Source organism: Micromesistius poutassou (genome assembly GCF_964030765.1).
Source record: "Micromesistius poutassou genome assembly, chromosome: 2".
NCBI classification, from domain to species: Eukaryota; Metazoa; Chordata; class Actinopteri; order Gadiformes; family Gadidae; genus Micromesistius; species Micromesistius poutassou.
The window spans coordinates 4,346,519-4,418,607 of record NC_140272.1 but is presented as its reverse complement, the minus strand read 5'-3'; the positions used below and the strand labels follow the sequence as shown (position 1 = coordinate 4,418,607).

Genomic DNA, 72,089 nt, shown 5'->3' with positions numbered 1-72,089 from the left:
ATCCCTCCTGGTCCCTCCTGGTCTATAGGATCCCTCCTGGTCTATGGGATCCCTCCTGGTCCATGGGATCCCTCCTGGTCTATGGGATCCCTCCTGGTCTATGGGATCCCTCCTGGTCTATGGGATCCCTCCTGGTCCCTCCTGGTCTATAGGATCCCTCCTGGTCTATAGGATCCCTCCTGGTCTATAGGATCCCTCCTGGTCTATGGGATCCCTCCTGGTCCCTCCTGGTCTATAGGATCCCTCCTGGTCTATGGGATCCCTCCTGGTCCCTCCTGGTCTATGGGATCCCTCCTGGTCTATGGGATCCCTCCTGGTCCCTCCTGGTCTATAGGATCCCTCCTGGTCTATGGGATCCCTCCTGGTCTATGGGATCCCTCCTGGTCCCTCCTGGTCTATGGGATCCCTCCTGGTCTATGGGATCCCTCCTGGTCCCTCCTGGTCTATGGGATCCCTCCTGGTCTATGGGATCCCTCCTGGTCTATGGGATCCCTCCTGGTCCCTCCTGGTCTATAGGATCCCTCCTGGTCTATGGGATCCCTCCTGGTCTATGGGATCCCTCCTGGTCCCTCCTGGTCTATGGGATCCCTCCTGGTCTATGGGATCCCTCCTGGTCCCTCCTGGTCTATGGGATCCCTCCTGGTCTATGGGATCCCTCCTGGTCTATGGGATCCCTCCTGGTCCCTCCTGGTCTATAGGATCCCTCCTGGTCTATGGGATCCCTCCTGGTCCCCCCTGGTCTATAGGATCTCTTTGGTTCTAAAGGGATCCCTTTGGTTCTAAAGGGATCCTTTGGTTCTAAAGGGATCCTTTGGTTCTAAAGGGATCCCTTTGGTTCTAAAGGGATCCCTTTGGTTCTAAAGGCGTTCTTCTCGTTGGTCTCTCACCGATTCTGGACAGCCTCAGGGCCGCTCCACTCTCCTGGCACACGGGCTGGAAGACCTGGGGCATGTTTCGGTTCTGACAGACCACAGCCAGGCTGGTCCTGCTGAGGTGAGGGGAGACCGGACCCTCGAGGTCCATCAGGCCCCTCAGGGTCTCCACGGCCTGGAGAGGGAAGCTCAAGTCCCCGTCCTGCAGACACAGAGGAACCAGCGTCACACTCTCTCTGATAGTGGGTTGTGTTCAGAGGCCGTCTGGATCACTGGGGTGGGGAAAGAATCTTCTGGAACCTTTGTTTTTATTCGAGAGCATTGAGTACAATAGTGGTTATAGAAGGTGACGTTATTGTTGCATTAATAGAGCATGTGATGCATAAAAGTAACTCCCGCAAGTTTGTTTATTGCAAATTATGTAATCGGTTTGTTGAATGACTCTCATTGTCACGTCAGATACACACACACACACACACACACACACACGTGATTACACACACACACACACACACACACACACACACACACACACACACACACAGTCACATGCCCCTCCCCACGCCACACGCCACATCCACATCCCATTCCCATAAACATCCCCCCCCTTACATGAGCACACACACACACACACACGCACACACACACACACACACACACACACACACACACACACACACACACCCAAAGTCCCCCTCCAGCCAGGCTAATATCAACAACTCACCTTCACCTGGACACCAACGGCTCCGCTCACGCTGCAAACAGCCAACACCAGCATCAGACTCTGCACAGCTCTCATGTTCAGGCAAGGTGAAGATCTGGTGAAATGTGAAGAGTAAAAGCAGGCTTGAGATCAGGTTGCTGTGTGACTACTCTGTCCCCTCCGGCTCCCCTTCTTATAGAGTGAGGCGGCTCTGGGGATTAGCTGTCGTTCATTAACCAGCCCGACCCAACTACGCACAACCCAGGATAAGATCCTCTTTTCCTTGTTTACAATCCCCCCCCCACATCGCCCATAAAGCCCAGTCTCCGTCGCCCCTTCCTCATCATCAGGCCCGTAGATCAATCTCTGGCATGTCCAATAAGGGAACCTCCCTGATAGCAGTAGGTCAGCGATGTTTGCAGAGGATAATGGCATGTCTGGGATCACACCACTGCAGAGAGGAGTGGAGCATTGAAATGGGACTTTATGGGGTGTATTTATGTTTTTTTGTGAGCGTAGTGGCATTTTCAGACTCCCATACATCTGTTATCGGTTATCGGATGTTTGTTGTTTGATGGTGTTCCTAGAAAGATGCGGTAGGTACCTTTCTAAGAATGAACATTATGTTGGAGCTAATTCTATTTTAAACTAACCAACATCTTAGTGGGACCCTGCAATGTATGAGTCTGACATTATGACACTTTGCTATGGTTTGAAACACAATGAACCACAAACTATAACAAATTCAGATATACAACTTTGATAATCTTTAATGTATTTTTGATCTCTTAACATCTCCACTTCAAACACTCGCAAATGACGACTGTTTAAGAGACAGAATTTTGTACGAATGTGACATTCATTGGTCTGTCCATCCGTACATCTGTCTATATATGATCCATTAATTTATCTACTCACATTCATTCATACATTCATTGATCCATCCATCATTGTCTGGCAGTGGATAAGGACATTTAGCAGGGTTAACCCTAACCCTTGGGTGGAATGGGGCAGCCACCTCGGCGGCTTTAAGTGGGCGCCTCGAGTTTACACAAGGACGCAGGGGGATGATGATGGAAGACCGGTTTATCGTATATGTTTGTAGACAATGACACATGACCTGGTGAAGGAGATCTCAAGTGTGAGGGATGATGGCTGGTTTAACCTGTGCACATTGATAACTCAATGCACCATCAGGTGTGCAGAGTCCCCAGGGACAAATCAGTCTGACTTGAACGATTTCAAACTTCTTATTTTGTGCTTCAGACCATTGAAATGTACTAGAAGGCAGGAAATGTAGTGATCATTCATTTTGTTTATGAAACTCTCCCTATGTCTGAGAGCTCAAGGTTGGCAATGTGCGTATGGATGGGTGATTGTGAGGCAACCCACTCCCCTACCCACTCCTTCCTGTCTGCCTGTGTTGTCACTCACCCACGAGTCATCATGGCAATCTCCAACAGAGGGGACATCCGCCTTGGAAAGGCAAGGCTGAACCCCATGCCCCGGTACACAACCCTCAACTAGACAGGGGCTGAGAAACACGCCTCTCATTCATGACTCATAGCAACACTCTTTATTTTCATGTTTAATCTTATCTAAGCAGTCTAAATAATCAGCTAGCGGAGTGTGAACTGGCTACGTTGGAGGGACATGGAGGTGTGGCCTCATTCTGAGCTGGAATTATGCAATACAACGGTAAGCCATGAAAGGACTCGGCAGCTGGGCAGCATATTCTCTACTCTCTACTCTACCCATAATATTCAAGACAACCACCGCAGTGATAGTAGTGACCTGTTGATCAGTCAAGCTGGCACAGTTGATCTGCCCTTCTTTTGAGGTTTAAGGTTTTTGTGTGAACCAGGGAAAGACTTGACTCAATGTTTTGAGTTCATGGTTGTTGCCAATGGTTGTAACAATGCCCATGCTACCAGCTTTAGGTGGCCACCACACTCCAGCTAGGTGACTTTGGTCTGGGCACCTCTAGACAAGCACACAGGATGCAGATGTTGGAAAACCGGTTTGTGTGATGATGGCTGGTTTAGACCCGGTTTACACATACATGGTTATTTTGAAAAAACTGAGGCATTTCCCTTCATTTGTGCCCTTCTATTACACACAAACTGAGAATTTGCATCTGTAAACGATTCTTTCCAAAAACTCCGGCCAGAGTGGAGATTTTGGAAAACTTTGTGAACCAATCAAATGTAGGAAGAGACACGCATCTCCCCACTGGCTGTGGCCCCTCCCACCTGTGGCTGTGGCCCCTCCCACTTTCAGGTACCAGCCAACTTGGGGCTAAGTCTGATCTGCAAAGTATGCTACTTGCACATTCTGCAAGGCCTGGAAATCAACAGGCGGTATAGTCTTCAGTTATTATCCCCTTTAATTCCATTATTATCCCCTTTAATTCCGTCTTGGGGACGTTTCTGCTCTCCTTCATACCGAGCCTGAGCCTGCTGCATTCTGCTCATTGCACTCAATCTATTTTTGTTAACGTACAAGGTTATTACTAACGGACTTCAGGGTGAAGTGCGACTCACATGGCTCGTTGCTAGGCATTAAGGAAATGCTAATGTATAATTTATATTATATATGTCATTCTTGGATAAATTGGCAGCTTGATTTAATCTTTAAATTATAGGAAACCATTTTATATAATGCAGTGCATAATTTTATTCAAATATTCATACAAAAAGCATTTTACATTAAATACGTCTTAATAGTTTGGCAAGAGAGAAATTAAGCTAACAAAAACACAATGTAGTCCAAAATTTGACAACATAGGAACTTATCAGGAAGGAAAAGTGCTATTCATGCTGCTAAGTAACAGTTCCTTGGAAGCTACCGAAATATTTAAACCCCTTTCTGAAGACAAAAATCCCAAGTCCAACCCTTACATAACAAGAATGCTGAACATCCCCTCAAAAAGGCAAAAAAAACAACCACCAGCATGGAAAGATGCGGACGCAGTTCAAAACAATCAATTGTGTAAAGATGGCTGCCGCTGTCCACTTCACTAGAGTTTGGGTGCGTTGAATTTAACATCCAGTGCAGGCAGCGTAGGCGCAGATCTCACAGACATCCATAGGCATCATACCTAGCGATCGGAGAGAGAGCAGAAGGACAAGTCAGAAAATAAACAACTGAACCCGAGGGTAGTGGATAGGGGGCTCCCTGCCAAAAGGTTTTGGCAGGGAGCCTACCCTTACAGATACCAAAAAACTTACAGATACCCAAAAAACCTTTTGAGTATCTGTAAGAGTTGTTGGCAGCTTTGGATAGAGGTGGGTCCTAACACCTGTATACGATACGATGGGCTGAAGATAACACTACGACCACATGCCCGTTCTTTATTTGACCGGTAGGACAGCAGCGTGGGGACTCACTCAAGCCAAGCAGCGAGGGGGAAGCGTTGTTGTGCTGGTCGCAGAGGGCCTGGAAGGGCCTGGGGAGGGCTGGGTGTGAGCACACCTGCCACGAGCTGGCCCTCAGTCTGGGGCTCACACTTCCCGCCTCCCTCGGGGTCTTGGTCAGCCTCTGGAGCATCCGCACGTCCTCCAGGGAGAAGGTCAGCCCTTCCACCTACGACACAAGAGAGCCGTTTAGAGGCGTCGTTATATTAGATGCTCTCGTTGTCTGTAGGAGTCACAACGTGGTGCAGCCATGTTCATTCACTCTCATCCAGTTCATTCACTGGGGCCACGGTCAGATTCCATCACTCCCTTCAGTGATAATATATCGTAAACACTAGATGTTTTAAAAGCATGAATAATACCAGACATATACTCATATATATATATATATATATATATATATATACATATATATATATATATCCTCATATTACTCATCATACTCACAACTCAATACTCATTTTAGTGTTACAGACCCAGGCATGGTGACCGTGTCCCCGGTCGGTGCCTTGTTAAATAAGAGTGAGGATGAGGCCTGAAAGTGGAACCAGCGTCAGGTAGAGCAGACGTACCTGGACCTGCACCGCCTCGGAGGTCCCAGAGTTCAGAGCCAGGATCAGGAGAAGCATAGCAACAGCTGGAGCCGTGGTCTTCATGGTGATGGCTGGAGTGGTGGAGCTTCCTTGTCACTTGTACTGCTTCTCTTGCGGGGTGGTGCGTTCAGAAGATGCTCCTCTGGATCTCTGCTCTGCCTCCCTTTCCATCCCCTGCTTTTAAACAGGACGGAGGGTCATCTGACGAGTGACGTCACATATCCAAAGCGATCTGCGTGGCTTTCCCATGGGTTAATTAGTCGTGTTTTATTACGCAATAAAATGGAAATCATAGATAGTACTCTGACCCGCCAAAAGTTGTGTTGTTATTATTATTATTATTATTATTATTATATAATTGTTGTTAGTATAACAGGGCCCTGCCTACTTACCCCCGCCTCTGCAAGTCCACAACAGGAAGAAAGGTTAACCCCTCTGGTTAAACGTTAACTTGGCCGGCTTTGTGACTGAAAGGGCACCTGTGATAAGGCCACACAAGAGCCCGGGCATTGTTTGAAAGAGTTGCATTTCACAGCTATAGAAAATCTGCGAAGCCTTGGTTCACGTTGCAATCTCTAACACCAGCATCCAATAATATTTTCAAATTAGTCTGCTGCACAATCTGTCATCACAGATGGTGTTGTCTTTATCCAGGCAGGGCAGGGCCTTACATAACACACTGTGTATGGATGTCGCTGTGGGTGGTGATTGCAATATTCGGGTGAATCAAGGGCGAAAATAGTGATGAGCACATCGTGTGAGTGTGTGTGTGATAACTCTGAGCCAGCTCAAACTGCTCGCCTACAGAGTGCGGTGAAGGACATTAAGGTTATTCAATTCCACCGATAAGAGAAGCAAAGTGAAGATGTTCTTGTAAATAAGAAATTCTGTTGTTTATACAAAAGGTGGTGGTGCATAGTTTTTTTTTAGAGATTAACTGAATGTCCTCCAAGATTACTTTGTCATAACTTTAAGGATGGTTTTCAATGCATTTAATATATCTGAAGGTAAGTATACTCATTGTTTAAAGGGATTTGAGGGTAAAGCATTGTTGCTAGGTTGAATGAAACAACCAACCTGTCTTTGACAACGACGGCATTTTATGTGACAGCGACGCTTTTATCCAAAGCGATACGCAACCTTTCACACACACACGCGCATACCAACGGCGTAGTGGACCATGCAAGGTGAAAGCCGGCTGGTCGGGGGGAGCAGTTATGTGCCTTGCTCAGGAACACCCCAACACTAGCTAGGAGAATCCGGGGATCGAACTTGCCGACCCGCTCTGCCTGCTGAGCTACCACCTCCCCCTCACCCTCAGAAGCAGCTATTGGCTGAAGGTAGGGATGTGGGTGTGGTTTAGTAGGTCAGCATCAACAATGTCACTAGAAGCACTTACTCCAGGGCAGTCTTTCCCAACACTTTGGTTCATATCAATGTCTTCATTCGTAGAGAGAACAGGCTTGAGGCTGATTGGGTGATTAAGGCCTCCAGCCTGTTGTAAAAGGGGCTGACCTTTGCAGCGAGCAAGGTGTCGTAAATCTGTCTGGATTGTTTATTGGCTGGCAGATATGACAGGCACACCTCCCTTGGATCAATTGAGTCTATTGTGTGCATGTTGAGCTGAATCCAAATAAGGGCTTTCCTTCATTTCGCTAGCCTAATGGGAATTCAAACGCTTTTCACTTATTTTTGTGTTTTTTGTGTTGTTGTCTTTTTCAATCTGCAGTAATAAAAAATCTATCAAATCTTATCAAAAAGTTATTCAGTATTTAGAAATTAAGGAATATATTGGATTAAAGCATGCTCTCATTTTAAAACTTGAAAAGGACTCAGGAAGAACTCAAAAAGAAGCAGACATCGAATACATTTTGTATATCAATTAAATGTATATACATTTAAAACATGGCCTTCTATTTCATAAGCAGGGTTATTATATTCCCTCTTTAGTGTTATATTCTACAAGACCAGTGCTCTGTCTAGAGGGAACCTCTATCACCTCACCACTACCAGTTTGTCCCCTACCTGAGTCTGAGCTCTGCATGACCTCCCTGGGACAAAGGGAGATGAGCAGAGCAGCCATGGATGTGTACAAAGCTGTGACATTTCAGAGGGAAAGAAAAAACTATACAAATCTCTGTTGTGGCTCTCCACAACCGGAAGATATATATATATATATATATAAAGTGGTTTTCGCGGTCAGCTTATATATATATATATATATAGATAGATTATTTCCATTAATCCATGCCTCTGTGATCATAGCCTTAATACGTCATCAAATGTACATTTTTTAGTCATGCATCTTTCAGTCCCAATGTTTGTTTGCACTGAATCTGCCAACATTAAAACCCAAGCTGCTGCTGGTTTTAAATGTTATTGAGTCTTTCTCGGCACTTTTGCAATTGTTTTACTTTCCCATATTCATTGTAAATAATAAAACAAGAACTCATGATTCAGACAAATCCATTGAAGGTGTATTCCAGGTCATTCTGGTCGTTCCTAGAAGCCTGTTTGAGTCATGGGAGTTGACGGGTGTGGACAGTAAACTGGTCCCCGTACGCACAACCTAAGCACAATATTCATAAACAGAAACCCGGTTCCCTTGTGCTACGTGTGCACTGTCTTGTGAGCTTTAATAACACACACACACACACACACACACACAGTGTTTACATCAAATCAAAATCCCACAAAATATCATTACTCACATAAAAAAGTCATGCAAGCCTTTTTTATGTGTGTGTGTGTGTGTGTGTGTGTGTGTGTGTGTGTGTGTGTGTGTGTGTGTGTGTGTGTGAGTCACAGGAGAAATACATTTTTGACCGTTCATCTGAAGCTGAAGCTGTTGTCACTTTGCACTTTAAATTAGCTTTAAGCGGGATAGTGTGGTTATACAACCGAAAGGGTAATTTAAAGACAGGCTTATAAACAGGGCATGTGCCTTAGTTTAGTTTGCTACTGCTCCTGATGAAACGTTTCCTTATCTGCTCCTCTGAGGCTTAAGAGCCCTTAACTGTCTCCTCAGAGGCTGTTAAGAACCCTTAAGTGTCTCGAGTCCTGATGTCATCCACCACCCAGCCTCCGTAATGACACTGCCTCGACGCTTGTGTCATGCTATGATGTCATGCTAAAATATAACGCAATAATGCAAGAAATGCTTTGTGCTAAAATGTAATACTAATGCAGGGTTGCCAACTCTCACGCATCTGGCGTGACACTCACACTTTCAGCATCAATCTCACGCTGTCACGCACACGCAACAAATGTCACGCCAAAAAAAAAAAACACTCCCGTGAATTTTCTGTTGATGACTAGACTAGACCACAGCGTATTGTTTTTAATGAAAGGGGAGGAGTTTAAGACATCCCCTTACAACGTTCTCACAGCAGTATTCTCTGATCGATGATCCCAGTTGATCCCAATTCGGTCAGAGTCTCACTCCAGCCAAAAACCCAAAGTTGGCAACCCTCCTAATGTAATGCTGAAATGTAATGCTATCAAATGTAATGCTACAATGAAATGCTATAAAACTAAATGCTATGAAATGTATTGCTAAAATGTAACCTTATAATGTCATGCTATGCATTAACATGCTATAATGAAATACCATACAATGTATTGTTAAATGTAACGCTATAATTGAATGCTTAATGACTTGTGAATGGGGTTTTCGAGGTCAGCTTAATATCATTCTCCAAGATGAGGAAAAAGGCTTGAACTAATTGGCCCCAATTAGAGACGCATCCTGCTCTTCCCATCACTTCAGAGGAAGGCTTTCACTTGGTTTCTAGGCAACGTGGCCAGGTTCCCAGGGTTGTAAACCTGGACGTCAGTCTGCTGGTCTTTATTGTCCTGGTCCCAGAGAAGAGGAAATATTGTACCTCCTGACATACAGTGTGGATCATAAAGTCATAAAGAGAGCTTTATGTTCAGCTCCCACCCAGGGTCTGCACGTCTACATTCTAGGAGTCTACCCAGCGTTTAATTTACCAGTGTCCAAATAAATCAATAAAGAGTAAAGTAATAAAATAACAAATCAGCCTCTGCTTGTTTGTTAGTTTTTCTCCTGGGCGACCGATGTCATACTACGTTATTGGTTTTGATGCCCTTTGTGGTTCCCATCCCCTCCATCATATGTTTGCATCCCCCTTTATTACATGTTACTATCCCCCTATATTCTGTGTTCCTGTCCCCCTATATTCTGTGTTACTGTCCTCTATTCTGTGTTCCTGTCCCCCTATATTATGTGTTCCTGTCCCCCTATATTCTGTGTTCCTGTCCCCCTATATTATGTGTTCCTGTCCCCCTATATTCTGTGTTCCTGTCCCCCTATATTCTGTGTTCCTGTCCCCATTTATTATATGTTCCCATCCCTCGATTAGTTCCCATCCCTCACATTGTTAGTTCCCATCCCCTCTATGGTTAGTTCCCATCCCTCACATCGTTAGTTCCCATCCCTCTTCATTCTATGTTCTTGACCCCTCTATGGTTCCTGTCGGCCATCTCCAGTAAAGAGATGAAAAAGGAATGTCCTATGAGAAACCAGCAGTGTGGCACACAGAAAGATTTGTGTTCCTTCTTTGAAGATGGGTGATTAATAGTAAAATATATAGTGGAAAAAGTTTAAAAAAGTGTGAAAATGTATTTATTTGAGGGTTTCCCGTTCATTGTAGAATATGTTTTAGTGGGGGTTTGTTTAAAAATGATGGATGTTCAGTCCCTGAAAAACAATTTACATGACACGGTTGGTTAGAGGATAGATAATAGAATGGAAATGCTGGTTTTGAATTAAAAACTAACAGCAACACTATATTGTTTACATGGTAAAATCAAGAATAATTAAATGCATGAAGGAATTAAGGAGGACTATGATTGTTATCTTCATTCATGCTATATAAGTTGATTTTTAGATCCCTCCCAGGTGACATACTGTAACCTGCTCCTATTATTATTCTATTATTAGTCTATTATTTAGTCTATTATTTAGCTGGAAATTCTGTTGTTTACCGCTATTATTATTTTTCGTGCCAAAGCATGGATTATAAATCACAACCAACACTGAACTGGACAAATATGAGCTTATCTCCTATCTCTGAATTACAGTTATTACTAATGTTTCTAAATGGGTCAGCTTTGTACCTCGTAATCAACTGCGCTTTTATCTCAACTAAGTGACTTATTTCTTTACATGAAGAGAAAAACACAGACCAAGCCAAGATAACAAGTCATTTTTAGTTTGTTTTGGATATATATTTTTTAATGTAATACTATAATAATAGTAATAATAATAATGTATAATAATGTTTTTCCCACTTCAATTAATGTTTTTATTAACGGTTTAATTCAAGCCAAATAAGAGGGGGGGACAAACCGGGGAGTTGCTGACTTGGATTGATTTTTACCCCAGGAGAAGGAAGAGGAAGAGGAGGTACATGTTGCTGTTTGGTAGCAAGACTCCACTCCCCCCCCCCCCCACTTATTATACAAGTGGGAATTGAGCTGTATATACAAACACACACACACACACACACACACACACACACACACACACACACACACACACACACACACACACACACACACACACACACACACACACACACACACACACACTATCTAAGTCTCTATTTTGCATGTAATCATGCTGTTTGATGAAATATTGAGTGGGAGTACAGGCACAGATCAGTGGGCACAGATATGAATTAGCTTCTAAATGACTTTCATTCAGTCCCAATGAAGAGCTGTGGGTGTATTAGGTACTTTTAACAGAAGACAAACATGATCTTTTACTCATTGTGATTGTAGAGAGAAAGGTTCCTGGAGCGATCTCTTTGAGTGTGTATGGGGAATATGTCTATTATTTTATGAGGGTTGTAAGAGCAAAAGGAAACCACTGTTTACATGGGAAACATTGTCTCCATAAAACCACAGTGCATCCATCATCTGGTACTTCAAATGCAAACAGCCCATTTGAACACATATTTGTTATTGTTTTATTGACTCACAAAGTAAACCAGGGAAAGGGGATATTTTTTGATGTCAAACGTTTCCTTTTATTTTCTTTGTCCAAAATGCAGAACTGATAAAACGATGGCTTTGAAAAAAAAAAAAATGAGGAAGCTTGAGAAGAAGCTCTTTTATTGCCCTTGAACCACGATCTGCGTCAAACCACAGGGGAGGCGGCCTCTCTCCGATGGCTCCTCCACATTTGACAACTTGTGACCGGTACAGGGACCCTCCCCCTGAAAGGTAGATCACCCGTGAGGTGTCATTTGGTGACGCACATGACACATGACAGCACATTACCTTCAATTCAAAAAAGCTTTATTTGCATGGGAAATATACATTTTCATTTACAAGGCATTGCCATCGTATAAATAGATCAATAAAAAGATACACTCTAAAAACAAAGTATTTACAATATGGAGGATGTGTGAAAAGTCATTATGCATGACTCAACATTGAAGAAAAATGCAGCCTAAAAGGATGCTGATTAACCTGTGTACTATACCGTCCAAATCAGCTTAAAATGGTCTCTCTCTCTCGCTCTCTCTCTCTCTTTCTCTCTCCCTCTCTCTCTCTCCCTAAGTGGTTTGAACAGAGAGAGAGAGAGAGAGAGCGAGAGAGAGAGACCATTTTAAGCTGATTTGGACGGTATAGTACACAGGTTAATCAGCATCCTTTTAGGCTGCATTTTTCTTCAATGTTGAGTCATGCATAATGACTTTTCTATATCTATATATATATCTATATCTCCAGGCAGAGAGAGAGAGAGAGAATACCAGGCAGTCATGAACCTAAAACTCCCCAGAAGGAAATCGCTGACAGTGGCAGAGAGCCATCTATTCAATATTTGTTAGGTGTTGATAGGTGTTAGGCTGCTAACGTTACCACTCCGGTAGCAGATGACGAGCATCTCGACTACAGTGGCGAACTTGGTGAACTCCGTGGTGGTGACGAAGATAACGTTAAACACCCGTGGCCGTATTTGCAAGAAATATTTTAACCCATATATAACCCTCTAACTCACTTTTTTTTAAAATACCTTTACTTTTACTCTTACTTTTAATACTTAAGTACATTTTATATCAGACAATTACTTTTGATACTTAAGTACACTAAATGTCAGGTACTTTAAGACTTTTACTCAAGTAATATTTTAAAAGGTGACTTTAACTTAACTTTAACTTTAAGAAAAAAATTGAAAGAAGTAGATGCAATTTCCCGCATTCTGTTGCATTTTACCATGTTTTTAGATTTAAAATGATCTCCCTCTTTCATTGATTTTCCTTGGAGCTGGCATGGTCTGCAATTACTGACTACTATTATGTTATATATATATATATATATATATATAATTAGGGACCGAGCCAAACATGGCAAGGTCCCTATTGAAACCCTCGTGATTATTCTTCTTCTTATTTTCCACCCTCTTCGACTGCATTTTTCCCCCCCTGCACATATTCGAAAACTCATTTTTATTTGGCACATTTTGTGGGACTGGTGAAAAATTTAATTTTTTTAATTATTATTATTATATATATATTAACAGCCATTGAAAACGTTTACATGTCTTGATGATATATAGGCTAGGTTTTTTATACAACAAAGTAGGCTGTTCGGCACGAATATTTGATCTTTGTGACTTTGAATATTGCTAATGCCAGAGAATGTCTCATAAGAGTGCTAACATTCTTATCAGAAAAGCTGGCTGTGTTTGGCCATGGAAGAAAGCGATTTAGCTGTTTGGCCACGCAATGGAAAACTTGGGCAACTTTACTTTACTTTCCTCTTCTTCGGAAAAAAAAAGTCCTTATGTCCATCTCGTGTCGCTGTCGTTGATCCGACTCTCAACTACAGCTTGCTTCAGTCGGCTTCGGTGCGTGTTTTGAATGTGTGCGTGATGCTGCGTTGTGTGTTAAAAAAACAGAAAAACGCAGAGTGGATTTCTATTTATATGGGTATTCCCCCTACTGATAAAGTGGAACGGATTTGATTGTGAAGCGATGGAAAGAACGCTGGACTAGTAGACCAGTCATGCACTAATATCTTTGATGGCAAATGTGGGGAATGTCGAAATGACTTTTTTTCAAGGGTGGGGGGGACGTGTCCCCCCCCAATTATATTATGGTGACGCCCATGGTTGTTTCTCTTTCTTTTGACAAATGTACTTATTGTAATTATTGCTTTGGATAAAAGCCCTATATCAATGAGATAAATAAATGCATAAACCAAACAGAGAAAATAAAACCAACAACGTCAGTTTAAACTATTTCAGGCAGTAATAACACACTTATTAAGAACATTCCTAACATACCAAGTGTATCTTGAAGTTGTGTTGCCAGATATTCCCTGAGTCTATGGCACTAACACTTGTCCGTCGCTCTGTCTGGCACGGGGAGCCGGAAACATCCGCTGTCATTGCAGCCATTTGAATGGGGACCAAAGTTCCAATTCTACATTTAAGCAATAGATCACGACAGGCTGTGGTTATTATTATATATTATAAAACGGGGGGCCTAAATCAAGCGATCTGATTGGTTCCCAACCGTTGTATATTGAGCGTATACACACAGCTATGACGCCCGTTCAGTTTACAGAGTTCAGTATCACTCCGCGCCTAACTCTAACTGTTGTTTATGTATATATAAAAGCGATAGCGTAGTTCACTGAAGCCTAAAAAACATGTTGATTGCTGGAGAGGGTGGAAATGTTGTAAAGCAATAGGCACACGGTCGGCAATTTAGCCTACTATCGAGTTCGAGTGAACTCGATAGAAGGCTAAATTGCCGGCGAACCAAGCTACCGTCTTTAGCCTAGCCTTCTCTCGGAAGGACGCTACAGTGTGTTGCATAGCAACCGCCGTACACTTTGCCGGCAGCCAGGAGGGACTACTTTTTTGTATTCGTTAAAAAAAATGCTTTTCCGACTTTCTAGCTTTTTCAAAATTGAGGGTGTCTATGACTTTCATTTCGCCATATTTACGTAACCGTTTTATAAAAGCAATAGATCACTTCAGTCAGTGATATACGGTCATTATACCACAGTGAAGGGGGTCGCCGCCCCTCCGCTGCGCGTCGGGACGGACAACGCCCCTTAACTGTGGTATAATGAGCGTATACCACAGCCTGTCGTGATCTATTGCTTAATTATAAAACGGGGGGCCTAAATCAAGCGATCTGATTGGTTCCCAACCGTTGTATATTGAGCGAATACACACAGCTATGACGCCCGTTTAGTTTACAGAGTTCAGTATCACTCCGCGCCTAACTCTAACTGTTGTTTATGTATATATAAAAGCGATAGCGTAGTTCACTGAAGCCTAAAAAACATGTTGATTGCTGGAGAGGGTGGAAATGTTGTAAAGCAATAGGCACACGGTCGGCAATTTAGCCTACTATCGAGTTTGAGTGAACTCGATAGAAGGCTAAATTGCCGGCGAACCAAGCTACCGTCTTTAGCCTAGCCTTCTCTCTGAAGGACGCTACAGTGTGTTGCATAGCAACCGCCGTACACTTTGCCGGCAGCCAGGAGGGACTACTTTTTTGTATTCGTTAAAAAAAATGCTTTTCCGACTTTCTAGCTTTTTCAAAATTGAGGGTGTCTATGACTTTCATTTCGCCATATTTACGTAACCGTTTTCCACAGTGAAGGGGGTCGCCGCCCCTCCGCTGCGCGTCGGGACGGACAACGCCCCTTAACTGTGGTATAATGAGCGTATACCACAGCCTGGCGTGATCTATTGCTTAATTATACCACAGTTAATTATACCACAGTTAAGGGGCGCGGAGGGACGCCCCTTAACTAAATAAACAACAGTTCAAGTTAGGCGCGGAGTGATACTGAACTCTGTAAACTGAACGGGCGTCATAGCTGTGTGTATACGCTCAATATACAACAGTTGGGAACCAATCAGATTGCTTGATTTAAGCCACCTGTTTTATAAGGATGTTTTCTAAATGAACCAATAATAATGGTTAACCTGTCTCCCAGCCAGAGAAGACCAGCAGAGAGAAAGCTAATGGAGTAGAATCCGAAACACGGAGCAAAATACTATGTTCCTCATAAAGATGAATTAGACTATAATGCAGGGAAGATACAATATATGTGTGTGTGTGAGAGAGAGAGGAAGAGAGAGAGAGAGCGAGAGAGAGAGAGAGAGAGAGAGAGAGAGAGAGAGAGAGAGAGAGAAATGGAAATCCATGGAAATTCCTGCTCTAAACTCTAATTGAGCACTGCAGGTACACCCACACACACAGACATACACACATACACACACACACACACACACACACACACACACACACACACACACACACACACACACACACACACACACACACACACACACACACACACACAAATGGGATCAAGTGAGACTCTGGTTTGGTCGTATGTACCTGCATGTGTACGGTGGTGGGACAGCAGCTCATTGACTGTGTGTTCTCCAGCCGAGGCTGGAGAACATGTCCTCCCCCCCACAGACACACAAGTGAGCTGATGAGGAGGAGAACAACAACAGCACGTGTGTGGTTCACCTCTTCCCCCCATTCTTCTTCTCATGCTCTGTGCAGAGTGTGTGCTCTGTGCACACACGCACACGCGCACACACACACACGCACGCACACACACACACACACACACACACACACACACACACACAAATACACATGCACACACGAACACGTATCATGCACACACACACACATACACACACACACACATACAGTACATTTCAACAATATCCAGTTTCAGTTTCACTTTCATCTGAGCATGCAAATGTTCATTTCTTTCTTCCGTCTCTCTCTCTCTCTCTCTCTCTCTCTCTCTCTCTCTCTCTCTCTCTCTCTCTCTCTCTCTCTCTCTCTCTCTTTGTAGGCTGCTAGTGAATGGCGTCTATACAGCAGCCTCGAGATGCGCCACCAGCATTGTAATTCACATCGGTCTGCTCCACGTACAGTAAAATAACTTTTGTTCTGAGCACGTGTTGCATCTTCTTCCCCGAGCGACGCGAGTTTTATTTTTAATTTCTGGAACCATTTGAAGTATGGTCCAAAAGGAGCGCGTCTCACGAGGAGGTTGGCATACGAAAAACAAGGTACGGTTATTAGTAACTAATAATTTAATAATCTTAACAGTCTATCAATAACAGTCTATCAATAATTTAATGTTGTTTTGATTACATTTTTCAGTATGATGTGTTTTTTAACTGGCTTATATCTTTGTTTTAGCGAATCAAATATTTTATTTTGTGTTATTGCTTTTGATTGTGTAGAATTGTAGTAGGCTATGTGCGTTTTTATTAATAGCGTTAGCAGCCAGCGTTTTAACCAAACACCCACATTAATTTACAGGAACGATGAGTTAACTGTTAACTGATTAACTGTTAAAACTGCAATTGATGCTCTTCTCAGTCCACTTTAGGGTAATTGCTTCATTCAATGTCCCCCTTTTATATTCATGTTTCATCTCAAGGTGGCTTGGTGATTGTGACACAGCTACTTATGTGTCATATAAATGAACTTACTGTTCATGTCTTCCCTATGAGGCCCATATCAATGTCATTGACCTCCAATGTAGTTCACGTCAGAAGTCTTCAGAGTAAGATGGACTTCTGGAGAGAGAGAGAGAGAGAGAGAAAATGGAAACGGAACCGCAGCCCATTCTCAACTCTCGCCTTCCCTCCAGGTTTCCTCTGAACATGGAGCAGCTCACGGCGATCACCCTTCCCCCCCGCAACTGTTCCACGCCGCCCTGCCCGCCCCCCCATGCCATCGCCCACCCCACCCCCACCTCCACCTCCGCCACCTCAGCGGGCCTCAACGGCAGCAGCGAGCCCCCCCCCTCCTCCTCCTCCTCCTCCTCCTCCTCCTCCTCCTCCTCCTCCTCCGACCTCCTCTTTGAGATCCTGGGCCCCAAGCAGTCGCCATTCGTCCTGCCCATCACCTCTGTCTACCTGCTCATCTTCCTCATGGGGCTGTCGGGCAACCTGCTGACCTGCACCGTCATCGCCAAGCACAAGAAGATGCGCACGCCCACCAACCTGTACCTGGTGAGCCTGGCGGCGTCCGACCTGCTGCTGCTGCTGTTCGCCATGCCCCTGGAGCTGTACGACCTGTGGCGGAACTACCCCTTCCCCTTCGGCGAGGGCGGCTGCTACCTCAAGACCTTCCTGTTCGAGATGGTGTGCTTCGCCTCCATCCTCAACGTCACGGCGCTGAGCGCCGAGCGCTACATGGCCGTGGTGCACCCGCTGAAGACGCGCTACCTGTCCACCAACGGCCACGCCCGCCGCGTCATCAGCGGCGTGTGGCTGGTGTCCATGGCGTGCGCCGTGCCCAACACCCTGCTCCACGGCATCTTCCGGCTGCCCGGGAGGGCGGAGGAGTCGGCCATCTGCACGGTGCTGCGGCCGCTGTGGGTCTACAACCTGCTGATCCAGGTCACCACCGTGTGCTTCTACCTGCTGCCCATGGCGGTGATCAGCGCGCTGTACCTGGTGATGGCCGTGCACCTGGGCCGCGAGCAGAGACGGCCGCCCGCCCACCTGGGGAAGAACTGCAGCTCCAGAACCAAGGCCAAGATCAAGGGGGAGAGCGGGCGCCGCAGGCAGGTCACCAAGATGCTGGGTGAGTCATCGCCACGGCGACAGGAAACAAATCGCCCGATATGTGCGTTTTTTTGTGTAAATTCGCAGATTTTGTTTTCCCCCTGGCATGATTTACAGACAATTTCAAAAAATGTTCCTTTTTTAAATTGAGACTTGTAACATTTGTAATCATCATTGTGTCATTTTTACGATGAAAATTGAGGGAGCAAAAGCAGTATCGGCTCCAAATATCGGCTCAAGAAAATCGGCAGCTCGTATCGGTCATCGGCTAAGACTGATGAAAAAAATCGGTATCGGCCCTAAAAAAAACATATCCGTCGATCCCTAGTTTGAACCCACTTGTTTTATACCTGTTGTCATTCCTGAGCAAGCTGTCCTAACACCATTAATAATAATAACCATTAATAACCATAAATAATAACAATAATTTAAGCTCCTTAATAATATGTATTTGGAACAATTTGATATAAGTCACTTTCGGATAATAGTGTATGCTAAATGACAAAGATTTTAAATGATTGTTGTTCCTGCCCTTTTTATTATTTCCATTCCCATTTTATGGCCCTTCATATGAAAGGGCTTTGAGTCTTTGTGTCCTTGTTATTGTGTTTCCCTGGGTGCTGACGACCATCAAGTTATATTTCTGGAGAAAACAAATAAGATTGTGTGGTGAGGCTGTGGACCTACAAATCCCTCATGCGGATGACCGGCTACGAAGCAGAGATCTAACACAAATCAAATCACAGTCTGACAATCATATTGTCTGTCTGGTGGCACTTCATGGAAGAGACAATATTTGTGTTATCCGTTGATGCTACTGGAGGTGACTAGGCCTTCACCCCACAGCTATGATGAGTGGTGTATGTTTGAATTATACACTACACCAGTGGTTCTCAACCTTTTTGAGTCACGACCCCCAATTTAACATGCACTGCTGTCCGCGCCCCCCCCCCCCCTCCCCCCCCCACACACACACACACACTGGCTATAAGTAAATGAACTAATGGCCAAGACCGCAGACCTCGATCTCGCTCGCTCATTCGCTCTCACTCGCTCTCTTTTTCTCTCTCTCTCTCTCTCGCTTCCCCTCACTCTCTCTGCACATACTGGTTTAAATAATGAACAACAATAAACAAATGCTGAGTGCTGATCAAGAGTTTTGTGCAAGCAATTTAAGGTCCCGACTCTTGTCGCGTGACTTGTCGCTTGACTCTTGTCTGGTGTCTTGTAGTGTTCTGGTCGCCCACTCGCAAAGCAGACAGCCGCACCGCGGCTGCGTGTTTTTTCCACATTCAAATATAAATTTTCACCTTTGAATGTCTGTTTTTCAAAACTATTCAAATAGGCATATATATTCAAATTTAGAATATTGGTTGACAATGTCTGTATGTGTGAATGCAGGCTGGGGACCAGAACCAGGAACAGGTCCTCCACCCAGTCACCCTGTTAGTGAGGGCTGGTATCAGGAGGGGGACACCTCCATCTGTATCCAAACCGTTTCCCCGCCTAACCCCTCCCTCTCCGGCCTCCCTCCCCAGCCATGGTGGTGGCGGCGTTCGGCGTGTGCTGGGCCCCCTTCCACGTGGAGCGGCTCCTGTGGAGCTCCGTCAGCCAGTGGACGGACACCATGCACGCCGTGTACCAGTGGGTGCACATCCTGTCTGGCGTCCTCTTCTACCTCAGCTCCGCCGTCAACCCCATCATCTACAACCTGCTGTCCACGCGCTTCCGCGAGGGCTTCCGCGAGCTCGTGTGCTCGCGGGCGGTGGACGCCGGCGCCGAGTGGGCCGTCCGCGACTCCCCCCCGCTGGGTCTGAGGGGGCCGACCGGGCCCCGGGGGGGGCAACGGCCAGGCCCGGCCCCCGGACCCAGCCTCCATCTCCTCCCCGGGTCCGGCGGGACGGCCGGTCTCGACCCGGGCCCCGACGCCGGCCTGCTGAGGAGGTGCAGAGAGGACGACTGCGTGACCTCTGCCTGCTGATTGGATGGCAGGGCGGAGGCACACGAGCCAATCAGCAGCTCACGTTCAGCAGAGAGATTGTCTTTCATCGTCATTCAACGCAGTGTTTATTTTGTTTGACTTTGGCTTGGTTTGTACCTTTGTCGTGTATGAACACGTGCTTGCCTATGTTTATAATTATGTCTTCAAAGGATTAATTATTCATTTGTTAATTTATTTATTTATGCATTTACTGTAAAATACATGTTTTTAATGATCCAGTGGTGCAGAGTACACGAGATAGGGAATGAGAAGGTGGAACGTGGTGGAAGTGTCTCAGATGTTTTATTCAGCTGCAGTGAACGCTTCTCCGAGCGGGGAGTCGTCCATGCTTGCCTTCCTGGGAGTTCTAACCAGCCCCAGTTCCATAACTCAAGAAGCTTTCCAGAAGTGAATTTGGAGTTTGTAATGTTTTATGTTATCAGGTACTTTATTTTCCTATTTGCTGAATGTGTATTATGTGTTTACTGTGTGGAGATACTGAACCATGAATGTACAGGTGATCATCCTCTGCTGATGTGAAGTGTCACTACTACAGATAATTGAGGTGTTATTACCATTTGTTAACAATGATCATCACAGCAAAGTCATTAGGGCCATGAGGAAATGATATGCATCACAGCTTCGATTGCAAAGTGCGTTTCGATATTTTCAATTCATTCTCCTTTTCATGTCTTTAAAAATAAACTGGTTTAGTGTATTGGTTTCTGTATTGTGTTGGTAAAAAGTGTGCTGTTGCTTTTATGAATTGTCTTTACAGTCGTGCCTCGTATACTCAACACTGTGTCAGCATAAGAAAAAAGAACAAGAACATTAAGGTTTCAATTGTTCATCCATTCATTACATTTGTTTTGCTATGTCCGCAATGACATCATACTATATTAAAACAACATTACATACAATATTTAAGGTCCAATGTTTATCACACAATTGGTGTGTGTGGGTAAAATGTTTGTTTTATCCTAGCCTGGATTTCTCTGTTTATCTTGGTGAATCTTTTCAATCTCAACCACAATTTCACAGTTCAGACGACTGCATTTGAATCTGATTCTTTGGTCCGTCAAACATAATCGTACATTTTGCGGTGTAAATTGTTTTACAGTCCTGATTTATGTACCGTTGTATTTTATTTTAAAGCCATTCTTGCTTGAGAAGTTTTCCTTTTTGATTCATTCTCCCACATTGTATTGGCGTCTCGTGGGGATTCTTCTTTCAGGGATTACAAAGTGTGGACTCATACCTGCTGAGTCAAGCTATTCTTCTTTTGACTGATTGTCAATGTATTTCACACATAAAGGCAAGGCACACCATCTCTGTTGTTTATTGCAACGTCCTGTTGCCACAGCAACATGACCCAAACATGAGCATTTGCAACAAAGACTACAAAGCCTTCCATTAATGAAAGGCAAATTGATTCTCCTTATTCCTTATTTTGCCATCGGTGCAAAAGTAACATCCAATGACAAGCTTGTTGTATCAACCTGGCAGACCTGATGCCCTGAGGCTTCACAAGAGACCAAACAAATAGAACAAAACATGACGAGGACATTTGATAAATGAGCTTTCTGTCACACAAACAAGGTCAGAGTCCACAGACGGCAGAGACAGCAAAAGAAAGGCAGTAAAGACAAGACAAACTCACCACAGGTATATGCTACATCTGGGGTGTTATGATATTGGTGGACTGATACCGGTATTGATTGATTAGCGTTTGACGCTGTCTGTGTTTCGGTTCTTATGAACACAGACATATTTGTGTATGCCGATTGATATCAGCAATTTACCCACCATCTACTGATACAATATTGTACATCAAACATATGTATCAGTGCATCCCTAAAATACCGGTAAATATAAATGATATGTCGAACAGACTGATGATGTTTGACATGGGTCATTTCTTTACACAAAATAAATAAATTTCTTCTGAACAGATTCCACGAATAAAGGTAAGCATAATGAATTTCCCGGTCCTCACCGCACATTGTCCTCCTGCTCCGTAGAGTCTTCCGTGAGTGTCCTTGGAGGCTCCCATTCTCAGCTCCTCAGATCATCTGCCTCTTTGTTCCAGAAATGCTGGTTTCAATACCAGCGGCGGTACTCAGCTGGAGAAGGAGGGTTTCCGTGCTATTCGAACCACGTTGTACGTGTTCAGCCCCGGGGCGTCGAACCCGGGGGACAGCCCCCGTCGGTCCAGCGTGTAGAAGTTGAAGAGCTGGCCGTCCTGGGCCTCCAGCGACACGGAGGCGGTGCTGACCCGCAGCACGCAGGGGTACTCCTTCTCGAACACCACCCTGAACACCCGCTCCACCAGGTAGTTGAGCTTGATGGTGCGGTAGCGCTCCGGGATCAGCTCCTCGATCTGGGGCCCGAACTGCTGCATGCTGAGCACCCCGTCCGGCCCCGCCCGGATCTGGTAGAAGGTGATGTTCCCGTAGGTGAAGAAGCCCACGTAGGCCTCGGGGTTGGGGGGAGGCGAGAGCCCCTTCCGGGCCTCGCGGAAGGCCTTCTCCAGGGCCGGCACGATGAGGCCGTAGGTCTGGGCCACCAGGTCCTGGCCGGGGGGCCGGGCCCCCGCCATCAGCAGCACCAGGCCCAGCTTGAGCCGGGGCACCAGAGAGAAGGTGGCAGAGTAGCCGTCCAGATCCCCGTCCTTGCGCACCACCTCGTAGCCCAGCTGCTCGTTCACCTCCCAGGGCGTGCCGGTGCGGTTGGCGAAGTAGTCCTTCTCGCAGCGGAACAGCGGCGTGAGCATGATCTTCAGGGTGTCGGGCTCCAGGAGCTTGCGGTGGTACGTGCCCAGTAGCATCATGGCCAGCTTGGCCAGGTCGGCGGCCGTGGAGAACATCTGACCGGAGGGCCGGTACCAGCCCAGGTCGTAGAGGGGCGCCGGCTGCCCGCTGGAGTACACGCCCACAGCCAGCTGGGCCTGCAGCCCCGGGCTGAGGTCGAAGCCCGTGTCCTCCATGCCCAGCCGCTCCAGGATGTTGTCCATGACCCAGCGCTGGTAGTCCACGCCCAGAACCCTCTCTGCCATGGTGTGGGCCAGCAGGGAGAAGGCCAGGTTGCTATAGTGACATCTGGAGGAAAGGTACGAGTGACAAAGGAAAACAACACCTGCTGAGCAGCATGAAAAAGCTACAGCCTTACTATACAGTATAAAATATATATAAAATTCAGTGTATGCACTCCTTTGTGAAGTAAGTAAAGTCCCCAGGGGGGAAACAGTGTAGTTCAAAAAAACCCTGCAACATAAAACATTGGACAGGAATGACCAACAAATACAACAGCGTTATGATAAACCACTTCCTGGTGATCAGGGTCGGACAGGGAGTGGAGGGCAGCATCCTGTCCCCCTGACCCACATAGATCAGCAGGATTCTTCAGCAGATCAGACCTACTTGGTGCCCGGGTCGGCCACCAGCACATCGTCCTGGAGCAGGTTGAGGGCCGAATGGGTTTTCCCCTTCCAGAGCAGGTTGGTGGCTCGCAGCCTCCTCGGGAGTCCTGCCGGAGGAAGACGTGGGAGCAAGGAAGGAAGACCATCTTGTGTTTCTATTATGCAGAGTGGGTTGGTTTATTGGCCCTTTTTATGGTGCCAGCGGTAAATTGGTTTGTATCACCGCCATTATACACGCACAAATTGGAAAACCACATGATCATTTGTGTTCTCGCTGTTATTCAAATGAGACGAGGGAGGTGATTCAAACTGATGAGTAATCCCGTGTATATGTCTGGAAATGAGAATGAAACCCAGGAGAGGGAACAGATAAGAGAAACAACCAACTCTAGAAAGTAAGAAAACAAACACCAATAAGAATACAAATATACAGTACTTAGTTCAACTCTGAGCAGACGTGTTAGGGTCACCCTAACCCTAACCCTCACCCTAACCCTCACGCCGTGCTCACACTGTACACTGTAAACGCGGCGTAACCCTAACCCTCACCCTAACCTTAACCCTCACCCTCACCCTCACCTGAGAGCTGGCTGGCCATGCGTCTCAGCGTGACGGAGGAGGAGCGGATGGAGACCTCGCCGCTGTCCAGGAAGATCAGCCCGTCCGTCACGTACTTCAGCTCAGAGTCCCGCATCCTGCCCAGCGGGTTCTTGATGGTGAAGTTCTCGATGTACTTCTCCAGGGGGTCGTCCAGGGAGCCGATGCGCCCGTCCTCCCACAGCTTGTACAGCATCAGCGTGGGGAAGATCTTGGAGAGGCTGGCGATCCTGTGGGAGAGATCGTTCAAAGCCATGTTTGTGTCATGATCTCTGGGGTGTGCTACATGCGTGTTGCCGATGCAGACTGCAGGAAAACGTATTCTGACACACTCAAACAATAGGATTGTTACATTGTTACATTGTACACTAAACCTAGCTTATGTGTAGCATATGTTTTTGATAATAATGTGGCGAGCAGCACGGGAATGCCCAAGTTATAAGAGTCTGCAACTCTCGTGGCCCATACTCCACACAACCCTGAGAGTAGTCTTTTTTTAAACACACCACACACCACACACAAACACATGAAACACACATCATATCGCTAACCCTAACCCGCCACAACCACGAGGCCTCCGTGTTGCTGACCCACCTAGGATCCATATCTTTTAAATATGTTGACAAGCCAAGGGCGAATGGAGGATGAGTGAGGGAGCTCATAAGAGCTGGCTGGAGCTAAAACATCTGAGGAGATAAATGTGTACTCCAGTGATACTCAGTACTTTAATATGTACTATCACACTACAGCGGTGATACTCAGTACTTTAATGTGTACTCACTACAGCGGTGGAGCTCACTGGGGCTTTTGTTTGAATTTTCAATGTTGTTCCAGTCACAGATTTATTCCACACGTATCCACCCTCCTCTCTTCCCATACACCCGGAAAACCATCCGGATAAAAGGATTGGACAACAAAAACCTTGTCACCAGGCAGAAAAGGACAAAACCTGTAGATGGTGTACTCGTTAGGGGGAGCCTCACCTGTAGATGGTGTACTCGTTAGGGGGGACCTCACCTCACCTGTAGATGGTGTACTCGTTAGGGGGGCCCTCACCTCACCTGTAGATGGTGTATTCGTTAGGGGGAGCCTCACCTGTAGATGGTGTACTCGTTAGGGGGACCCTCACCTGTAGATGGTGTACTCGTTAGGGGAGACCTCACCTCACCTGTAGATGGTGTACTCGTTAGGGGGGATCTCACCTCACCTGTAGATGGTGTACTCGTTAGGGGGAGCCTCACCTGTAGATGGTGTACTCGTTAGGGGGAGCCTCACCTGTAGATGGTGTACTCGTTAGGGGGAGCCTCACCTGTAGATGGTGTACTCGTTAGGGGGGACCTCACCTCACCTGTAGATGGTGTACTCGTTAGGGGGAGCCTCACCTCACCTGTAGATGGTGTACTCGTTAGGGGGAGCCTCACCTGTAGATGGTGTACTCGTTAGGGGGAGCCTCACCTGTAGATGGTGTACTCGTTAGGGGGAGCCTCACCTCACCTGTAGATGGTGTACTCGTTAGGGGGGCCCTCACCTCACCTGTAGATGGTGTATTCGTTAGGGGGAGCCTCACCTGTAGATGGTGTACTCGTTAGGGGGACCCTCACCTGTAGATGGTGTACTCGTTAGGGGAGACCTCACCTCACCTGTAGATGGTGTACTCGTTAGGGGGGATCTCACCTCACCTGTAGATGGTGTACTCGTTAGGGGGAGCCTCACCTGTAGATGGTGTACTCGTTAGGGGGAGCCTCACCTGTAGATGGTGTACTCGTTAGGGGGAGCCTCACCTGTAGATGGTGTACTCATTAGGGGGGACCTCACCTCACCTGTAGAGGGTGTACTCGTTAGGGGGAGCCTCACCTGTAGATGGTGTACTCGTTAGGGGGAGCCTCACCTCACCTGTAGATGGTGTACTCGTTAGGGGGAGCCTCACCTGTAGATGGTGTACTCGTTAGGGGGACCCTCACCTGTAGATGGTGTACTCGTTAGGGGGAGCCTCACCTCACCTGTAGATGGTGTATTCGTTAGGGGGAGCCTCACCTGTAGATGGTGTACTCGTTAGGGGGAGCCTCACCTGTAGATGGTGTACTCGTTAGGGGGACCCTCACCTGTAGATGGTGTACTCGTTAGGGGGGACCTCACCTCACCTGTAGATGGTGTACTCGTTAGGGGGGCCCTCACCTCACCTGTAGATGGTGTATTCGTTAGGGGGAGCCTCACCTGTAGATGGTGTACTCGTTAGGGGGACCCTCACCTGTAGATGGTGTACTCGTTAGGGGGAGCCTCACCTCACCTGTAGATGGTGTACTCGTTAGGGGGAGCCTCACCTGTAGATGGTGTACTCGTTAGGGGGAGCCTCACCTGTAGATGGTGTACTCGTTAGGGGGGCCAGAGAGGGGGTCCGTCCGGTTCCTCTTCCCAAAGTTCCCGGTCCACAGCACCGTGTCGTTGAAGATGACGATGGCGGACAGCGCGGGCAGGCTGACGGCGTTGACGCTCTGGCGGAGCAGTGCGTCCACCTACACCCGGGACAGAGCAGCCATTAGCACCTCAGCCATTAGCACGCCCGTCATTAGCACGTCAGCTAACGCCAACGCAAGCCACCGCTGCTCGTTAGTAAGTACACATTAGCTAACAAACATTAAGACACCCCCCCCCCCCCCCGTTGTTATTAATAAGTGCTCAGACTTGCAGAAAAGAGTCACAAACTCAAACTTTTTGATTGGCAGGCTTGACTAAGAAATCCAGGGAAGACGTGCCTGATTCCTCCATAGTGAGAGCGGCGTGGCTGCGGCATATTAAATATAGCCTTGATTTTTCCGCGTGAGAAATACAATGTGTGGCGGGAGTGCGTGACAAAAGACCGAAAGGAGTGACTGTGACACTTTATTTAAAAGCTAACCCACAAAAGCTAACCCATTAACCCTAGCTCCTATGCTAATGCTATATAAGAATACAAATGTGTATTTCTACCCTCTGAAAAGTGTTAGTTTTCACGGTTCAATGAATCCTTCATCTCACTCCCTGATGCTGATCAGTAATTATGGTGATAATGAGTCTTTGATGCTGTGGGCTGAAAGTCGTGAGGTAACTTTAAACACGTCCACTGATGAGTAGAACGTGCCGCTTGTATGAAACAAATGTTTTAAAGAGATGAAAGCTGTTGAAGCAAGGGTAACACTTTATAAAAATGTTCATGTTCATTCATTAGTAATTAACAAGCCATTATTGTTTTACTTATATTCATTATATTACTGACGTTATATAATGATTTACTGAAGCAAGCATTGAGAATATAACCTAATATAAATAAATATAAATACACGTAATATATATATTTCATTTAAATGAATAAATCAAATCGATGTTCTTTCCCCTGGTGGTGGGGAGGAGGTACTGCTGTAATAATGCTGTGACCTTCTCCAGCGAGTCCTTCAGGACGGGGATGGGGTGCTCCAGGGGGCGGGGCTCAGGGTACCGGGGACACATCTCCTCCGCTCTGGAGTTACGACCCAGTCCCTCGCCTGAGAGAGAGAGTGAGAGAGAGAGAGAGAGAGAGAGAGACAAAGAGAGAGACAAAGAGAGAGAGAGAGAGAGAGAGAGGAGCGGAACGAAAGAGACAGAGACCGAGAGAGAAGGAGAGAGAGAGACAAAGAGAGAGACAAAGAGAGAGAGAGAGACAGCGAGAGAGAGGGAGGGAGGGAGAGAACACTAGGCCCACATGAAGTCTTAACAGATATACGGTCGTCCTGTTTGATACAAAGAGCTGAGAGAGATATTGGTGGCCTGTCAGCGCTCTATTTATTCTCCTTTCCTGGTACCGTCCACTGACGTGACCTTAAGCAGAACAGTAGCCCACGCTGCGATCACACACCGCTCAGCGAACAACATAAAAGACTGGCGGGGGGGGGGCACCGTGGCTCCCTTGTTCCTCAACCGGTTGCCTGATTGGTGAGGCTGCACACCTGTTGTGCATTGAATAAGTGTGTGTGTGTGTGTGTGTGTGTGTGTGTGTGTGTGTCACCTGCATGGAGCTTGGGCAGCTGGTACTGCCACAGGAAGCAGCCGGTCATGACCAGAGAGAGGAGCAGGAAGAAGACGAGCCCCAGCTGGGTGAGCTTCACCTTCATCTGCTTGGCTTTGGTCACATCCGCAAACTTAACAGCAGCTACAGGAGCGGCTGGGGCAGGGGGGGGCTGGGGATCACACACACACACACACACACACACGCACACAAACGCACACACACACACACACACACACATATAAACAAACACACGTGCATGAACATACACGCACACACACACACACACACGTGCATACACATACATACACACACAAACATTCACACATGCATACATACACATACACATACACACATGCACAGCAGGTTAGAATGGACATATATATATATTATGACCAGTGCTATTAAATAAAACAGCAGTGTGTGATCTCTGAGAGAGAGAGAGAGAGAGGAGACACAAACAACGACGTTGCCTCTCTCCCTGACTGACTGTAATCCCAGAGCACACCATCCTATCGCAATTCAATTTCCTGTCCATGCAGGCAGAGTTCACTGACATCATAATCCACAGATTTACCCACCAAAGCACATCTGGGCGCCAGTGGAAATCTTAATCTCTAATCCCCAACCAAGAGTGAATTCACTGCTGTTCAGTCTTGTTCCAACCGAGGACTTCCCCAAAGCTGACAACCGGCACGTTTGGACGACGAAGAGGTCCGGTGCATGGCTGGAGTCCGGGGCCTGTAAGTGTTTTTTCTAATTTTTTTTTTTTCTTTTTTCTTTCAGAATGAACACACTCTTCATTGTACGAAGAAACCATTGTTCAACAAAATTGCAAATATTTCATTAAAACAAATGTATGTGTAAAATTAAGAACATGTATGTATGTATGCAGAAGGAAATACGTAAATTGAAAGTGGAATTGAAATTGTGGTGAAAAACCAAGGTGAATAGCTTTGGTTCTCTTCAACTTCATGGTCAGTTCCAGAAATGCTAAGATGGTGCTTTCTCCTCCTTCTTTTCAACAGCTCATTCTCCGTGACCACCCCCACGCTAACCACTCCAAGTCTTTTTGGATATAGTATAAAAAACCTTGATTCTCTCACTGTTCCTCTTTAATTCATCAGCTCTCAGCTTCTACTTTCAACACGTACACGGGGCCCACAGCGTGAGTCTGTATCCAACTGTGGAAGAGTCTCCTCCGTTAACACAGATGAGTGGCACCCTGTGGAGCCTGGCCTCCGCCACACAGGCACGTGCACACATAGGGCCCTAGGGGTGCTTGAGCCCCTGCCCTTTTTGCCTCGTATTAAAAAGTGCCCTGGAGTGTTCGATCGAAGGCCCCCCCCCCATCAACAATCGCGCCCACAACAGCGCTCGTCCGCGATCCAACCCCCCCGTTAACAACAGCGCTCGTCCGCGATCCACCCCCCCCCCCCCCCCCGTCGTCAACAATCACGCCCGCAACAGCGCTCGCCCCCCGTCAACAATTGGGCACCTGCCCCTCAAAACTCCTGTGCACGTGCCTGCCGCCACACACTGGCTCTTCTCTCAGGGGACGTTTGCACCAAGGATTGGAAGATGAGATGAGACGAGATGGAAGCCATCGGATTCTGAACATACACCGGAGCCTGGCTCAAGGTGATGAGGCACAATGAGAGGCTGTCTGAGCCGTCCAATAGGAGGTCAGGACCGGCGGTGCTGAGGCTGGTTGTGTAACAGTAATGGCAGCTGGCTCTGACACTATGATTAACACTCACACATTCTAACCACACATGTGTGCGTGAGCACACACACACACACACACACACACACACATCTACATGAAGCACACACACACACACACACACACATCTACATGAAGCATACACACACACACACACACACACACACACACACACACACACACACACACACACACACACACACACACTTGCATAGCAATCACACACTAAAGTAACATTCAAGCTTTAAGACACACCTCCTGGTTGTCACAGCAACGGCAAGTTCTTATTAGTGACAGCACTGAAGCATACTTTACACTGTCTCATCTCATGATTGAAATCACAGCACCATATAACTGGAAGTACCTTCGCTGAGTCCATTCTCTTTCAGGGAAATGGGTTTTGATTTTAGGGTGGAGCCAAGCCCCTTTGTACGCTGGCACTTAGTGGCCCTGCTGCTTGTTATGCTTTGTTCAAAGGGTTCAAAAAGGTTCATTGAAGTGTTGTGTTCTTTGTGAACTGTGCACTGTGCACATCAAGCAATCTTGGGCTGGAACGTAAAGGAAAAGGTTTTTATGAGGTCACAGTCTGTTACAGTCCGGGTAGAACAGTCAGTACACAGTCAGTTCAGAGCAGTCAGTACAAAACGGTTACAGTGAGATCCAAACAGCCAGTTCAGTTCAGAGCAGTCAGTACAAAACAGTCAATTCAGAACAGTCTGTTTGATACAGTGAGATCCAAACAGCCGGTTCAGTTCAGAGCAGTCCGTGCAGTGAGTTGACAGCAGTCAGTTCGCTGTGCTGATGGACTCTCACCTGGGGCAGCACGCCGTCCACAGAGGCCTCTGTCAGCACCTTACTCCCCATCTTCCCCATGACGGCACGCACGCTGTGAGACCAACACAAACAAACACACAAACATATCATTGGCATTTTCTGCTTCAACGTATTCAGCCATTAAGCGACCAGCGGATTGGATCAGAAGCCAGAAGCCATTAAAGGACAATCAGCGTACACTGGGCGCGGGTTGCGTGAGGTCTCCATCGTTCTATATGGTAAACGTGTTTCAGTCCAATGTAAAGAGCAGTTAACGCTGATGTTGGATTCAATGCTCGCAATATTTACACCATGAACTTGTGAGGACATTACCGGACGAGGAGTGACAATGTCATCAACATGAAGTCGTCATGTGGTCATTAGCATCTGCTAGCAATGTTATCCTATGCTATAACCATCAGGCTCTCATACAGCAGACAGTGTTTAAGACCTTGATATCCTATGCTATAACCATCAGGCTCTCATACAGCAGACAGTGTTTAAGACCTTGATACCCTATGCTATAACCATCATGCTCTCATACAGCAGACAGTGTTTAAGCTTGAATGCTCCTATTTTTTGGGCCAGCTGCATCGATCATTGAATCCCTCTGACCATTGAGTCCTCACCAAAGGAACAGACAGTGATAGGAACATTTGAGTTGACGGATTGTGAATTTTGTAATTGACTCAAATTGTATATTTATTATTAAATAAATATGGTCACTTTATTTGAAGAGTAAAAACTGTTGTCTTGGCTTTGTTTTGTTCATAGTAGTAATGCTCATGTCATGATAAATCTGGTTAGGTCAAAACTACAGGAATATACATTTTAAATCAATATACTGTACAGTAGTAGGCTCTAGCTCTATTGATTTCAATATGAATACCTAAAGTTACAGTATTTCTATTATAAAATATATTGCACCATGAGCCATAACTGTGACCATTATATTGTACTTTTGTTGGCCTTAAGCCTAGCTCAGTCATTATGCCATACCACATCACCTCCTGCTGTGTAATGACCTGCATTAAACACAAGAAGATCTATTGAACACCAAATCCATATTTCCTTTTATTTTGGCGAGAGTAATGCAAAAGTAATGTAAAAGTAGTGTAATACCTTACAATTCAAAGACAGTAATATTGTAATGTAACTAGTTATTTTGAAATGACAGTAACAAGTAATAAATAATGCATTACACTTTTGAAGTAACTTGCCCAACACTGCTTGCTTCACAATGATGTGAAGATAAGACTGACAGCCAAATTCATAATGAAACATCTTGGGAAGCTTAAGCATGTTCTACATCAGAGTGAGGGAGAAGCAAGGAAACCAGGAGCATGTTGATATATCACCGTCAAGCGTTGGTATGTCTCATTGTAAATCAAGGTTGTCTCCATATGAACAGAATTGAACATTGATGGTGACAATGAACTGACTGCTACTAGTGATCCATGGAGCTTCTGTGATACATTCCTGCTGTGCTGTGAAATATGGAGTTGCTTTGTTTGCTACCACACAGGAATACATCTGCCTTGTTCTGTTACTGAATGGGATTGATTTCTGTTCCAGTCAAAGCATTTTTGGACAACCCAGGGCCAATTGCTTAATCCAAAATCCAATTAAATTTCGTTCAACTGGCACTCAACTATGGCAACATCGTCACCAACATTATAATGTGTGTGTGTGTGTGTGTGTGTGTGTGTGTGTGTGTGTGTGTGTGTGTGTGTGTGTGTGTGTGTGTGTGTGTGTGTGTGTGTATACACAGGAGGGGTGAACTAAGGGTAAGAGAGTGGTTGAGGTTCCTGATGAGGGGGAATGACCTCAGGGAGGATATTCAGAACCAACCAATACACAGGGATAGGAATAGAACAGGATAGAGTAGAATATAATGAAATGGTGAACAGTAGAGTAGAACAACAATATGGAATGAAATGATATTCCAATGGAATGGAATGTAGTACATTGGAATAGAACAGAAGAGAGTATAATAAAGTAGAGCAAAATATAATACATTAGAACCTAATGGAAAAGAACAGAGTACAACAGACAGGCGTTTTAGTGTCTCCAGTCAGAAGACGTAACTAAACCTCTCCCTCTGGTGTCTGATTTACTGCCCAATAAAAATGACAGGGTAGGGCATTAATGCTGTAAAACACTATGTTAGTGGAGGGGCTGTATCTGCTGAGGGGAGCACAGCACTGAGGCTGAGGTTAGAGGATCATAGAAACCACCTGTTGGAGGGCGGGCAGAGAGACGCTGTGTAGGTGGACGGATACTGTACATAGATACTGGAGTCTGAAACAGGAGTTCATACGTCTCCATCCTCCGTCATTGTGACATGATGCATTCATGTCGCGATGCGTCATGGGATGTTTTGTAGGCTATACACTACCCTTTTGAGAAGAGTATTCACGAGAGTTGTAGTACAGTAAAACCCTGAAAGATTGCGTGTATACAGTAACCTAGGCTGATGAAAATGTTGGTTTGCGACATCTTGCATGAAAAACGATGTGGCCGTTTTAAACACAGTAATGTCTTCCCATCATGGAAACTCATTTCACGGTTAATAACTACACAATGACCAGAAAAACATAACAACACTAAAAGGAACATTTCAACGCTCCCATGCATCCAAAGTCCTTCCATCCCTGTGTCCACAGAGAAACCCTCCCTAGAGCAACCGTGTCGATATGCAATATGAATAACTATTAAAGTATTCACGCCCCAATGAAACCTATGCTTCCTCCTTAGCCTGGCATCAGGACTTAGTCGTTGTCTGTGTCAGTGGACAACAGAGCAGGTGTAGGACCTGTGGAGACGCAGACATAGGCTCCATCCCCATCAGTCTAATGAAACAACTGGATGTATCGTTCTAAAAATATGTACTGGTGGCCTACAAAACAAGGGGTTTTATGAATGAAATACTGAGCCAAGTCGTTAATGTAATCAAACATGCAAATGATTGGAATGTATTAAGGTGGGATTAAAAATGTGACCTTCCTATGTCTATCTTTTATGTGATATATATCCCATCTTACTTCTAGATTATGATCGCTTTCGTGATACTGTCTCGATCACTCTCTTAATCTCATTTCATTTAATAATTGAGTATGTTGTCCCAGAGATCCAGGAGCCACCAGCTGCTACTGCTGTAATAAATACAGGAGCACTGCTGTACTAAATACAGGAGCACTCCAGACCTCCAGAAGGACATCACACCGCTCAACCCTTTTCCCTCGAACTTTGAGCTCTCATATAGTTTAACACATCTAAAAATAACATCATGTGCTTTTGTTATTTATTTCAGCTGTCTGATTTTCAGCCAGCATGCATGCGCCAAAGTACCATTATTGTACAGAAACGGGTCTTGATTCCATGGAGGTACAATACCCGTAGTGTCGTTTCATAGGGTTAGAGTTAGGGTTAGGGTTAACACTAACCCTACGGCCACACAACAGGACACGTGTTAACGGGCGTCTAGACGCCCCCAGGAGAGGACAGATCGCCATCGTTAGACTAATATTTATTCTTTAGGAGACGAAGAGGAAGTTAACTCTGTCTTTACGACGCCGCGTGGAGATAATGCAACCTTAACGACTTAACGCTGATTACCGTGTACTGTTTCTTCAGTTAGCAGACGCTTTGATCCAAAGCGACTTACGGTGGTTTAGATGTGATTCACGATGTGTCATGTTGCTCATGGACTCCTACAGGCAGAGTGCAGACAGGCAGCTGGGAAGCCGGATTCCTTCGACTGGGAGTCAGACAGCCTAACGCTATGCTATCCAGTTCCATTTTAAGAAGGGCCCGGGGTAATCATGTGTACAGACCACATTGTTTACACAAGCACTTGTGTGAAATTAAATGTAATTAAACATGTCTGTTGGTATATTGCCTTTCTAGATGCATGTGTGGTGTATGGGTGTGCAGCAGTTAAATGCCGATAAATGATGATGGTAGAAAAAAATCTATTAATCAGTAAGTCCTTGATTTTGATATGTGCAGGCATGCTGTGCCTCCAACTCTTTGTGGAATTAGAAAGAGCTTTAGATGTTTGGATGATGAAGTACAAGAACCCGGTCTTTGCCCTCACAAACATCCTATGACGAATTGATCAAAGAAATCAATCAAAGTCTGGCAAGGCCAAGACGTTATTCTACGGACCACTGCAAATAAAGTTTTACAATAAAAAGTTGCATTATTTCATAGTTCATATTGGTTGTTAGTTAAATGACAATATCGATCATATTGCTGAAGGTTGAATCTGTTAAGAATATATCCAACATAACTATAATATGTCATGTATTATTATATAATAATAAGAATAGATATTGGACTGATGAAAATGTTGTTTTGCCACTTCTTTGATGAGAAACACAAAAATATCTGCCAATAAGGACATGTAATTCCCCGATTATTTTCTCAACAATGTCAAAATAAACATCACTCACACATTAATTAACAATCTAATGCTCCGATGCTTCCAAAATGGAGGCGGTCATCATATTCACACAGATTGAGGGAACTTACATTAAGCGATCTTCACCTTGCAAAGACATTTTAAAAAACGTGTTAACGTAAAAGGTCACAGTAAAAAAGTCAAGGTAACAGAAAGTAAAGGTAACAGTAGAAACAAAAAAACTTCTAAGGAAAGGCTGCAATCAAACATGCGCTAGACAGGAAAGGCGACGAGATCCGACCTGCAGAAACGGTTCGCCACACAGGCCACCGTGATGCCTGGGGGGGCGCCCCCCGAGCTACCGGGGTCTCCCTGCGTTTGACTCACCCTGTTCTGGATGTGAGAGCCAGCCGTTCCCCGGGTCCGGTCGTCAGGAGGCGGCCGGAGGACCTGGCTGCTCCTGCTGTAGCCGTCTGCGTTTGGACGCACAGTGCAGCCGACAGATGGTGGCTTCATGGCCGCAGATAAATCCTGCTCGCCGCTGCCACCGTGTTTTGGATTAAGCGCAGCAGCCATGGTCAACATCTGGCAACGCACACACGCCAGCGCACGACCTCAGGATGAGTGTGCGTGTAATTGATGTGTGTTTGCAATGTGCAGGTTTTGATGCCGTTGGTGTGTGGGGGTGTTTGTTGGTGTGTGTGTGTGTGTGTGTGTGTGTGTGTGTGTGTGTGTTTGTGTGTGTGTGTGTGTGTGTGTGTGTGTGTGTGTGTGTGTGCGCGCGCACATGCGTGAGTGTGTTTATGGGCTCATCGGAAGCCAGGCTTGCAAAATGAAAAGCTTAAAACTGTTGCTCTAAAAAATGTTGTTTCATAAGTAGACAGTTTTTAAAAGGTGGATACACTAGAATAGAAACAACAAAGGTGGGGGTCAGATGTCTGAAAACACATTCACTGATATTTTGAATCTCACTATTTTGTAATTGAGCAGATACTGTAATCCAAAGCGTCTCCCGGTTGTCCCAGATACATGTCCCTAGGGTGAGGGAGGGGACAGGAGTCTCACTCAAGGTCCTCCTACACTCACATTATTGGGTCTGAACCCAGAACCTTCTGTCTGGGAGCCAATCACTAGACTATCCAGCTGTCCCACTAGTGATAATAACGTTAATCATAATCAGAAGATCCTCCTCCTCCTCCTGGTCTGTTGGTTGAACATCATACATGCTGTTGCGCTCCAACATTTAACGGAACACAACTTGTTTTCTGTGTGGATTTCCTCACCACTGAGGTGGGATCTCCCACTGGGTGTTGGCAGACATTGCGTTGTTAATTCACTCATAACATTACATTGGAAATACATCTCTCCTCCTCCTCCTCTTTCCCACCATCAACCTCTTCACTTTCCCTCTCCCTATCCTCCACCTCCTCCTCTCCCCCCCTCCTCCATCTCCCTTTCCTCCTCCTCCTCCTCCTCTGTGTGTTGTATGTGTGTCTTATGTGATTACACACTGGAACAGTCTCATGTATTCCATGATCTCCTGACGGCCGCGGGCCTTAATCCCTCTGCACTAATACCCTATCTCTGCAGACATCAGACAGCCAGCGTTTGATTCCCCCACCGGGGAGGGAAGGCTGACGACGGCGCTACATTAGATTCATTCTGTTGTTCTGGACATCAGCTTCATGTATACATTCAGTTTTATAGATTTAATACAACAACAATTAGGAAGAGAGTGGGTGAGAGAGAGAGCGAGAGAGAGAGAGAGAGAGAGAGAGAGGAAAGGACCTCAAACTCTCCATAAACAGGCTCATCCCCCTGGACACCATAGCACCCCTCTTTCCACCATAATTGCACTATTGCACACGTCCTCCGTATAGTATAATAATATCTGATATGTATATATATATTATATACCTTTTATTTTATTGTACACCTGCTTTGGCAATGCAAATGTATATTTTTCACTTCTTAATATTAAGGAGGATCCACTTGCATTTCATTTCATAACATCCCGTGGCCTCCTCCATTTCCTTGATTGCTGAGACAGACATGATTACCTATGCTATCTTTCCATTCTGCTATTCTCAGTGTAATCTCATGTGTTAATACATTACACGGGAGGCTTGCCATGTGCCACATACAATACATTATTACCTTAATCCTTCTAACCTTTGATGTAATTTAAAAAGACTTGCGTCAGATTAATGCACTGTACTGCAGTGGTTTCATATACATATTGCTAGTCAGGATTTAATTGCAATCTGGTTTAATACCACAGAACAGGGCCAAAAATGTTAACTTTAAACAAAAGTTCTTTAATATAGGCTTAAACGATTCGATAATTGAGGAAAGTTATATATTGTACTAGATGTTACATATTATACATTCATATATATATTATTTTTTAAAGGCCTATGATATTATTATTATTATTATTAATTACAATAACAATAAAATGCAGTTTAATATTTAAATATAAAATAAGTATAAAATAATAATAATAAAAGGGCCATCTCATCACACACTTTGAAGTTCAGTGTGCTGAGATGAATTTCCCCCACCACCACCAGCCTCTACCTGCTTTGGTTCTGCGCTGTATGTGACCTTTACAATGAGTTCAGACATCTGATGTGCGCCATGAGTACAGTATAGTGCTCCCTGTCAAATGTTGGTAGAGTTGGGACATGGCCTGCTGCTGGAATAACTTGTACAAAGGGCGTGTAAATGCAGACAATGCTCTTGCATTGTGTTTTTTTTTTTTCTTTCTGTCGGACAACCCCCAGACCGCACATTGTAAACTATCTCCCCCACCTCAATAATCCCACTTGCACATTGCCTGAAAGCGACTTTTGTTGCCTGGCTCTGACGCGTAAAAATCGGAGACTCACCTGAATAGGACGGTGTCGTCTGCACCTGGTGGTTGGGTTGTGGTCGGCTTGTCTGGGCTGTGGTGACAAGGTGGAAACCAATGCCGGTGGTTTTGTCACCGCATTGTGAGAATGGAGGTATGGTAACTTATCATTTATTTTTTCGAGGTTATCTTAATGTTTTGACCGCCTACATTTTGACACGGAAAAATAAATAAAAAAGAGGATTTCGATTGGTTGTGGCTCCATCTGGTGGCCGACACGTGGAGGCGTACATAAATGGAATTTTGGATAGGAGTTATTGAGGATACTATCTTTGAAGATAAAACTCTCTTTTGCCTTGTCATTGTTTAGTTTCAAACTCTTGAAGAGCAGCACGGGAAGGTCGAGTCGGGAGCCCAGGTTACACAGGCCTACAGGCCTACTGCCTTTATTAACGTCATCACATCATGGAAACACAACAGACACATCCTATGAACTTAACATCTCAGTGGCGGTGTCAGAAACAGAACCTTAACAGTAATACAAATACACCCCCACAGAGACAAACCCCGACCCTTGCACCCCACTCAAAGGACCTTGAGGGCCCCGAAAGGTCCAAACAATAAGACGCCCTGACACACCATTCCGACTGCCGCCTGCACAGCGATCAGCCGTCGTCAAAGCCATCTGTGTTCTTTTCAGCCGATTGCACACGTTGAATCGGCCATGACCAAATCGGTCCGACTGCCTTTTCAAATGTGTGTCAGGGCCTAGACCGCCCGTGGTCGCCACAATACTACAACTATTGAATTTTCAATGTCCTACAAAACTATTGGATGGATTGAAATAAATAACAGAATGTGTTTTTTTTATTTAATATGCTATTGGAATAACATGCTTAAATCATATACTTTTCTCATAGGTTTATTTTAAATTCCATTTTTCAGTTGTGTTACGATCACGGGGGGTGGTAGCGGACCCAAAAGCACGACACAGGATTGACCAGAGCGGTATTTCATCGAAGTCGCTAACGAAAGTGGCACTTAGTTGATTAGAACGCTTAGAACTAGCGCCAACTTCCACTTGAGGCTTAAGCCGTTCCATCAACGCAGTTCAGCCGCGCCTTGCTCAGGTTAGTTCAAGCCAGGCTAACGTTATCCTGGATTACGCGCGTTCACGAGATATGTAACCAGCCCAGAACCGTGAATGTCGAATCATGGATCAAATGTCCGAAAAGGACCGAGCGGGATCTTTTCCAGCGGCGAACAGAAGCTGCTTGTGGAGGTCTATGAGGAGTACACGCATATAATAACTCAAAAAGGGAACACCGTAACCATTAATAGAAACAGGGAGGCTGCCTGGCAAAAAAATCGGCGATCTGTTGAATGCATAAGTAGTAATAAGCGTAACATATTTTAATTGAATATTCGAAAGCAGGGAGATAGTCTCGAATTAACATGTTGGACTTGCACCCGGTCGTCCAGGGTTCAAGCCCCACGTAATTAGTAATATAGGAAGGATTACTAGAGAAATCAAAGTACTTTTCATGCCATTTATTTTCCATTTCTTTGAATATTCTTAATTAGGGAATTAATAAAATTAATAAAAGGAATTACAAAATGAAGCCAACGCCAAGAATACTATGAAATAGCCTACTCTGGACGCAAACTCGGGTCGCGCGTATCACAGGGCAAGTGCTAGACCATTCACCCAGCCGTTGATTCCTGATTATGCGATAATACATAGATTTGTGTAAAAATGTGTTGAAAAAATAGCTACAGTAACAATAGATAGCAATTCATTGAATTATTTCATTTGCATCATTTCATCTTAGACCCTTAGTGAAAATATACGCTGTTTGTAGGCCTACTTCATATATGTAGGCCTACATTTATGACAAAATCGTGAGGACTAGGCTTGGCGGAACCTTCTGATGGTACAATTGTTGCCGACAGATGAACTTCTCTGCAACACCGCTCAAGTTAGCCTGACAGTTAACCTGCTCCCGACCAGGTTAGTTTGGTCGGATAAATTGCCATGGTTACTTAGCGGAGATTCCCTTCCCTTCCCTCTAGCTGAAAGAAGCCCGGCTAAATAGGGAATCTAAGCTGATAAGCAAAATAAGCCCCGCTTTGTGCTTAGCCTGGTTGATGGAATACCCCTCAGGCAACTTAGACGGAACAGAGGTGTTTATTGAGAATCCGGGGGGGGCAGGAGAATAGTGGGAATCTGTTACGGGTCCAGTGGAGTCCTGACGGAGGGGCTAAGGAGCATGGAACTGAGGAACAAGGAAACACTGGTTAGAAGGTTTGGACTGAATAGTTCTTCAGAAAGAAGGATTAAACAGAGAGACCACAAGAAGATACAAACTATTCAGGGTCTGTTACGATCTGGCGACAATCGTCTGGACAACCGGGGTTGATATAGAGGGAGCTGATTGGTGAATGCCGGCAGGTGTGTGGAGTTGATGATGCCAGCAGGTGTGTGGAGCTGAATGGAGAGAAGGCTCGGAGGAGTTTGTGACAAGTTGCGCTTTTCGGAGATCATCATTGAAATTAGTGATGGCTCGTTCGTGAACGAATCAGTTCGAACGAATGACTCTTTAACATGAACGAACCGACCTGATTCCCCGTTTCAGTTCGTCTCGTTCATATCTTTCGTTCGCCGTGACTCGACTCGCAGCTCCACCCACTAGTCACTGAGTCGCGCTGACTTGCGAGTTGCCGTTCGTGACTGTGTTTAGCGATGAAGACTCGAGGACTGAGAAGTCACGAGAGCCGATTCCGAACATGAAGCGCTCCTAAAAGGAACTTAGTTAATGTTGTGTTGATTGATGACCGTTTGCACCATTGCACGATCGTGATTCGTTTAAGAATGAGAATGAGGGAGGAGCCGAGTCTGAGCGACTCAGCTGAGAACTGTGCATTCGCTATTCGTTTGAACGAGAACGAGGGAGCAGCCGAGTCTGACCGACTCAGTGACTGAGAACCATGATTCACCGCTACCGGAAATGCGAACGAACAAACGACTCTTCTTGGCGAACTGATCGATGCAAACTGATTCATTCAAACAAATCATTAAATCCACCACTAATTGAAATGCATGGCCAAGTTTACAGTCTAGACTCTAGAGGTCTTTAACCACTAGATGGCGTGTTTGCCCTTCGTGTGTCACATCACGCGTAGCTATGTGTTTATAGCTGATGATCTGACATGTTGTGCTAAGATAAGTAAATTAGAATTGATGTTTCAGCATTTTGTATTTTCTGTAATTAGATACTTTCTTTGGATAAATAATTTAAAGATACTCATATCTTATGCACTACTTTGACATTTGCAAGCAGTCATATAAACTGATGAATATCAGGGGATACGTTGTACATGGAGCAAACTGACATCATGAGTCTCAATCATTTATTCATCTTGTTATTTATTCATTCAATTTTTATAATTTTTTTATTAATTCATGTTTTTATTGGTAGTTAACAGTTGTCCCAATCTTAAATGGTGATCACCATAGAAAGAAGAAGAAAGAAGAACACACACACACACACACACACACACACACACACACACACACACACACACACACACACACACACACACACACACACTCACACACACCAGACCCCAGGCTCTGTGTTGAAGCTCTTCTTCTGCCCAGTCATCGGTGGTGTGCGTGTGATTCGTCCATAAGAACCACAGGGGAGGGAGAGAGGGAGGGAGAGAGGTAGGGAGAGAGGTGGGGAGGGGCAGGGGGGGTGTTTGAGCAGGGCGCCTGAGCTGACGTACCCTCTGCCCCCACCCACCTCCCCAGGGATTGGTTGGTTTTCAGCCAGCCTCGTGTTCATTGGTCCTCGGGTGACCTCCAACCTATTCTTCACACCAGTACTGGCAGCGGAGGGGAGGGGCCAGAGGGGGTCGGGGGGGGGGCATCTGGCTGCAGCGTGGCCATTAAGAGCTACTTAAAGCTGGTGGTGTATGTAGGTCACCCCCCCCCCCGCAGGGTCAACCCCCCCGTCTGATTAAGAGCAACGCGCCCCGTCCGGATGAGTGCGTCTCTGATACACACAAGTGTGTGTGTGTGGCGTCGCGTGAGGCCGCATTCTAATACGTTTGTCTGTTGAGTGCGGTTATGCAAAGCCAGATGCGCACAAAGCCAGATGTGTGTGTGTGTCATAAGTGTTTGCATGATGTGTATGTGTGTGTGTGTGTCTGTGTGTGCGTGTGTGTGTGTGTGTCTTTAGTTTAGGCATGACGTGTGTGTGTGTATGTGTGTGTGTGTGTCTTTAGTTTAGGCATGACGTGTGTGTGTGTGTGTGTGTGTGTGTGCATGATGTGTTTGTGGTTGTGTGGGTGGTAAGGGCTTACCCAATCATTCCCTAATTGAGGGGCTGATGTGTGTTTCATCAGGTGGGCTGTGGGAGAACCGTCCTCGTTCCCTGTTGTTTCTTGAGGCTTCTCCCACAGCGTTACAACACGTCTCCGTTACCATCACGCTCCCCTTATGTCAGGAAACAGCCAGTAAAACCAAGTGAACAAACAGACAAACACCGAGAACACCGACCAGTTGGAGACGCTTTAGGAGAGCAGTGAAAAATGACTTTCCAGTGGCAGTACACATATGTTGCGTTGCTATATATATATATATAAAGCTGGAATGATAAGTGAAAATAATCAACAACAACAATTCATCAACCTGCAAATCAAATGGCAATGTTGTCAAATTTATGTTTGTTTTTTAAAACTCTACAGCTCTGAATATGTATCCTTTATATCCTGTACCAATATGCCATGCAAATGAGGGTGTCTGCGTCCAACAACGTGACAATATATGGATCATTAGTTTAAAGGCTAATGATGCTTGTCAAAGTAATCCACAATCAAGATAATTATGTGCAGCTCTCTTCATCACGATACGTACGGACAACACTCACATCATATGTTATGGATCACCATCATCATCCTCATCCATAGGTCAGCCAGATGAGCTGACTATGAAGTCAGTCAGTTGAAGAGGTCATTCCATGTGCGTTAGTCGGTCAATGGTTATTATGAGGCGGGCCGCTCCCTGGGGGTACGATGGATCTGTGGACCGATCCCGGGGTGAACCAGGGGTCAACCCGGGTTCTGCTCCTAGGATTAGCTGGTTTGTGGTTTGGAACTTTACTGTAAATGATGCAATTCAAGCACTTTTATTTAGATTTGTGATAAAGGCAATGCTATGGCTTTTGCCAAGATATACTATAGCCAAAAAGGTTATAAGCTATATAGAAAAACTATTGAATTGATCACTAACTTGTATAGCGGAGGTTTAAGTCCGAAAAGGATCTCAACTAAACTCTTGTTGAAGGACAGGGAAATTGAAGGATCCTTAGATTAACCTGTAGTTCATTCAGAATTTTTCCTTTCATTCGTTGTTATTTATTCTGTCCTCTATCTGGTTTCACGTGTCTTTTTCCGAGTTATTCTCTCCAGTTTAATTTTTTAATTTGATTTGAACAGGAGGTGGAAACAAAGCCGTAGTGGCTGGATAGATAGCACCTTAAAAAGGCCAAACACCAGATCCCCACTGGTATGGTGAATGCGATGGCTTTTGTCATTTCCTTAATGTTTGGCCTTTAGAGACGCCGGGTTACCTTTGCCTCTGGAGGTGCTGCTGAGCAGTAATGAAGGACGATAGAGACCGTGAGACATTTCTACAATGCCAAGCCAGGACGGTCGCGTCTTGGCACACCCTGCAATTTCCTTGTCTTGCCTGTCTAAAACCGAGGGGGTATATTTCCCCTTCGTCAAGGAGCCGACTTTCTTGGTTCATTGGAGCATGCGAGGCGACGCACGGAGACCTCTTTAGAATAATTTGCATACTCCGAATGTTTTTAATTTATTTATTATTCAAGCCACTCGCATGCAAGAATGAGTAGACTACCTCTGAGTGTAGGCTACAAACAAGATTAACTATTTACAAGTACAAAAGCTCCAACATATTCTGTATTTTGCTGACCCCATGTTTTTTATCCAGACGAAAGGACAGTTCCTCTGCTACTTTCTGGTAGATCGCACCATCTTTCCCCGTCTTTGTTTCTTTCCCCACCTTCTTTCCCATGATGGTCAGCAGCTCGCGGATTTCACCGCCTCTCCAGTTAGAACTGCTCATGTTGATATCGCTGCGTTGTGTATCTCTACCCAAGTCCCGCCCCTGGAACCACGAAGCGTCTAATTGCATTTACATCAAAATGAAACCCCCGATATGTGTAGGGTTCGAGAGGGTAAATTGGGGTGCCAAATCAAGCCGGTATATTACCTCGTTCAGTGTAAACGCGCGGACCATGCCGGGAAAAAGGCAGGCATAGGACGGGCGTATTTCGTAGTTGTAGAAACGACCCTTGATACATCTCTGCTGGACGACGCTGAGAAAACGATCTGCTCTTCAACCTGCAGCACAGAGTCCCGATCGGGGAGCCCACGGGATTGGCCGAGATGTTTAAATCATTCATGGCACCTGTTCATTGTTGAGCGTCATTTCTCCTCGGTTACAACAGCCAAATAAACCGGTGTATAAGTGTGTCTTGGTTCAGACTGCTGGTTGAATCCCTGCAGTTGAGCTTGGGGTTTGAGAGCACACACGTTCTGTCCGTAGACGTAGTACAGGCCTCTCAGAGGGGTCCAGCTCCAGGCCTTCAGATGGATGATGAGATGATGTTCTCCTGATCAATGCCATCGCAGGGTCTGTATCTAAAGTCCTCATGCATCAACAGTGGAAATGAAAGTGATGTTGTTAGGAGGCTCGGAGTGAAGAGGAACCCTCAAGGGGGATCAAACCACGATGCAGAAGTCGTAGGTATATATTACAGTGGGCCGTGCAGACGATCCTCACAACACCCCCCCCCCCCCCCCCCTCTGCCTGAGCCCCCCGGTCTCTGACGCTGAACTGCCTCTCCCTGTAAGTATCAGCGCTGGTTCTCAGATCTCCATGAGTCGGCGCCCGGGGTGGCTGGACTAGTTTCTTCTCTCCCGGCCTCGACTCGTGTTCACGAAGTGAGTCCCGCCCCCCGACCCCGGCCTGACCCCTGCCGAGCGGCGATGGCCAAGGGCCGAGGGCCGAGGTCATATGCTCAGAGTCAGGGGAGAGACGGGGACACGCTAGGACCAGCCTCACACACATGACCCCAGCACGGTGCCCACTGGGAACCCCCCACAATGCACTACAAACACACTGATAACACACATGAATAACACAACGTATAAGATACCACCGCCACACACGCACACCAACACACACACCAACCCACACACACACACTACCAACACACACACCAACACACTGACACACACACACACACCAACACACTGACTCACACTACCAACACACACACCAACACACAAACACACACACCGACACAAACCAACACACACACCAACACACAAACACACACACTGACTCAGGCTACACAAACAGACTAAACGTGTTTTCGCTCTTTTAGAAAACGCTTGTTCAGTTGTTTTGGGATGAAAGAAACGTGAAAAAATCATGATGAATGAAATAACACAGCTTTAAAATTGTAAGTATGCTGGTTGTATAAAGTCTGGCTTCATAACTTTGAATTATTACGTAAGCGCAAAAGGCTGGAGTGTGCTTTGGATATTTTCATGCAAATGTGTTCTACTTTATCTGTACTTTATACACATGGATATGTGCAATACTTTAATGGAAACCAATTAAGCAAATAAGGTTTACACAAACAATATTTAATTGATGTTACAAGCAGCTTGTTTGCATAATGTAAAATATGAGCCTTGCTCTGTCCACACGCACACACACACACGCACACGCACGCACACACACACAAAGGCCCAGAGGGTGAGGGTGAGGGCTGGCTGGGGGGGCGGGGGGGTTGTGTGGGTGTGCTGGCGGCTGCAGCCCTAATCACACGAAAAGCAGGTTCACCTTCCCAGCTTTAAAATCAAACATACTATAGTATAGATTGTCTGGTGGGGTCAGAGCTGAATACATACTGTATGTACGGTGAGGTCCAAAGGCCAATGGGTGATGAGGAACGACATGACCTCAAAGCTGGATTTGATCTTGGGGAAATGAACAGGACATAAACAGACATAAAGAATGAGGGCGGCATTAGCAGCTCCAAACGTTGGTCCATATTGTTGAACTCACAGCGGAGACCCGGTGAACGAGTCTGGAGTTGGTCCCGCGGGCTCCGAGGGGCTGCATACTTTCAGTTCAAAGAGCATCCGAACTAGACCGATTATAAGTGCCCGACCACAGCTAAAGCCCCCTAACCTCCCACACACACACACACCGAAACAAACACGCACACACACCCAGACACAAACACGCACACACACGTACACACACACACACATACAAATACCCCGAAACAAACACTCACACACACACACACACACACACACACACACACACACACACACACACACACACACACACACACACACACACACACACACACACACACACACACACACACAGAGCAGGCTTGCAGGTGATTGGTGGATGTAAGTACATCACACTATCTGCCTCTCTGTCCTCTCTGCTCCTTCTACCTAAACCCGGCTCTGTTCCCGGGACCGGCTATAGAGGGTCGTGTCCTCGTGTGCCAGATATTAAATTACTCATCAAACATTTCTCCTTCCTCCGGGCTGAGTCCTGCTCTGAGAGGCTCGCTCTGAGAAACCCCACTTAGCCGCCACGACTCGCCGGGCAGGCTGTGCCACCCCGACTCAGAAGGTCAATTCTTTCAATTTGCAGACGAGACGTTTCCACGCGGTATCGCATCGCGTTATCGTCACGCCGTTGAACTAGTCACCTTTTCGCTCCAATGGTGCTTTTTTTTCGATTGTAGTTTCGTTTTTTTTTCCCTTCATCTCGCCGGCGTTTCAGAAGCTGTCCTCTGGGAAACGGGCCGTGTGAGAGGCTAGCGTCGAGGGGTTCAGCGGGAGAACGCTGAGTGATGTTGACTTTGCTGGAAAGTTCCGTGGCGTTCTCTGATCCGTTAATACATTAAGACACGGATGCTGCTGTACAGGAGGAAATTATACAAATGCAACGCGATGGACGTCACATTCCGGGTTATTCTAGATTCAACACTAGCCAAGATGTACTTCTGTTAAATACGATGGGAGTTGGACTTGAATGTTTAAGAATTTGATTCATAATACAAACCCCCAAAAAAGCAACCCAATTTTAATTGCTGTTTTACTTCATTTTAATAACTTGGCCTTAACACAGCTTTCAAATGCTACTCTACAAATCCACTCTCCCCTCAGTTCAACGAGCACTGAGAAAACAACACGGACCTGTTCCTCTTTCCAAAGCAAATGGTTAGCAAGTAAATCAGGAGCACGCAGCTAGCTGAGCTGTAATGAGGCTTGACGCTACGCTGTATTTCATGTTTTATAGCTCTGACACAAACTGTCACGCCCTTCTTCACCTGGATTTATGATTTGTGGGGCGTAAAGATACGCGTATTCGTACCAATATTTTTCTTTACGGGTCTAACGGTTTGATGCACGTTTCATTTCGGTCCGTACCGAACCAAAGCATTATTTTGTTTTTGTTTGATACAATTTAATAAATCAAATCAAAATCAAATCAAATCAAAAATGACCTTGTCAGTAAATTGTACTTTTTTTCAGCAGTATTGACCTACTTTTTTATATTCATTGTTGACATCGTTTGTTCAGGAAACCACTGTTAAATAAATATAATATTTTTTTTAATTTTGTTTGGTTTCTTTTAACCCTGCTGTACCGAAAAACATACTGAACCGTGACTTAAAAACTGAGGTACGTCCCGAATCGTGACTTTTGTGCATCGTAAGATCCCTAGCGGCTGACGGTCCGGTGTGCGTCATCGATCACTTCTCACAGCGACAAGCTTAGGCTCCACGTTTGATAAAGATGTGTGTTTTCGGCCGTCCGTTTCTCCATACGGCTAATAGTCGGGCCCCTCCGCTGTAGCTGTGACACGTCGGACCAAGGTGAGAACCCAGTCACCCGGGTTATTGCCCGCTCACTCATGAAATCACTCTCGAAACGGACCGGTGACCATGGGCCGAGAATCAGCAGGGGTCTCTCGCTCTCTCTCTCACACACACACACACACACACACACACACACACACACACACACACACACACACACACACACACACACACACACACACACACACACACACACACACACACACACACACACACACACTCAGGGGCCTCAACACCGTGGTCTCCAAATATCTTTAGTGGTTCTGAATTGAACCAGTTCAAGCCTAAATCGATCCACTTTGGCTCTGACTGAAAATCAGTTGCATCAACTGAATCAGTTGCATCAACTGATTTTCGTTTTGAGTTTATGAAATATTCATGACGGGAGCGTTGTGAGATTGACCGTTGGGATTCACTGTGTCTGTTTCTGGTTTGGACAGTATGGCACACTGTAGGCCTACGGTTCCACGGGTGTACGGCTCTGCTCTTAACGGGTAAAACGTGTGGCTCCCGCTGCATGCGAATGCCATGAATCATTCAGAGCACAATGTGTTGTTATGCGGCGCTAAGGCAGAACAGGGCTCTGTCTATCTGATCTAAGAGCTGCACACCTCTTCTATACTATATGTATCTATACTATAGATCAGACCTCTTCTATACTAGGCTATATATCAGACCTCTTCTATACTATATGTATCTATACTATAGATCAGACCTCTTCTATACTATATATCAGACCTCTTCTATACTATATGTATCTATACTATATATCAGACCTCTTCTATACTATATGTATATATTCTATATATCAGACCTCTTCTATACTATAGATCCACGCTGTGTTGAACCTTTTAACCGTTTATTTGTGTAGTTTCTCAGCTGCACATTACCTCTTGTGTGTGTGTGTGTGTGTGTGTGTGTGTGGTTGTGTGTGTGTGTGTGTGTGTGTGTGTGTGTGTGTAACCTTCCTCAGATATTCAAGGCCCAAAGCATCAATTCTTAAACTCATAACTGCCATTGGAAATGTCGGTTATGTCTTTCTACATGTTAAGTCATGTTGATACCATAAAATACACAGCCATTATCGTGAGTTAGTGCTGGGATCTGCTAGTGTTGTGGACGGGTGTGTGTGTCTCTGTATGTGTGTGAGGGGGTCTGTGTGTGTGTGTGTATGTGTGTGTCTCTGTATGTGTGTATGTGTGTGAGGGTGTGTGTGTGTCTCTGTATGTGTGTGTGTGTGTGTGTGAGTGTCTCTGTATGTGTGTATTTGTGTGTGTGTGGGGGGGGTCCTCACTGTGTCAACATGTTGTTATAAACTGTTCCATTATCATCGAGCGTCTTTGGATGATCTGCAGTCTGGCTTTGCGGTCCAGCCAGATAAGACGTGATTGGATCCATTGGGGCCATGTGTGACCTACAATCTGTGCTCCGCTTGTATGGGGGGGGGGGTCAGCCATATTCCCCGGGCAAAGGTTGCCATGGCGATGACCTCTGGATGCTCCGACCTGCTGTTTTTTCTCAAACCGCACTCATTTAGTATTCTTTCCCGTCATGTTTCCTTCCTCTACTCCTTTTCCTTTTTCTTCTTCTTCTTCTTTCTGCTCTAATTCTCCGTTCCCATCTGACGCTCCTGGTGATCTCCGCCTCGCACGGACGCCACGCGAACGGCTCCATGAGCGCACGTGCACGTTTGACCGGAGCGCTCGTGGGCGTGCACGTGTGTAGAGTGCAACATCAAACACACACACGCACATGAATTCTGCAGAAAATGCAGAAACGACTATTTTCTGTTTCCCTTTCTTCCACCATTTGCACGTGTTTATGTGTTCACGTGTTCATGTGTTTTCACGCGTGAACACATGAAGGTGCATGTGTTCATGTGTTCACACGTTTACGTGTTCACGTGTTCACATGTTCATGTGTTCACGTGTTCATGTGTTCAGGTGTTTGAACACGCGAACACGCGTTCACATGTTCATGTGGTCATGCCCTGAGGAGATTAAACCGTCGACCGTATCAAATATTAAAACGCCAGCAGTCTTTCAGTAGAATGTCTGTTTGTGTCCACATTTATGGAATAGAAGAAATTCAGAATATATGGCGGGAAAATAATACATCTGAGTTACTGTGACATGCAAAGTCCTAAGATCCTAACTCTAAATAATATGCATTATAATCAATACAATAGCGTATTCATATACAAATATACAAATTGCAATTGAAAGCTGTACAATTAAGTAAAAGCAGTTTAATATTGTTAATAAAAAAGGGAAAGCTAAATATATTATTCTTAAAACATTTGAAACTGATGGACTGGATTATAATGTTCTGAATAAAATGCATTGTTCTGAATAAAGGCCCAAACAGCACATATCCATGTTATATTAATATAACAATATAAAGTAGGATATAAAATGCTGTTTTAATCCCAGACAGGAGATTCGGATAATGAAACTTTGCGAGCAATGAGCAGCACGGAATTAGACGCCTCAAAGGTACCCTGCGGGTTGACCAGACATTGGGGTACGAGCCCGGACTGGCAATGTAATCAGGCTATCGCCGCTATTTCATGTTGGCATATCATGCTATTGAAGGAAACGATGGATAAAACGTATTAACCATACTTTTCTTGATCAATAACCTTGGATGTGAAATCAGAATTAAAGTCCTTTAAAATCTTTTCATGGTTGTAAATGTTTTTGCCAATATGTCCCAGAATTAAATAATAAATTAAATAATAATAAAAAATATAAACATTTCCATTGAACAGACATGCACCTTTGGAAAAAGAGGGCGAGAGAACGGGTGGAAGAGAGAGAGAGAGAGAGAGAGAGAGAGAGAGAGAGAGAGAGAGAGAGAGAGAGACAGAGAGAGAGAGGCTATCGCTGAAGACTCAGGACTCTCACCATCACACCTGGCTGCTGTGATGCACCGTGCCTCACACCAAGGAGCTCGAGGTCAAAGGTCAGCCGTGGCTCTGCCAGGAGGAGTCGCGATCCCTAGAAGGAGGTCAGAGTGGGGCTTAACTCCGTGGCCCTGGTCCCCTAACCCCCCCCCCCCCACCCCAGTAAGCTGACCCCAGGGTCACCAGGAGGAAGAGGTCCATGGAGAAGACGTCCACGAGTAAGGGCGGAGGACGGGGAATCCTCTTAGTGAGCGTCCTGGAGGTCCCTCCTCTGTCCTGGAGGTCCCTCCTCTGTCCTGGAGGTCCCTCCTCTGTCCTGGAGGTCCCTCCTCTGTCCTGGAGGTCACTCCTCTGTCCTGGAGGTCCCTCCTCTGTCCTGGAGGTCCCTCCTCTGTCCTGGAAGTCCCTCCTCTGTCCTGGAGGTCCCTCCTCTGTCCTGGAAGTCCCTCCTCTGTCCTGGAGGTCCCTCCTCTGTCCTGGAGGTCCCTCCTCTGTCCTGGAGGTCCCTCCTCTGTCCTGGAGGTCCCTCCTCTGTCCTGGAAGTCCCTCCTCTGTCCTGGAAGTCACTCCTCTGTCCTGGAGGTCCCTCCTCTGTCCTGGAGGTCCCTCCTCTGTCCTGGAGGTCCCTCCTCCGTCTTGGAGGTCACTCCTCTGTCCTGGAGGTCACTCCTCTGTCCTGGAGGTCCCTCCTCTGTCCTGGAGGTCCCTCCTCTGTCCTGGAGGTCACTCCTCTGTCCTGGAGGTCCCTCCTCCGTCTTGGAGGTCACTCCTCTGTCCTGGAGGTCACTCCTCTGTCCTGGAGGTCCCTCCTCCGTCTTGGAGGTCCCTCGTCCATCTGGAGGTCACTCCTCTGTCCTGGAGGTCCCTCCTCTGTCCTGGAGGTCCCTTCTCCGTCTTGGAGGTCCCTCGTCCATCTGGAGGTCCTCGCTGCTCCACAGCCGACGGAGACACCCAGCCCTGGGGAGGATCATACATGGGTCTTCTTTTGGGTTATTAAATAACCCTAACCCTAATATTAAATGTTCACCATTCTTATTAGTTAGAAAATAACCCCTCATATATCGTTAATTATTTGCTGAATACTTTTACTTTTCCAGTAATTCGGAATAGTATGATTATTTATAATATTATTGATAATATAAATATTAATACTAATATGAATCATAATATTTTCAATAATAATTTTTATTATTATAATACATTTTATAGATCTTTGAAGATTGTCAGTTATTTAAAAAGTAAAGATATCATAGAATAAATATATACATGATTGTATATCTAAGATTATTCTCTAAATGTGGTAAATTCTGCTATAACTTATACTGCGGGGTCCATATCACGTTTATGGGAAATGGTTTTATCGTGGTGGTCGGAGGTAAGGGTTAGGGTTACAACCCTGAGCCCGGAACAGCTGAAGAACCACAGCTCGGTTTAATGCTTGCACGGTCGAGGAAACCTGCTCGGTGTGTGCACAGTATGAATTCAAATACAAATTATTTTTAAATAGATTTTCTAAATCTATAGACATATATTCATATTTCATATTTCCTCAGATAATGCATCAATATATATACTAACTCTAACTCTTACTATTACTACTATTACTCTTACTATTAAAAATATGAATTCCTAAACTAACATGATATATTGTGTTCATTTCTGTACATTTCTGGTTATAATAAATCATGTATCAGCTAGCTATATTTATGACGTTTTGAGCCTCTGTTTTATGGCAGTTATATGTGGATTTACAGTAACATAAATATTTGTTATGTGTACATTGCCATACACATAATTTTTTTAATCAAATAAATTCTTACATTTCCAACATGAAATGCCTCAAATGAGCTTTCTACATTTAATGATGATCTTAGTCACGTCAAAACATAAATAAATCATAAATCAAGCTACAGTTCCAGCATTAAATATGCTACCACTGCATTTCTGTCAAAGCTTAATTGTCATATTATAGTTTCTGCTTTTGTTTGTTATTGTTATGCATTAAATATGAAATAAAAATGTCATGCACAAACTACAAATGTGCATATTCTCTACCAAGGGGTCTACGTTAGTCTAAACAGAATCCCTTTTGTAGTAAATTTAAATCAAAAGAGGACGTATGGCGTATTATACCAGCTCATTATTTATGAATTCCTGTGCCTTACGATGTATGGACCTGTAAAACTCTACAATGTTCAAAGCAAATGACAGATCACTTCCTGACTGTATCCTAGGGTTGATTTTCAATAAGGGGGAATTATATATTTGACACATTTTGACAGTTAAAGGGGTCAAATACGGTATAGTTGTAATAATTAACAAAAATAATGTAGTGATAATAACAAAATATAAAGAAAAATTACATTTGAAATATGAAAAAGCTGTGACCAACCCTGAGAAATGAAGGAAAATGTTGTTGTTTTCGGTCTCATGCTGTTGTGTTTATTACATTAATTAATTTAGGCAGAATAAGCTTCGGCCTCAGCCTATACCCTTTCTTCCTGTCAGATAATACAATGTTTGCTTCTGTTTTATTTGCAGTAGAATGATTTAGTATTATTGACCACTTTAATTACTGTATTTGTTTTTATTGAGTTTAATTGGCTGGAGAAAAATAAAACTAACTTGAACCAACATCCCTCAATGTATCAGTGCATGCAAGAACTCATTTTTTAACAATGTTTAGCGGATCAGCAGTCATGTACATCATTATTTTAAAGCATTTATTTTAATCTATCCTAAACGTATCTGTATTTGTGTCGTTATCTTCAGCCTAGTTTATATGTGGGCAGTAAAAATGATTTATGGAGAGATTAAAATAATACAATATGGGAATATTACCAAATCCTCATTGCGTCATGGTGGTGTATTTTCTAATTACTCATTTAAACTGTGCTTTAAAAAAATCCAGCTTGGGGAAGATAGAATTACATGAATATATCATATAAGATTACAAATCTTAAATATTCCCCAAATAATAAAAAAAACAACCATAACTTTTTCACATTTTCAGGGCATATCTTTTACTACTTTTGATTTAAATACACAAGTTAATTGAGGGCATATCCCATCTGGGTCTTGCATACAAGACCCAGATGGGACATTCCTGTTGGTTCCTGATGGACCTCTTAATAAATCCCAGCCTACCCTATTGCTCTATTGCTCTACTGCCAGTCAAAGCGTTGCTGTGAACCTGTTTCACATCTATATGACGCTCAACGTCCATCCAGCTCGAACGCTACATCTCCATACATCTCCATACGTCTCTCTCTCTCTCCACACAGGACCGGGGCTCAGTCCATCTCAATAGAAATCACCATCGCTCTCCTGCCCACATGCTGCATGCAGCTGCTGACCCCAGTCCTGACACTGCGGGCTGGCCCCCATGCTAAGCTCTTCAGGGAGGAAGGTGAACTGGCCTCCAGTGTAGCGTGCTTATCTTAAAGAGGTGTGGTTATGGGTGGTTATCTCCCCTTAAGTTAAGGGGTCCCCACAGGAGGGTTAAGGGGCCTTAACCCTCCTGTGGGGATACGTGCAGTGCTTGAGGAGCTATTGTTCGTGCTGATAGAGAAAGGCTATGTCAGACACAGTTATGATATCTCAAGGATTGAGGTTTGGGAAATAATGGCTATCGCTTTTTAACTTGGTGGAGAAGGCAAATAAAAATGTTATGGGTCTGTTGAGTGCATTTAATGCACCTGTGTTTAGTTGTTTCATGAAACGTTGACCCAAATGGCTTCGAGGTTGAGAGACTCACACACACACACACACACACACACACACACACACACACACACACACACACACACACACACACACACACACACACACACACACACACAGAGTGTGTGTGTGACCACAACAGCAACGCACTAGAGTACACATTACATTTTCTAGACTCTAGGTGGCAGTGTTGAAACAATGACGCTATGGACTCGGACAAAAAATAGAAAGCGTATTCCCTCCACTGTATTTCAACGACAAGAACGACAAGAACGATACAACATCAGCCTATTTCCAAACTGATGAGATGTATCTGAAAATGTCGTGCCTGTGAACCATTTAATCATTTAAATTATTAATATCAAAAAAATCCAAAATTATCTTACACACGCAAGGCCTTCGCACGCATCCAGGCGCACACCGCTCCATCTGTGTGTCATTGGAGCCATGCTTTACTTTCACCAAAATCCAATCCGAATTCATCCATTCCATTCCGTTAAACCACTTGTATTTTTCTTATATAATGGGGCTTGCTAGATTTATGACACAAACAACTCATCCCAAATTACTCATAAAATTGGTTGTAAACCTTGTATTTGGGTATTTATAGTGAAAGTTAAATGTAATGTCTATTTAGCCAGTATAATGAAAAACAATTATGACAAAAATGGCATAACAGTTTTGGTATTACATTTAACAATCTTACAAATATTGCATGATCAATTAATGTGTTTAAATATACATTAAATTAAACTTAATCTATTGGTAAAAAAAGATTGGTTAATGGCGAATTATACATAACGTATGCTACTACTATTATTATGCTATACTTTTTTTATCAGATCTTCACAATAAAGATGGTTTTATTTGAATTATATGCAAATGACAATTCTTAAAAATAGAATATATTTGTTTATCAAATAATAATAATACAAAAACATGTTTTGTTTCCCCTTGTTGTTGTTTGTTTGTCTTGTCCTTACTTTAGCATTTAGTTTAGCATTTATCTTAGGGTGTATTTTTTGTTTGCATTAGTACTTTATATTTTTATTGTATTGTATTTTTATCCTGTGTTTTTCTGCAGCTGCTGCTGCAAAAAAATTCTCCTTCTATTTTTTTTGTATCTAATCTAATCTAAACAAAGAATTATGTGAAGAAATAATGATTATAAAAGATAATATCATTTTTTTAATATAAATTCCATCATTAGTTGATAACTGGGTTATTTGGACCATACAAGACTGATCTTGTTTTATTAAAAATCAATTCCTCCCAATACCACATTTGTTTTGAATTTCCTGCACAGTCTGTCTCTGTGTGTCTAAAGCATTGTACCTGTGATCTCTCTCACATTACTAACCCACAAACAAGATGGCACCACACTATAACATTAGTTACACCATCCTGTTTCAATCCCATAAACACTAACCCATTAGCTCTGGTTAAAACACGTCCTAATGGCCACCACCAGTCTCCGCCTTAATGGGAAATCTGTTACTGTTGTTGACCAGCCTGGACCATCCGATGAAGACGTTGCCATCATCGTTTGGGTTGCAGACCGATTCTCCAGGTGCCTGGTACGGTCCCCATACATCCCTCCACCTGGTCTAGCTCTGGGAGCCTGTCCATTGACCTGGGATCAATACCACTGGGTCTGGGGGCCTAATGTAAACCACCACTCACTGGGAAATCTACAGCCACGTTGGTTCTCAAAGGACACAGAGGGATGCATTATAACTACCAGGTGCCCATTAGGGTGGGTTTTATGGCACGTTTAATGCCTGATTCCTGCTTTTGAATACACACAGCCCTAAATCCAATTTGCATTTTGTTTACTTTGTTACTCATGTTGAATACTGCTGGATTAAACCCGCAGCTGCCTCAGGAGAGGAACCTGTTTTCATCTCCATTATAGAAACATCAGTTAGTCTTGGAGTACCATGGTCTTTCTGTTGGCTAAACATTGACGACAGAGCTTTAAGAATAGCCATCCACAATATGTTGAGTTATGGTTTTGAGTGTATGTCATGCACATGCATTACACCTGTATTGATGGGACTTCGATTGAGAATGACTAGTAGCAGTATTACTGTGAAAACATAATCTTTTCTCATACAGTCACTGTGACCCAAACACAAATGGATTCAAATGTAGTTTGGTCCTGAGCCATTACAGGGATAGCTTTGCGAACTATAACAGGGAAGCCATATCTTAAGATTGATGAAACCTTGTGCTTGCTGCCTGAAGATGCTGAGAACCTCATGGAATGAGGACTGATGAAGAATAACTTATCTTAGGACACCTTCTTGATGGCATATTTGATTTCATATTGGAGCATGATCATGGGGAGATATGAGGCAGCAATTTACCAAGCGTCTTCAAGGAGACAATGGAGGTACATGATTCTTATAGGGAAACAATCAAATGGTGGGCAGTAAGCACAAAGGACACAGAGAGGAGAGCCCACCCTGGAGACTTAAGGACTGGGCTGAACTCAGCCATGGTGGGAGAGACCAAGTGCATTTTTAAAACACTATGGGGGAAGTGGACACGTCTGCAAGCCAGCTAAAGGAATGTACACATCAGAGAAGTCAGATGGTCTCAGTATCAGATTCATGGCTACAGACTACAGTTGCAATGGAAATGCAACCTGAACAAATTTCAATTAGGGAGGAAGGGAAACACCTCTAGGTGCAAGGAGAATGTATATGAACACTGTTTAAATTGATTGGTAATTATATAAACAAGGTTGATACAATTTGTATATAATTGTATATTATAATTATGATCCATATTTCCATGACTGTGTGTGTGTGTGTGTGTGTGTGTGTGTGTGTGTGTGTGTGTGTGTGTGTGTGCGTGTGCGTGTGCGTGTGTGTGTGTGTGTGGATATGTGTAGTATAATAATGTCGAAAGTATATGGCAGTTATGTGTAATGTATTTATGGACCATTCTTCATGTGGTATAACGTAGTCTTTTTTGGATGTTCCATAGTAATCCTATACGATGTCTTGGGCGGCCATAACAGTGTTGTTATTCGACGACACTGTCTAAAACTCGAGCAATATCCTATTTATAACAATGCATTTACAAATATAAGCATATATAATTAGGCAGACGAAACTGCAGTCCTAAAGCCTATTCAAAACAATCATGGATAGGAATAAATGTTAATATTATTTTGCTACGTTCTATTTTCTTAGTAGTAGTCGTAAAATTCACTTCAACTATATGGTAATCCAGGAATAATTATAATAATCCAGGAATAATTCGTATATATATATATATATATATATATATATATATATATATATATATATATATATATATATATATATATATACACACTACTTTACAGTGCATCACTACAGCTCAGCAGTCAAAGTAAAGGCGGGATACTCCTGAACAAGTTGTGCAGTAATAATAATATAGCAATAATAATCTTGCACTTACGCTTCACTCGATCTCAGTAAATGTCTCTTCACCTGTTGAAGCGGCAGAAGCTCCAGTGTACCCACATGAGGCTCATCGTGGAGGGCTGAATCACTAAGAGAGCAATTTGAACTCGATATCCCCATAGCTGCAGAGCGCAGGGCAAGAAAGGACAAAGTAAGGTGGCCAATCATTTACAAAAGCTCCGAATGCTCCCAAAGTACTTAATTATTGGTAGGTGAGGCGCTTTGTTGAGGCTTTCTGCTGCTGACTGACAGCAGGGTGAAATGACTGACCACGGAGGGGGGGGGTAGCTTCGTAAATGAGGTGCGGAAGATTCGCTCATTAAAAACGATGCACTTAGTTTTGTGTGAGACACTGTATTTAAAAAGGATATCGTTTTTATATTGAACGAAATTGCGAAAGGATATTATATTCTCTGTCTGTGAACGTTTAGCATCGTGCAAAGTGCGCTCTGTGCACCGCACTCCCCTTTGTCTGCGCACGTTGGTCTCGTCCAAACTCGGTCGAGATTTGAGTTCTTTTCCCCTGCTCTCTGAGAGCTGTTTCGGAGGAAAGGGTCCGCGTCTCCTCTCTCGGCTTTAGCTGTCAATGGCTTTCAGGACCTATTTTATTTGAATGTCTGGGCCTTCAAATCTTCTCTCCAAAGTCACCAACAATGGATATTCTATGGATATTATGGATAATACACACCGTAGTAGCTGTTGAAGGTAAGCTTGATATCTGTCTCACATCTCCTGCCGGCGTGTGGATCCTGAAACACGAGTCGGTTTCTGCTCTTTGCTGAACTCAGATCAACGGGTTGTTCTCTCCCTACTTCTCCACTGAACATTCGAACAAAGCTGGCGTTACTGTCATTCTGCAGGTGGTATAACCATGCAATATTAACCCTGCTAGTGTGGAATTGGGGGGCGAACATGCCATGACTGGAGCCTGCTCAGGTAGTGATGTACGATGGACTACCCCGGCCGCTTTACCTGGGGGGAGACCCGCGCGTCTCAGCCTCACGCCATTGTCAGACCCGGAGGTGGGAACCGTCGGCCCGCTGCACGGTGCGGTGTGTGAGCGGTGCACGGTGCAGTGTGTGAGCGGTGCACGGTGCAGTGTGTGAGCGGTGCACGGTGCAGTGTGTGAGGCGGTGGTGCCCACAGGACCGCCGCTCACACACAAAGTGACAGATGACTTCCAGCCTAGACGACTGGCCGTGTAGCGGTTCAGACCAAAGGTGAATAACAACACTGCCGTCATGAAAAACGATTCACAGCGCACAAAGCGATGGCTCCTATAGAAGGCGAGTGGTTCATAACTCATCCATCTCCAGAGCCCGTCTCCTAGTATGGCCACTGACTGCACTGGGACGTCGACCAGACAATGAAACAGGTTGAATAAGTGATTTTGGGTTTCTTCTGTGTGTTTGGCTGTTGGGCGCAAGCGAATCTCCCCATAATAGCATTAAATAAGCACAATAAGCGGGTGATTTCAGGTGATTTCAGGTGATTCAGGGGTCTGCTGTGAAGGGTTCCTGCCCGGTGTGTAATTATGAGGGGAGGCAATTGGTCCTGTTGTTCCGTAAGGGCTCTTTTCTATATCAGCGAGGACCTGGCCTTATATTCACACGTTCACTTGGGAAACAGTATATATATTTTTAAAAAAAGATCCAGTATAGAAGGACAATAAATATGTTATTCTTAATTCAATGGTTGGGTACACTCATTCGCTTTGAGTGTTTAAAATAGTCCATATAATTATTAGTTATAATAAATGCTAGGTTAATAACCAACGCAGGCCTACAATATACGTTGGCTTTAGTAATGTAATGCTCATTCTAGATTAAATTCAAAAACGCTATTTCATTAATTTCACTAATTTTAATAAACCTTTATAAACAAACTTTTAACAAACAATTACGTTAAAAAAAAAAAATATATATATATATATATAATAGGCATCCAAAATTAAATATAAATTATTAATATCCTATCTGACAGATAATGCCCATATTATTTAAGAATATCCTTGGCAAAATAATCTGTAATATATATTGTTTTGAATCATAATTAATATGCATTTCATTAAAAAAAATACATACAAATAATAAAGTTTTCTATATATCCAGACAACACTTTCGTCAGATAATCCTTGTTTATTTAACAATATATTATTTATTTGAGAAAGATCTTCAAAACTTGAATATCTAAGCTCTTCCTCTGAAGTGTTTATCTCAAGGTTATCCCGCAGGAAGTAACAACATCCCCGAACTTAATTACATCTGTCCCTGCCCACGGTCCAGTCAGTGACCACAGAACCACTGGTTCAGGAAAACAGCAGCGGCAATACAAGATGCAACGTTATCTCCCTGCACTGGCCCACTGGAGGCCTGTATTCGGAGTGCCATTTTAGACGACAGGCAACAAACAAATAGCCTTTAAGGCTTCACACAGCGTGGCTCCATCTCTGCTGACTGAGCCCCTTCCTCTCTGCAGGATCCTGGAGCCCAGATCAGCTTCAAACGGCCCCTGTAGAAATACCACCGTGGCTCCTGATCTAAGTGTGCTAAGATATGCCTGCTTCGCTGACCTATAGCTGAGTTGAGGCTTTTCATTTTTCCTTATATATATTTTTAATGTAGAGCAACAAGGAGATCCCCTCGCCAACACAGTGGTCGCCATTTACCACACAACCAATCAGAATCCTTTGCAGCCCAACGACCAATCAGAACCAAGAGAACGTCAAAGATGGCCTACGTACGCAGGGTTGAGAAAGAGGTCACAGCAGAACCTTCCAGAAAACAACACGACGCGACAGGACATAACTTTCTAAGCGAGGGCCTCCAGTCCTTCTCATACTGATATTGTTTTTGTTATAATACAATTAGTTAATGTAAAGGAAAGCTTTTATGAAATAAAAGTCATTGATGCAATTCAATCAAAAGTATCCATTAATCATATGAACCCATAATGAGTAGAGTATTACAGTGATGCGAGTATAAAATGAAATTCTAATCATGCAAATATAATGATCTTTTCCTGAATTAGTCCACTACAAGACGGTAACACTGGCTACATTTGTCCCCAACATGATTAATTTGAGAAGTACCTCCAACCTTTTGTCCTTTCGGGTTGCCTTAGTTCACACTATTATCCTATTATCAGTTCAGTTGTTTACACTCCATTCCCCATCGTTGAGCTGGCCTTAAAATGGCAACTAATATAGAAAGGGTATACATTTAATTTTGCTCCTTCAAAGCCAAAATCGCGTTGTGTCGTGATTAGCTTTAATCTGCACTCTGAATATTGTACATCAGGAGTTTCTTTAAATAGCTTGAAAATATCTATTATATGAGTTAACCAGCCCCTGTAGGGCTTTTCTACCTCTATTCAAACAAAACATATGTGAACAAATATTCATGGTTTTGTAGACTTTTTTCCTTTCTCTCCCATAACTTCGTCCAGACTTGAGGGTCTTGTAGCGGGTAGTTTCTATAGGCTGGAGACCAGATCTCTGTCCTACAGTATACGCCATACTTACGATTTTTGTGCTGAAGGAAACGCAGTGTGGCACGAAAGCCATTTTGAGGCTGGTGGAATATCACAAGCTTATAGCAGGAAGCCGGTCGGAAAGACTGAGCGCCCTGGCTTCTCATCTGATAGCATATCCATGTGTGCTATCCTTCCTCAGCCTCTTCCTGAGGGGATACAAGGTAAAGAGGTGGTAAATACCGACTAACCTCAGACATGGAGACGTATAGCCAACATCCACAAATCACAAGTGCATAAATAGACCTATTCATCTTGGGTGAAATGGGAGATCTCGGGAGAATATCGATAAAAAACTTCAGTCTCAACATTTTTGGAACAATTATTTTTTGACAAAATTAATTAATTATGGATTTCGGCTGCCCCAGTTTTTCTGTTGACTGCATGGCGTGAGAGAGCAATACGGTGGGGTCTCCATAGTGGGCATACCGTATAGTCTGTTCTCCCCGGGTCTCCTATGGGGTACTCCGGTTACCTCCCACCATCGCATACACCAAGGTCAGGCCTACAGGAGACCTCGGTGGATTTACACTGTGTGACTGTGTCCGTGTGACCCTGCATTAGCCTGGTGTCCCATTCAGACTGCCTCTGCTTAACATCTGACTTGTATTCAACTCCCGAACATTCATCTTAGAATAACCATGTAAATAATAGAAATACTATTTGCATATGTAAAGCATACATCGTCCACTTTTCTATCATTTCTTGGTTTTATTTAACTCTTAAGTTTATTTAAGCATCATCTGTGTTTCATAAAAAAAAATGTAAATCCATCTTTGCAAGAAGTTTGTGAAACCACTTTCATCTGTTAATCTAGGAGCGGTTATTCAAAGTGTGTGTGTGTGTGTGTGTGTGTGTGTGTGTGTGCGTGTGTGTGAGTGTGCGATGAGAGGTCAGTGCACCATGGGAGCACCGTCGTTTGTGTAAGAGTTACAGAAGACATGGGGAGGTGGAGCAGCGGACTCTGAAATAGGATTAAACGGAAGATAAAATGAGCGAGCGAATACATCCCATGTTTTCTCAGTCTGACCAATGAGCAGATGCAGAGAGCCAGTACACCAAACCGCCACTGTGGGCTTTCACAAAGAATCTCCCTCTATTCACCCTCTAATCCCGGTGGCCCGAGGCCGGCCTATTGTCACTTTGCATGCACAATTTCAATTAGTACTGGCACCAGTTGTCCCAGTAGCGGAGCGGCGAGGTGTCCCGTTTCAGGGGAACATCCCTGGCTACCTTCTTGAGGACGAGATTAAGGCGAGGGCTATCGCCGCGCATCAGAGCTGCCGTGTCCTGGTGACAATGAGGACGCTTGTTGGTCGGGGACGGCCCTCTGGATGTCTGGCATGATGTCACCTCCTCCTGGGTGGAGAGGCTCCTCTTACCCTCATATATCTCACTTTCCAGCCATGTTTGTCGGGGGATTATGGGTCCAAATGGTGCCGTGAGAGGCTGGATAGGCCGGGGTGAAATATGGCTTTGGTTTGTCACTTGATTTGTGTGTAACCCAGAATGTATGAAGAAAGCCGGCCGACCTGTAAATCAATAGCAGTGCATCCATCCAGGAGCTACTCCATAGGTTGATGGACTGGGGAAGCATCACGTTTGTGGCTAGTTACAGGGCCCGGTCTGATAGGGATTAAACAGAAAGTATGAACATTGTTTAGATTAATAACACACTGGGGAATTTATTGGTGTGTCTATGGGCCTCGTAGCCTTTTGAGTCTGTAGGGGTTTTATGTATTTTAGAAATGGATCATATTAAAATTTAACCAATAGATTATGTACTAATTGTCCAAGGATATTTGTCGAGAAATTTAGTAGATTGTACGGTATTTGTTGATTCTGTTAATTAATTGATATTGTCCTTTTAATATAAAATATATTAAAAGGAAAATATTTTTTCTCCATCACATAGTTTTTGTTCTTTTCTAATTGAATTGAATTGAAATCCAAAGCAGCATTTATTTCATTAATGCGATAAGTCAAAAACAAATTAGCAAATAAATTGGAAAATAGCCATCCATTGTGCTTTTTGCCTCGGGCAATGCTTTCATTAGATGATTCCTTTATTAATATATTGTGTGTTTTTTCCCCTCGTACTGTATGAATGGGTGCCAACACACAATTTATTAAATTATAAATTAAGCCCATGTTCTAATTTTTTTTACATAGTTCACATCCAAGGCATGTCCTTACAAACTACTATTTTTCCACAGATCTTATTTTTCACTTATCTACTTTTCCTGTTTTTCTTTAAAGGGAGTAAAGGGAGTTGAGTGGAAATATAATACAGATATGTCCCGTCCTAACCACACTATTGAGATGCTGATAGATAAATGAATGTGAGGTGAGGAGCTGCAGTCTCCCGCTGCCTGCATTACAGGATTCAAAACAGCTGAACTTGAGGCGATCCTATCCCTGTTTGGCGAAGGAATCGCAAGATGAACCATAATGTCTCAATGAACATTTGTCGACTCTTGAGGAAAACAAAATGAACCTAATTCTTATTCAGTTCTCTTTCGACCATGTTATTCAAATCAGACATTAGGTTGTATTTGCAAGTGAATAACTCAGATAGGTCCTTTATTGTCCCCGCAAGGCAAATTTTGGTTTCCATGTAGCATGAAGAAAAACAAGAAAATGCCATTAAATGCAACAAAATGGGCTGTAAGCTCACATTATGGAGGCTATATTTCATTCTCTTAAAAAATAACCTGGTTATGAAACAGATGGGTCCCTTTAGGACTGTTAATTGTGTGTGTTCGTGTGTGTGTGTGTGCGTGTGTGTGTGTTTAAAAATGATTGCATGTCATTATTGTGCATTGTTGTGTATTTTTCTAAACATCATTCAAAGCACATCAGCGAATGGGTATTATTCTGTTCCATGTATAAACATCTGCACAACAGTTGACACATTTTTGGGTATTTTTAGGTTCAGGTATATTTCAGACGATCATGTTGTGATTTGTGGGAAAACCAGCCTTTTTTTTTAAGGTTGTGAACCACGAGGATGATCTGGTGCCTTTCATGTACGCTTGTGTCTGTTCACAAACGGCTGGATCACTTTCAAAGAACAACCAGGGTAGAGTTTCAGCATGGGCCTAACCCATTTTTATACTGCGCTAGAGGTGCTGTGTGTCGTGAATAGAGAACAGATGCATTTCAGAGAAATATGTATTTTTAAAGCCCCTTCAAGGGCTTGGCTTTGTGTGAAAAATGATACCGTTTTTGGGATAACAAAAAAAACAACATGCCTATCCCTGGAGGTCCATTACCTCCAGTCACAAAGGCTTCTTTGACTGTACTTGGCTGATGCGTTTGGTAAGGGAGGCGGCAGCTGTTTGGAATATGTGTTGTGATTCGGTAATGTATCGGTAATTGTTGATGCGCATTATGGCTTCTTTCTGCCGGCTGTATTACGCTGTCAGAGTTCACCGGGGAGCAAAGCCCTTGGCAAGTGTTTGCAACATTCGGAGCCATTACTCTCAAAATTGCCGCCTCCTTTCTCCCTGTTTACTCTCTGTTTGGGGGTTAAATATATATGCATTCCAATTGGTAGGTGAGTACCTATTAACTCCATGTGTGGAGCGCGACTAACGACCAGGTGATTTATCAGTGAGCCACTTCACAGACACTTTTCTATGACATTTACAGTCAGGCTTTACACAAAGCACATTATCGCAGGGTTGTATTGGACAAACTTTACGGTGTGAAATACCAGAGACAACACTGGAGCTTAATTCGGTGGGAGTGACTCTGGTAATGAAATCAAAGTTTATTAACCCATCTGGGTGAGCGTGGTCTGTGACTGAAGCGATATCTCCTGCTGACTGCGGCGATATCTCCTGCTGACTAATAGAGTCTGAACACACGCTCTGTAAGTAGATAATTAGTGCAGAAAACACGTCTTACCTCCATATAACCTTGCATTATATTTCACGGCAGGGCTTTACATCAAGGATTTGTTCTGATAGCCTGCAATCTTAATTAGCACATACTAATTGGCTGCGGTTTGTGGCTCTGGGCTAGCATCTCTTATTCATAAGGTAGGATCTGTTTCTCCCATTCAGCGTCGGGACTGGGACAAGGAAACGGTGGTGAACACATGGGTGGAAGGTATTCAGTTTAGGGATGCATCGAAATTTCGGCCACCGAAACACTTTTATCACCGAAACAACACGGCCGAAACAGGAAATTGTGATGACGCAAACAAAAACCAGTGAAACATTCACCATCATCAGTGAAACATTGTGAAACAAATGACACCTCTAGCTAAATGTAGTAATCTAGAGAACCAGCTACAACCTTGTTTTCATCCAAACGAGCCGTCTTTAGCGACGGCTCGCTATGAGACAGCTTCTATGAGCTGTCGGCTATCAGCCGCGAGTTTAGGGACCGTCCGCAAAGTGCCGACAGCTTCTATGAGCTGTCGGCTATCATCCACGAGCTTAGGGACCGTCTGCAAAGTGCAAAACGGAAAACGGTGTTGTTGTTTTTTCAGTGCTAAATAAATATTTTTATACTTTTAATAATTGTAATTGATTTATTCTTTGAATTGCAATGCCTTGATTTTAGTGAGGTTAGTACACAGTCATAGCTATAAATGCAATGGTAGGCCTACTAATAATTGGCATAATAATTTTTTATTTTGGTGTTTCGGTTTTCGGTTTTCGGCCTTCGGCCTTGGTTTCCTCATTTTCGGTTTTCGGTTTCGGCCAAGAATTTTCATTTCAGTGCATCCCTAATTCAGTTTGCTGCTCATTCTAGTCTTAGTCCTTGATGAAAACAACACACACACCACTGGCCTTCACCCAGTCACTAGTTTGGAAATGTTTAAAGTTGTGGATCACGCAATGATCCAGAGTGAATGTGACATTTAAGCTAGGACGGACATCGAGAGAGAGCTACAATATGGCGGCTATTACCGTCCTCTGCTGTCCCCGTTGAACCACAGAGAGAGAGAGAGAGGGGGGAGGCAGAGAGAGAGAAGGGGGAGGCAGAGAGAGAGAAGGGGGAGGCAGAGAGAGAGAGGGAGGAGGCAGAGAGAGAGGGGGGGGGAGAGTAACAGAGAGGGATGGCGGGGAGGCAAAGAGAGGGAGGGAGGAGGCAGAGAGAGAAGGGGGAGGCAGAGAGAGAGGGGGGGGAGAGTAACAAAGACGGACGGGGGAGGCAAAGAGAGGGAGGGGGGAGGCAGAGAGAGAGAGGGGGGAGGCAGAGAGAGAAGGGGGAGGCAGAGAGAGGGGGGAGGCAGAGAGAGGGAGGGGAGAGTAACTGGGAAAGGGAGAGAGAGTGGGGAGAGTTACAGAGGGGGAGAGAGAGAGATTGTGACGGACACACAGGGGGAGAGACGGAGAGGGAGAGAGAGTGGGAGACAGACGATGGAGAGGGAGAAAGAGAGAGAGCGAGAGCACCATGAGAGAGGTCAGACCCCGTCACAGAGACCACACACACACACACACACACACACACACGCACACACACACACACACACACACACACACACACACACACACACACACACACACACACACACACACACACACACACTCCCGCTCCAGGTAGTGTGACGGGGGCTTTCTGAGCGTGTGTGGAGAACACAAGACGGGAGGATTAGTGTCTGGCTCGCAGTGTCCCCGGCGGAGGACCCCCTCCGCGAGACGGGGGAGACAAAGAGCGGCTGATTGCCCGTTCCTTATCTGCATGACAAATGGGACCCTCCCCCCCTCCCCCTCTCTCTCCCTCTACCTGATCCTCCGTCTGTGCCGGTGCACCTTGCATTACATCACATCCATCATCAGCCCCGACCCGGCGAGGGGGCGTCGGCTTCTTGTTGTTCCCAGTCCGCTCTCCCGCTTCCTCTGGCCGCCTCCAGCCCCGCGGCACAGACCTGAACAAAGGCCCCGCCCACCGCCTCCCCCATCGGCCTCGGCCTCCTCCCCTCGGCCTCCCTCTCCTCCTGTCGGCCTCCCCCCCCCCTCCCCTGCCCCACCGGCCTCCCCCTCCTCCCCTCCTCCCCTCCTCTCCCCTCTCTCCATCGGCCTCCCCCTCCTCCCCTCCTCTCCCCTCTCTCCATCGGCCTCCCCCTCCTCCCCCATCGGCCTCCCCCCCCTCCCCTACCCCATCGGCCTCCCCCCCTCCCCTGCCCCACCGCCTCCCCCTCCTCCCCTTGGCCTCCCCCTCCTCCCCCACAGCGAGCTGGGTCCTTCACTCTTGGTCGGGATTCTCGTGTCTGTTTGTCGGTTGGTTTCTCCGTCGTCCTCCGATTAGAAACTCGATTCCTTCCCCCTGAGCAGCGCTTCACCGCGTGGTTCAACCCGTTCTTCACAGGGTCTCAGTGATCTGGATTTGTTGTTGTGGTCTGAGTCGACATTGCTTCCTTTTCTTTGATTGATTCCTTTTGGTAGGACATGGTGTCGCGACCCTTCCCCTGAGCGTCCTTCTGTCGACCGGTGCTTGAGTGACACTGTGCTGACTGGCTTCTGTATCTTCTAACCATCATAACACCAAGAGGTCCTGGGTTCCAAACCCTAACAGGGGTAACTAGTTGTAGTTACCATGTTCTCCGTGGTCATGTATGTCCTGTGGTCCGTGTTCAGTCTATGATTTCCACACACATGTGTCGGAGGTCTGTCCCTTCCCGGGGTAAATAAAGGCTAAATAATCTAAATATAAATAAATACACATTTTCCATGCAGCCTTTAGAAACGAATTACAGCCATTTGCTGTGTATTGCAGACATGAATAATAATTGGATGTACTGTACAGTTGAACGCACACATGCACACATGCACATGTGCACGCACGCACACACAAACACTTGGACAAATACACCGAGGCCTTACTCAGCAACAGGTCTGCTGGCAGGCCGACTGGAACAACCTGACCCAGACCCAAAACTAATGCGCCTGCAGCAGAGTATTATCTGATTAGTGATGGGGGGTCCAGGGGGGTCTGGGGTCTGGAACAGATGGGGGTTGACCTGGTCATTTCCATGATCCCGACTGTGGTGGAAGCCCTCGTACACCGGGTCATCTGCTTTATGATGTACACACTTATTAAACAAATATAACCTGGCTTGATTTAAATAGGAGATAGTTGGATAGGGAGGAATATGGGTATGATTTATTTTAATCTGTCTTCTATTTCAGGTGTAATTGCAGCGTTTTAAGGAATTCAAATAGCATCAGGAAACTTATTTGGCATTTGGACTGTGACATCTGTCCTTTTTATAAACAGAAAAGGGCAAAAACAGAATTTCCTAAACTGAGAAATTGGCTTACCACAAAATATCCTTAAATATGGTCAGTGGTCAGTGATTCGGTCGAATCCACGAGTGGCGCCTCTGAGATGATCTAGTATCGGGGACCATTTTGTTCTTGGTGCTCGCTAAAATGTGAATCCCTCAACCTAAAAAACGAAAAAGGCTGGAAAGTGGAGGGATCGTTAAGTGAAACCGGAAAGTAGAAATGCCAGGGAAGGGGGGTTGGGACAGTAACGGAAGAGGAGAATACACTGCTTGTGTTGCTGTCGCCTGTTGTCCAATTACTGTTGGGCTGCGGGCGGTAAGAGGCCAGTTGTCCACAGTTAACCCCGGCCAGCGTGCACAAAGTGTTGGAACAGCAGTCACGACCCTAGGGCTTCACTGAAGAGTGGAGGAAGGGATCCCTTGTGTTGTGGTTATTATGAGCTACTCATTATGAATATAGGATTATTTATTATCATAATATACTCTTATTATATTATTGTAATAACTGCAGTGTGTGTCATTGTAGCATTCAGATTGCTGTTGCAGCACTTTTTGCTGAGCCTAAGCTAGATTTAATTGCTGTAGTCCTAATAGAAAGGCATGACTAATTGCCTTGTATTTAAATGTTTATTTGTTTGAAATCAATTTTTCGTCTTCAAACCAGCGATTTACAGCTCAATTCTCAATTGATACTTACCAGAAGGAAATTCTCACCTTGTTTAATTCTATTAAACAGGGGGAATTTTCCATACTTGTAAAAATTCACAAAACATACTTAGTTAATTTCTTACATCGTAAAAGGCTATCGCTATGTATTGTACACAAAAAAAAAAGAAAGTGTGTTGTTGTTGTGACTCCTTCCTCTGACCTCATCGCTTTCCAATCATTCAATAGCCACTCACGACCCAGATCAATAACCGGGTCTTAGCCCAGATTAGATCCACGAGTTGTTGAGTGCCATCAATAGACAAACAGACAGCCAGGTTCTAGCTCCTCTGTGACCTACGGTCCACGCCGTGCTCAGAATCAGAACCTACAATCTAACACAGAGCACCTCCTGCCAGCCAGACAGCCCTTATTTAAACTGGCAATCCGTTCCGTTTTGCTCCCATTCACCAAAATCATAAAAATAACAAAAAAAAAATTCTTTGGTAATCCCTGAGTTCATGGTCGTATCACAAAGGCCTAATGGGTTCTGGCGTTGACGGGGGGGTCCAGAGATAGAGGATCATTTCCTACGTGATAGGTGATTTATACCTGTTATGATGCCCCTTTTTCCACCTCCTCTCATGTTTGTGATAATCCCCAGCAGATCGTCTGAAAGGCCAGCAGAACCCGCGGTAACCCCAGGATATCCACTCTGCCTGTGGAATCCATCCAGAGGCCGAGGGCATTACATCTGTTGAATAAGTCCTAGCATACGACTAGAGGTGTACAACTCCTGTTATTCATGGGTTCCAAACTAGGGAACCAAACCAGATTATCGATTTTAATCAATTTTTTTTCTATAAATGACAAATATATATATATATATTAAAGTTTGGATTTAATTTGAAGAATAACAATGATTAACAAAAGCAAAATTTGGTTGCCACAGACTTTAGGCAAACTCTACACACTCACTTTTTTCAGCCCATGTTGACATTTTACTCTTTTTTTTTTTTCAATAATCGATTTTCTTTTTAAAAAATCGTCCTAAACGATAAATTCGAATTACGATTAAAAATTGATCAATCCCCCAGCTTCCATCACACTCCACTGCACAAGCTGGCCTGGCTGGAAAAAAACAAAAAAACATCTGTCAGAAAACAAACACAAAAATGCTCTTTTGTTGTTTTCACAACCTCGAGAGCAGCCATCCATCACGGTTCTTTTGCGATAACTACGGTCATTATGTTGCGTGTTTGACGGGCTATGAACTGCACAGCTGGAAGCCTCTGGAGTCGGTGTTTAATGTTAAAAAAACAACACAAAACCAAACTAACAGGGCTGACCACCCACTGGGCCAACGACACAGAAACAGACCTCGGCACAATATAGCCTGTTGTGTTTAAACATCACTCCCCATATCTAAGAAGCAGGAGCACACTTAAATTCTAATCTAGTTGCAGTTGAATCATAGCCTGGAAATCCAGACCCACATCTAGAAAGCTGTAGGGTCTGGCAACGAGTAATGAAAATGGCCCAACTCGAGGGGTGGCCCCAAGCATGCATTTGAAAATATCACTGCACGCAATTGGATAACACTACGACCAATCAGAAGAATACAAGGGGTGAGGTATCCAGACCAGCAGAGCTAATAAATAGATAAGACTCTTGCCGTATCTGGTCGGTAAAACAGCAACGCTTTTGGCCCGCCTATATCAGATACACAGATGTGATTGGTTAAGGTTCTGGGCCAGGGAAATCGGGGAGTGAGTATATTGCTCGTTCCCAGAGTGACTCGCTGAGCAAATTCAAATTGTGCTCTCGCGAGAACTCTGGATCTCCAGGGTAGTTGAATCATGGCATAAGATAAGATAAGATAAGATAATCCTTTATTAGTCCCACAGTGGGGAAATTTGCAAAACTCTCATTGACTCTTTTATCCAACGTGCCTGACGGTGGCATCAGATAGAGGTCATTAAGGAGCAGACAGAGGGTCAGAGCATCTTGCTCAGACGCTGCCTACAGGTGGGAGGTAGGCATGTCAACGCGTCCCAGTTCCCCACAGTGGGAGTAGACCGCCGGAACCTTCCGGCTGAGAGTCTAACACGCCGTCCTGACCCCCCTCTGATGTTATCCGGATGTCCCTCGCAGCAGCAACAGTTTGTACGTCCTGGGGTTCACCTTTGCATACCTGAGTGTCAGCCTCTCGCCGCGGTCGCCTGGCAGGGAGGTGGACAGAAGGCAGACAGGTGGCGTCCGCCCTGGGTCTCCGTAGCGACCAGCAGCCTCCTGCCGGACCCCTCCAAGAAATGTGTTTGGGATTAGAGCCGGCAGCCCAGCACTCTAGGACTCTGGCAGCACCACGTGTGTGGTTTTGTGTAGGTGTGTGTGTGTGTGTGTGTGTGTATGTTTGTGCGGGCATGTGGGTGTGTGAGAAGATTTGAGTGTGTGTGTGTGTGTGTGTGTGTTTGTGTGTGAGAGAGAGTGAATTACTCACACATAAACACACGCACACACCGACACTTAGTAATTCACTCTCTCCCTCTCACACAC

The 72,089-nt window shown here is 44.8% G+C and overlaps 3 protein-coding genes across 3 annotated transcripts in view; 1 reads left to right on the top strand and 2 right to left on the bottom strand.

Annotated features, from left to right (window-relative positions):
* LOC311339291 (guanylin) overlaps window positions 1-1,671 on the bottom strand; it is a gene marked incomplete at both ends in the record, with an annotated part of 2,742 nt that extends 1,071 nt beyond the window's left edge. Inside the window, 2 exons of the mRNA XM_084464674.1 lie at window positions 888-1,074; window positions 1,597-1,671. Of these exons, the coding sequence (XP_084320800.1) occupies window positions 888-1,074; window positions 1,597-1,671 (262 nt within the window). The remainder of the gene's footprint in view (window positions 1-887; window positions 1,075-1,596) is intronic.
* Window positions 1,672-17,228: 15,557 nt separating this feature from the next.
* nmur3 (neuromedin U receptor 3) lies at window positions 17,229-20,178 on the top strand (the record flags this gene model as incomplete). Its single annotated transcript, XM_084464666.1, has 2 exons — window positions 17,229-18,216; window positions 19,736-20,178. 2 exons carry the CDS (start codon window positions 17,229-17,231, stop codon window positions 20,176-20,178), a joined length of 1,431 nt encoding a protein of 476 aa, XP_084320792.1.
* Window positions 20,179-22,297: 2,119 nt separating this feature from the next.
* lactbl1b (lactamase, beta-like 1b) lies at window positions 22,298-30,810 on the bottom strand (the record flags this gene model as incomplete). The annotated part of the gene is made up of 7 exons (XM_084464245.1): window positions 22,298-23,276; window positions 23,598-23,703; window positions 24,176-24,423; window positions 26,549-26,706; window positions 27,605-27,711; window positions 28,212-28,383; window positions 30,751-30,810. The coding sequence occupies 7 exons, from the start codon at window positions 30,808-30,810 to the stop codon at window positions 22,298-22,300; spliced, it is 1,830 nt and encodes a 609-aa protein (XP_084320371.1).
* Window positions 30,811-72,089: the final 41,279 nt, after the last annotated feature.